The sequence below is a fragment of the Hordeum vulgare genome, chromosome 5H (genome assembly GCF_904849725.1).
Source record: "Hordeum vulgare subsp. vulgare chromosome 5H, MorexV3_pseudomolecules_assembly, whole genome shotgun sequence".
NCBI classification, from domain to species: Eukaryota; Viridiplantae; Streptophyta; class Magnoliopsida; order Poales; family Poaceae; genus Hordeum; species Hordeum vulgare.
In genome coordinates, this window is record NC_058522.1 from 449,401,196 (window position 1) to 449,473,284 (window position 72,089).

Here is a 72,089-nt window from a genome sequence, read left to right on the forward strand (position 1 = left end):
AGTAAGGGCATCACCCAAGCACTGGTCCACCCACATATCAAACTATCAAAGTAGCGAACGCGAATCATATGAACAGGATGAAAACTAGCTTGACATAAATTCCCATGTGTCCTCGGGAGTGCTTTACCTCCTATAAGGGTTTGTCCAGGCTTGTCCCTTGCTACAAAACGGATTGGGCCACTTTGCTGCACCGTTGCTACTTATTACTTGCTACTTGCTACGAATCATCTTTTCACACAACTACTTGTTACCGATAATTTTAGTGCTTGTAGAGATTACCTTGCTGAAAACCACTTGTCAGATCCTTCTCCTCCTCGTTGGGTTCGACACTCTTACTTATCAAAAGGACTATGAAAGATCCCCAACACTTGTGGGTCATCACGCCACACCATGATCTCCATCATCATGATCTCCATCAATGTGTCGCCATCGAGGTTGTCGTGCTACTTATGCTATTACTACTAAAGCTATGTCCTAGCAATATAGTAAACGCATCTGCAAACACAAATGTTAGTTTAAAGACAACCCTATGGCTCCTGTCGGTTGCCGTAGCATCGACATGCAAGTCGATATTAACTATTACAACATGATCATCTCATACATCCAATATATCACATCACGTCATTGGCCATATCATATCACAAGCATACCCTGCAAAAACAAGTTAGACGTCCTCTAATTTGTTGTTGCATGTTTTACGTGGCTGCTATGGGTATCTAGTATGATCGCATATTACTAACGCAAAAACCACAACGGAGATGTGCAAATTGCTATTTAACCTCTCCAAGGACCGCCTCGGTCAAAACCAATTCAACTAAAGTTGAAGAAACCGACACCCGCCAGTCATCTTTATGCAACGAGGTTGCATGTTAGTCGATGAAACTAGTCTCTCGTAAGCGTATGAGTAATGTCGGTCCGGGCCGCTTCAATCCAACAATACCGCCGAATCGAGAAAATACTAAGGAGGGCAGCAAATCGAATATCACCGTCCATAAAACCTTTTGTGTTCTACTCGACATAACATCTAGCATGAACCTAGCTCATGATGCCACTATTGGGGAACGTTGCATGGGAAACAAAAAAAAAATCTACGCACACAAAGACCTATCATGGTGATGTCCATCTACGAGAGGAGATTCGGATCTACGTACCCATGTCGATCACACAGCACGAAGCGTTAAGAAACACGGTTGATGTAGTGGAACGTCTTCACGTCCCTTGATCCGCCCCACGAACCGTCCCGCGATCCGTCCCACGATCTGTTCCGATCTAGTGTCGAACGAACGGCACCTCCGTGTTCAGCACACGTACAGCTCGACTATGATCTCGGCCTTCTTGATCCAGCAAGCAAGATGGAGAAGTAGATGAGTTCCCGGCAGCGTGACGGCGCTCCGGTGGTGGTGATGATCTACTCGTGCAGGGCTCCGCCCGAGCTCCGCAGAAATCCGATCTAGAGGTGGAACTATGTGGTTTAGGGTTGAGTTGCACGTGGCAAAAGTTGTCTCAAATCAGCCCTAAAAGACCACTATATATAGGAGGGAGGGGGAGGAGGCTTGACTTGAGGGCGAATCCCTCAAGGGTGCAATGGCCAAGGAGGAGGTGTACTCCCACCCCAATTCGGTTTGGGGAAAGGAGTCCACTCCTTCCTTCCCACCTCCCCTTTTTTCCTTTTCCTTTTCTTTTCCTTTTGGTATTTCTTTAAGTGGCGCCATGGGCCCCTTGGGCTGACTCCACTTCTACTTCTCAAACAACAGCGCCAAAAATTGACACGTTGACGGAGACTTGCTTGCGTTGGTTTTTCCCTTGAAGAGGAAAGGGTGATGCAGCACAGGAGCAGTAAGTATTTCCCTCAGTTTGAGAACCAAGGTATCAATCCAGTAGGAGAATCTCGTCAAGTCGAGAGTACCTGCGCAAACACAAAAGAGCTTGCACCCAAGCTATAAAGGGGTTGTCAATCCCTTCAAGATTTATTGCAAAGCGAGATCTGAAGGCGGAAAGTGCAACGAAGAAAAAGTGTAAGGCTGAAAATATAGTGTGGAGTAGACCCAGGGGACATAGTGTTCACTAGAGGCTTCTCTCAAAATATCAAGTATTACGGTGGGTGAACAAATTACCGTCGAGCAATTGATAGAACCGCGCAAAGTCATGACGATATCTAAGGCAATGATCATACATATAGGCATCACGTCCGAGACAAGTAGACCGATACTTTCTGCATCTACTACTATTACTCCACACATCGACCGCTATCCAGCATACATCTAGTGTATTGAGTTCATGACGAACAGAGTAACGCCTTAAGCAAGATGATGTAGAGGGATAATCTCAAACCAATGATGAAAACCCCATCTTTTTACCCTTGATGGCAACAACACGATGCGTGCCTCGCTACCCCTTCTATCACTGGGTGAGGTCACCGCAAGGTATGAACGCAAAACCAAGAACTTCTCCCATTGCAAGAATCATAGATCTAGTTGGCCAAACAAAACCCACAACTCGAAGAGAATTACAAGGATATGAAATCATGCATATAAGAGATTAGAAGAAACTCAAATAAGATTCATAGATAATCTGATCATAAATCCACAATTCATCAGATATAGACAAACACACCGCAAAAGAAGATTACATCGGATAGATCTCCATGAAGATCATGGAGAACTTTGTATTGAAGATCCAAGCGAGAGAAGAAGCCATCTAGCTACTTGCTATGGACCCGTAGGTCTATGGTGAACTACTCACGCATCATTGGAGAGGTCATGGTGTTCATGAAGAAGCCCTCGATATCCGAATCCCCCCTCCGGGAGGGCACCAGAATGTGCCCCAGATGGGATCTTGTGGAGGCAGAAGCTTGCGGCGGCGGAAAAGTACTTTCGATGATATTCTGATTTTTTCTGGGATTTTAGGGAATATATAGGCGAAAAACCTAGGGCAGAGGAGGTCCAGGGGGCCCACAAGCCAGGGAGGCCCGGCCTCCCCCCCTGGCCGGGGCTAGGGGGCTTGTGGGGTCCCTGGGGACCCCCTGCCTTGGTTCTCAAGTCTCCCAATCTTCTTCTATTTCGGAAAAATCTTTTCGGGGATTTTATTCCGTTTGGACTCCGTTTCAAATCTTCCTCCAAAAAGGGTCAAAAACACGGAAAAAACAGGAACTGGCACTTGGCACTGAGTTAATAAGTTAGTCCCAAAAAAGATATAAAAGGCATACAAAACATCCAAAGTTTGACAAGATAATAGAATGAAACCATCAAAAATTATAGATACGTTGGAGATGTATCAAGCATCCCCAAGCTTAACTCCTGCTCGCCCACGAGTAGGGAAGTGATAAAGACTGAATTTTTGATGTGGAATGCTACCTAGCATAGTTGTCCTTTGCAACTTATTTCATGTGAAATGAATGTTTAGATCCGTAAGATTCAAAACAATAGTTTGCTATTGACATGAAAACAATAATACTTCAAGCAAACTAGCAAGGTAATCATGAACTTTCGAAACAACGAGGCCAAAAAAAGTTATCCCTACAAAATCATATAGTCTGGCTATGATCCATCATCCTCACACAACTAATGTATATCATGCACAACCCTGGTATTGGCCAAGTAATTGTTTTCGCACTCTTACTTTCTCAAACTTTTTATAACTATCACGCAATACATGAGCGTAAGGCATGGATTTAGCACTATAGGTGGAATAGAGTGTGGTGCTGGTTGTGAGACAAAAAGGAGGAGATGGTCACATTTTCTCGATGTATCAAAAGGCTATGGAGATGCCCATTAATAGATATCAATGTGAATGAGTAGGTATTTCCATACAAGGGATGCACTAGAGCTATAAGTATGTGAAAGCTCAAAGGGAGAACTAGTGGGTGTGCATCCAACTTGCTTGCTCACGAAGACCTAGGGAAATTTTGAGGAAGCCCATCATTGGAATATACAAGCCAAATTATATAATCAAGATTCCCACTAGCATATGTTAGTGACAAAGGAAGAAGCTCTCAATCATGAAGAACATGGTGCTAATATGAAGCACAAGTGTGGAAAAAGATAGTAGCATTGTCCCTTCTCTCTTTTTCTCTTTTTTTTATTATTTGTTTGGGCTCTTGGCCTCTTTTGGGGGGGGCTCTTTGGCCTTTTTTTATTTCCTCACACGGTACAATGCTCTAATAATGATGATCATCACACTTTTATTTACTCACATGTCAAATCTCAAAACGATGACGACTCTATAGGAAATGCCTCCGGCAGTGTACCGGGATGTGCAACGATCTAGCTTGGCGTATGACGTTGGAACATCTCGCTAGCTATCTTACGATCATGCAATGGAAATATGAGAGTGACGGCACAAGTCATGAGACGGAACGGTGGGAGTTGCATGGCAATATATCTCGGAATGGCTATGAAAATGCCATAGTAGGTAGGTATGGTGGCTGTTTTGAGGAAGGCATATGGTGGTTTTGTGTACCGGCGAGAATTGGGTGGCACTATAGAGGCTAGCAATGGTGGAAGGTAAAAGTGCATCTATACCATGGACTCACATTAGTCATGAAGAACTCACATACTTGTTGTGAAAGTTTTTATTAGTAATCGAAACAAAGTGCTAAACGCATACTCCTAGGGGAAGGGTTCATTGGTGTTAACCATCGCGCGATCCCGACCTCAACACAAAGGATGACAATCAATAGATTAATTATGCTCCGACTTCCTAACATAGCGGTTCACCATACGTGCATGCTACGCGAATCACTAACTTCAACACAAGTATTTCTAGATTCACAACACCCTACTAACGTAACTCTTAATATACCAAATCCACGTCTCAAAACTGATTGAGAGGAATCAAGACTTCTCTTTCTGCTCAATGCACATGAATATGGAGGTTTTTGTATCCTCTTTGGGTACCTATCACCTTTGGGACTACTTTTATAGCGTAAGCCAACTACCAAGTCACGCACCGTCGTGCTCTAAAAGATCTAAGTGAAGCACATAGAGCATAATTATGTAGCTCAAAAGATATAAGTGAAGCACGATGAGCATTCTAGCAAAATCACGATGAGTGCATGTCTCTCTCTAAAGGTGTGCAGCAAGGATGATTGTGACACAACAAAAAGAAAAGACTCCTATGATACAAGAGGCTCCAAGCAAAACACATATCATGTGGTGAATATAAATATAGCTCCAAGTAATGTTACTGATGGATTGAAGACGAAAGAGGGGATGCCTTCCCGGGGCATCCCCAAGCTTAGGATTTTTGGTGTCCTTGAATTTGGCTGGGGATGCCTTGGGAATCCCCAAGCTTGAGCTCTTTCCACTCCTTATCTCTTTGTCCATGAGAACATCACCCAAAACTTGAAAACTTCACAACACAAAATTTAAACAGAAACTCGTGATAACATTAGCACAAGAAAACAAACTACCACCACTTTAGGTACTGTAGCAATCTTGATTTCTATTTACATTGGTGTTGGGCTACTGTATTCTTACTTTTCCATGGCTAGTACCCCCCGATACTATCCATAGTTTCATCAAAACAAGCAACCAACTCAACAAAAACAGAATCTGTCAAAAACATACCAGTCTGTAGAAATCTGTATACTTCGTATACATCTGGTACCTCAAAAATTCTGAAAAATTACGACTGCCTGGGCGAAAGGCACATCAACCAGCAGCAAAAAGAATCAATCCAAACGTTATTTCTGAATAAAAATGAAAAATCATCTCGTGATCGAAAAGTTTCTGTCTTTTTCCAGCAAGGTCAAACAACCATCACCAAGACTAGTCATAAAGGTTTTGCTTGGCTCAAACACAAAAAACACAATCACAACAGAATTATGATGTTGTGGATGCAACAAAATAGAAGGAAAAAGGATAAATTCATTGGGTTGCCTCCCAACAAGCGCTATTGTTTAACGCCCTTAGCTAGGCATAAGGCGATAAAATCACGTATCGTCGTCTTTGGTGCTCAAACCATAAGTGGCCCTCATCATGGATTCATAAGGCAATCTTATTTTCTTTCTAGGAATGTGCTCCATGCCCTTCTTTAAAGGAAATTGAAATCTAATATTCCCTTCCTTCATATCGATGATAGCACCGATAGTCCTTAGGAAAGGTCTACCAAGAATAATAGGGCATGTAGGATTGCAATCAATGTCAAGCACAATGAAATCGACGGGTACATAGTTCCTATTTGCAATAATAAGAAAATCATTGATCCTTCCCATGGGTTTCTTGACAGTAGAATCCGCAAGGTGCAAATTAATACAACACTCTTTAATCTCATTAAAACCCAGAACATCACATAAAGACTTTGGAATCGCGGAAACACTAGCACCCAAATCACACAAAGGCATTGCATTCATAGTTTTTGATTTTGATTTTGATAGTAGGTTACCACTCATCATGAAGCTTTCTAGGGATAGAGATTTCCAATTCATGTTTCTCTTCAAGAGATTTTATCATAGCTTCGACGATATGATCGGTATAGGCCTTGTTTTGGCTATAAGCGTGTGGAGAGTTTAGCATGGATTACATCAAGGAAATGCATTCAATCAAGGAGCAACTATCATAATTGAATTCCTTGAAATCCAAAGTAGTAATTTCATTACTACTCAAAGTTTTAGTATCTTCTACTCCACTTTCAATGCTTTTAGCATCAAGATAGATGGACTCTGAATCATTGGGGCTCTTTTCAACCAAAGTGGATTCATATCCAGCCCCATCATCATTATATTTGACACAAGAAAACAAAGATTCAATGGGAGTCACGCCAAGCACTTTAAGATCTTCGTGATTCTTATCACGAGAACACGCCTTTTTAAGCCATTCATGTCTAGCACGAATTTGGGCGGCCTTTTCTTTGCTCTCAATCTTGGAAACACGCATAGATTTCAAAGTTTCATTCATATTGATCTTGGGAGGAGCACATCTAACTTTCAAAGCATCAATATCATTAGACATTCTATCAACGCTCTTAGCCAAATCGTCAATTTTGAGTAGTTTTTCCTCTATGGACGCATTGAAAATCTTTTGCGAGTTGATAAACTCTTTGATATTACTCTCTAGATCAGAGGGTAATCTATTGTAATTTCCATGAGTATTGTTGTAGGAGTTGCCAAAGTTATTAGAGGAGTTACTAGGAAAAGGCCTAGGAACATAGTTTCCTCTAAAAGCTTTGTTGTTGCCAAAATTATTCCTACCAACAAAATTAACGTCCAAGCTAGCGTTGCTACTCTCAATCAAAGAAGACAAGGGCATATCATTAGGATCTAAAGGAGCAATTCTACTAGCAACCATATTCAATAAATCATCCATCTTAGCACTCCACGAGTTAATTTCTTCTATAGCGTGTACCTTCTTACTAGTAGGTGACCTTTCAGTGTGCCACTGAGAGTAGTTCGTCATGATATTGTCTAGGAGTTTTGTGGCTTCCCCTAACGTGATTTCCATGAACGTTCCACCTGAGGCGGAGTCCAAGATATTTCTAGAAGCGAAATTCAAGCTAGCGTAGAAGATTTGTATAATCCTCCAAAGACTCAAGCCATGAGCGGGACAATTTCATTCTCTCCCAAGATTGTGCAACATGTTCATGATCAAGTTTCTTAAAATTCATGATATCATTACGGAGAGAGATAATCTTAGCCAGCGGAAAATACTTGGATATATAAGCATCTTTGCACTTATCCCAAGAATCGATATTATTTTTGGGCAAAGACGAAAACCAAGTTTTTGCTCGATATCGCAATGAGAAAGGAAAAAGATTCAATTTAATCACATCATTATCCACATCTTTCTTCTTTTGCATATCGCGAAGCTCAATGAAGGTGTTAAGATGGGATGCGACATCTTCACTAGGAAGGCCGGAGAATTGCTCTTTCATAACAAGATTCAGCAAAGCGGCATTGATTTCGTATGACTCCGCACTAGTGGCGGGAGCAATCGGAGTACTAATAAAATCATTATTATTAGTATTCAAGAAGTCACAAAGTTTGGTGTTTTCAGTCATGGTGACTTCGGCAAGAAAGCAACCACACAAGCGAACAAAGAGTAGGCGAGAGAAAAGGGAGAATGAAAAGGCGAACGAAAAAGGCAAACGAAAAAGGCAAAGATTTTTTTGTAATTTTTTTTTCAGAAGTGGGGGAGAGGAAAACGAGAGGCAAAAAATTAAATGCAAGATATGAGTTTGCGACACTTACTTGGATGAGTTCTTGACTTGATCCTCCCTGGCAACGGCACCAGAAATCCTTCTGCTACTTCTCAAACAACAGTGCCAGAAATTGACACGTTGACGGAGACTTGCTTGCGTTGGTTTTTCCCTTGAAGAGGAAAGGGTGATGCAACACAGGAGCAGTAAGTATTTCCCTCAGTTTGAGAACCAAGGTATCAATCCAGTAGGAGAATCTCGTCAAGTCCAGAGTACCTGCACAAACACAAAAGAGCTTGCACCCAACGCTATAAAGGGGTTGTCAATCCCTTCAAGATTGATTGCAAAGTGAGATCTGAAGGCGGAAAGTGCAACGAAGAAAAAGTGTAAGGCTGAAAATATAATGTGGAGTAGACCCACGGGCCATAGTTTTCACTAGAGGCTTCTCTCAAAATAGCAAGTATTACGGTGGGTGAACAAATTACTATCGAGCAATTGATAGAACCGCGCAAAGTCATGACAATATCTAAGGTAATGATCATACATATAGGCATCACGTCCGAGACAAGTAGACCGATACTTTCTGCATCTCTACTATTACTCCACACATCGACCGCTATCCAGCATGCATCTAGTGTATTGAGTTCATGACGAACAGAGTAACGCCTTAAGCAAGATGACATGATGTAGAGGGATAATCTCAAACCAATGATGAAAACCTCATCTTTTTACCCTTGATAGCAACAACATGATGCGTGCCTCGCTACCCCTTCTTTCACTGGGTGAGGTCACCGCACGGTAGGAACCCAAAACCAAGCACTTCTCCCATTGCAAGAATCATAGATCTAGTTGGCCAAACAAAACCCACAACTCGAAGAGAATTACAAGGATATGAAATCATGCATATAAGAGATCAGAAGAAACTCAAATAAGATTCATAGATAATCTGATCATAAATCCACAATTCATCGGATCTCGACAAACACATCGCAAAATAAGATTACATCGGATAGATCTCCATGAAGATCATGGAGAACTTTGTATTGAAGATCCAAGAGAGAGAAGAAGCCATCTAGTTACTAGCTATGGACCCGTAGGTCTATGGTGAATTACTCACGCATCATCGGAGAGGTCATGGTGTTGATGAAGAAGCCCTCCGTATTTGAATCCCCCTCCGGCAGGGCACCAGAACGTGCCCGAGATGGGATCTTGCGGAGACAAAAGCTTGCGGCGGCGGAAAAGTACTTTCGATGATCTCTGGGATTTGCTGGGATTTTAGGGAATATATAGGTGAAAAACCTAGGGCAGAGGAGGTCCAGGGGGGCCACAATCCAGGGAGGCCCGGCCTCCCCCCTGGCCGGGGCTAGGGGGCTTGTGGGGTCCCTGGGGACCCCCTGCCTTGGTTCTCAAGTCTCCCGATCTTCTTCTGTTTTTTGGAAAAAATATTTTCGGGGATTTTATTCCGTTTGGACTCCGTTTCAAATCTTCCTCTGAAAAGGGTCAAAAACACGGAAAAAACAGGAAGTGGCACTTGGCACTGAGTTAATGAGTTAGTCCTAAAAAAGATATAAAAGCCATACCAAACATCCAAAGTTTGACAAGATAATAGCATGAAACCATCAAAAATTATAGATACGTTGGATACGTATCATCCACCAGCCCACTAGGGACTTGCGGCGCCGCCCTATGGCCTTGGGATCACTCTCGGGTGGGTGGGCCCCTCCCGGTGAACTCCCGGAACCCATTCGTCAGTCCCGATACACTACCGGAATTGCCCGAAATTTTCCGGTAACCAAATGAAACCATCCTATATATCAATCTTCGTTTCTGGACCATTCCGGAAACCTTCGTGACGTCCCTGATATCATCCGGGACTCCGAACAACATTCGGTAACCACACATATAACTCAACTATACTAAAACATCGCCGAACGTTAAGTGTGCAGACCCTGCGGGTTCGAGAACTATGTAGACATGCCCCGAGGCACTCCTCGGTCAATATCCAATAGCAGGACCTGGATGCCTATATAGGATCCTACATATTCTCCGAAGATCTTATCGGTTGAACCTCAGTGTCAAGGATTCATATAATCCCGTATGTCATTCCCTTTGTCCTTTGGTATGTTACTTGCCCGAGATTCGATCGTCGGTATCCGCATACCTATTTCAATTTTGTTACCGGCAAGTCTCTTTACTCGTTTTGTAATACAAGATCCCGTGACTTACACTTATTCACATTGCTTGCAAGGCTTGTGTGATGTTGTATTACCGAGTGGGCCCCGAGATACCTCTTCGTCACACGGAGTGACAAATCCCAGTCTTGATCCATACTAACTCAACGGACACCTTTGGAGATACGTGTAGAGCACCTTTATAGTCACCCAATTACGTTGTGACGTTTGATGCACACAAGGTATTCCTCCGATGCCAGTGAGTTATATGATCTCATGGTCACAGGAACGAATACTTGACACGCGGAAAACAATAGCAATAAAACGACAGGATCAATATGCCACGTTCATAGTTTGGGTCTAGTCCATCACATGATTCTCCTAATGATGTGATCCAGTTATCAAGTGACAACACTTGCACATAGCCAGGAAACCTTGACTATCCCTGATCAATTGGCTAGCCAACTAGAGGCTTGCTAGGGACATTGTTTTGTCTATGTATCCACACATGTATCTATGTTTTCATTCAATACAATTATAACATGGATAATAAACGATTATCTTTAAACGGGAAATATAATAATAACTATTTATCATTGCCTATAGGGCATATTTCCAACACAGGCTTAGTTAGGGGGTCTGCTACATTCAGATCCATGTGCACTTTGCAAATATTAACGTCCTCTCCTTCGACGTAGTCGCGGATGAGGTTGAAGCGTCGTTTGATGTGTCTGGTCTTCTTGTGAAACCTTGGTTCCTTTGCTAAGGCAATGGCACCAGTGTTGTCACATAGCAGAGTTATTGGATTTAGTGTGCTCAACACAACTCCAAGATCTGTCATGAACTTCTTCATCCAGACACCCTCCTTTGATGCCTCCGAGGCAACCATGTACTCCGCTTCACATGTAGAATCTGCTACGATGCTCTGCTTGAAACTGCACCAGCTTACTGCACCCCCATTAAGAATAAATACGTATCCGGTTTGCGACTTAGAGTCATCCGGATCGGTGTCAAAACTTGCATCGATGTAACTTTTACGACGAGCTTTTTGTCACCTCCATAAACGAGAAACATTTCCTTAGTCCTTTTGAGGTACTTCAGAATATTCTTGACCGCCGTCCAGTGATCCACTCCTGGATTACTCTGAAACCTGCCTACCATACTTATGGCCAAGCTGATGTCTGGTCTAGTGCACAGCATTGCATACATGATAGAACCTACGGCTGAAGTGTAGGGGGCGGAACTCATTTGTTCTCTATCTTTCGCAGTTGCTGGGCACCGAGTCTTACTCAATTTTATACCTTGTAATACTCCATTTTGAACTTCTTCAAAACTTTATCAAGGTATGTGCTTTGTGAAAGTCCTATCACGAGTCTTGATCTATCCCTATAGATCTTAATGCCTCGAATGTAAGCAACTTCTCCTAGGTCCTTCATAGAGAAACTTTTATTCAAGTAATCCTTTATGCTCTCCAAAAGCTCCACGTTGTTTCCAATCAGCAATATGTCATCCACATATAATATCAGAAATGCCACAGAGCTCCCACTCACTTTCTTGTAAATACAAGATTCTCCAACCACTTGTATAAACCCAAATGCTTTGATCACCTCATCAAAGCGTTTATTCCAACTCCGAGATGCTTGCACCAGTCCATAAATGGATCGCTGGAGCTTGCACACTTTGTTAGCATTCTTTAGATCGACAAAACCTTCGGGTTGCATTATATACAACTCTTCCTTAAGAAAACCGTTAAGGAACGCCGTTTTGACATCCATCTGCCAGATTTCATAATCGAAAAATGCAGCCATTGCTAACATGATTCGGACGGACTTAAGCATCGCTACCGGTGAGAACGTCTGATCGTAGTCAACTCCTTGAACTTGTGAAATCCCCTTTGCCACAAGTCGAGCTTTATAAACGGTCACATTACCGTCTGCGTCCGTCTTCTTCTTAAAGATCCATTTGTTATGAATAGCCTTGCGGCCTTCAGGTAGTACTTCCAAAGTCCACACTTTGTTCTCGTACATGGATCCTATCTCGGACTTCATGGCCTCCAGCCATTTGTTGGAATCCGGGCCCACCATTGCTTCTTCATAATCCGCAGGTTCATCATTGTCTAACAACATGATTGATAAGACAGGATTACCATACCACTCAGGAGCAGTACGTGATCTTGTCTACTTGTGAGGTTCGATAGGAACTTGATCCAAAGTCTCATGATCATCATCATCAGTTTCCTCCTCAACCGGCATCGCAACGACAGGGGTTTCCCCTTGCCCTGCGCCACCATGTAGAGGGATTAGAGGTTCGACAACCTCATCAAGTTCTATCTTCCTCCCACTCAATTCTTTCGAGAGAAACTCTTTCTCAAGAAAAGCTCCGTTTTTAGCAACAAACACTTTGCCCTCGAATTTGAGATAGAAAGTATACCCAACTATCTCTTTTGGGTAACCTATGAAGACGCACTTTTCCGCTTTGGCTCCAGCTTTTCAGGCTGAAGCTTTTTGACATAAGCATCACATCCCCAAACTTTAAGAAACGACAATTTTGGTCTTTTGCCATACCACATTTCGTATGGTGTCATCTCAATGGATTTTGATGGTGCCCTATTTAAAGTGAATGCAGCTGTCTCTAATGCATAACCCCAAAAAGATAACTGCAAATCAGTAAGAGACATCATAGTTCGCACCATCTCTAATAAAGTATGATTACGACATTCAGACACACCATTATGTTGTGGTGTTCGAGGCGGTGTCAATTGTGAAATAATTTCACATTGTCTTAAGTGAGCACCAAACTCGAAACTCAGATATTCACCCCCACGATCAGACCGCGGGAACTTGATCTTCTTATTACGATGATTTTCAACTTCACTCTGAAATTGCTTGAACTTCTCAAACGTTTCAGACTTGTGCTTCATCAAGTAGACATAACCATATCTACTCAAATCGTCAGTGAAGGTGAGAAAATAACGATATCCGCCACGCGCCTCCACACTCATCGGATCACACACATCGGTATGTATGATTTCCAACAAGTCACTTGCACGCTCCATTGTTCCGGAGAACGGAGTCATATTCATCTTGCCCATGAGGCATGGTTCGCACGTGTCAAGTGAGTCAAAGTCAAGTGACTCCGGAAGTCCATCAGAATGGAGTTTCTTCATGCGCTTTACACCAATATGACCTAAGCGGCAGTGCCACAAAAACATGGCGCTATCATTGTTAACTCTAACTCTTTTGGTCTCAATGTTATGTATATGTGTATCATCTCTATCAAGATTCAATATGAGCAATCCTCTCACATTGGGTGCATGACCATAAAAGATATTACTCATAGAAATAGAACAACCATTATTCTCTAACTTAAACAAGTAATCGTCTCGCAACAAACAAGATCCACATATAATGTTCATGCTTAACGCAGGCACTAAATAACAATTATTTAAGTTCATAACTAATCCCGATGGTAACTGAAGTGAAACTGTGCTGACGGTGATTGCATCAACCTTGGAACCATTTCCCACGCGCATCGTCACTTCATCCTTTGCCAGCCTTCGCTTATTCCGCAGTTCCTGTTTCGAGTTGCAAATATGAGCAACAGAACCAGTATCGAATACCCACGCAGTACTACGAGAGCTGGTTAAGTACACATCAATAACATGTATATCGAATATACCTGATTTTTCCTTGGCCGCCTTCTTATCAGCCAATTACTTGGGGGGCAGTTGCGCTTCCAGTGACCTAGTCCCTTGCAATAATAACACTTTGTTTCACGCTTAGGTCCAGCCTTGGGTTTCTTTGTCGGATTGGCAACAGGTTTGCCGCTCTTCTTGGAGTTACCCTTCTTGCCTTTGCCATTTCTCTTGAAACTAGTGGTCTTATTCACCATCAACACTTGATGCTCTTTACGGAGTTCTGACTCTGCGACTTTCAGCATCACGAATAACTCGCCGGGTGACTTGTTCATCCCTCGCAAGTTATAGTTCAACACAAAGCTCTTGTAGCTTGGTGGCAGTGATTGAAGAATTCTGTCAGTGATAGCCTCTTGCGGGAGTTCATCCCCAGCTCAGCTAGACGGTTTGAGTACCCAGACATTTTGAGCACATGTTCACTCACAGACGAATTCTCCTCCATCTTGCAAGCATAGAATTTATCGGAGGTCTCATACCTCTCGATCCGGGCGTTCTTCTGAAATATAAACTTCAACTCCTGGAACATCTCAAATGCTCCATGACGCTCAAAGCGATGTTGAAGTTCCGGCTCTAAGCCATACAAGACTACACATTGAACTAATGAGTAGTTCTCCTTACGTGTTAACCAAGCGTTCTTAACATCTTGGTCAGCCGTAGCGGGTGGTTCATCTCCTAGCGCAGCATTAAGGACATAATCCTTCTTCTCAGCTTGCAGGAGCAACTTAAGATTACGAGCCCAGTCTACAAAGTTGCTTCCATCATCTTTCAACTTAGCTTTCTCTAGGAACGTATTAAAATTCAGGGTGACTGTCGCGTGAGCCATTGATCTACAACACAAATATTTCAAAGGGGACTTAGACTATGTTCAAGTTAATTAGAGTTTAACTAATCAAATTAATTGCTAAACTCCCACTCAAAAAGTACATCTCTCTAGTCATTTGAGTGGTACATGATCCAATTTCACTAACTCAAGTCCGATCATCACGTGAGTTGAGAATAGTTTCAGTGGTAAGCATCTCTATGCTAATCATATCAACTGTACGATTCATGCTCGACCTTTCGGTCTCATGTGTTCCGAGGCCATGTCTGCATATGCTAGGCTCGTAAATCTTAACCCGAGTGTTCCGCGTGTGCAACTGTTTCGCACCCATTGTATGTGAACTTGAGTCTATCACACCCGATCATCACGTGGTGTCTTGAAATGACGAACTGTAGCAACGGTGCACAGTCGGGGAGAACACAATTTTGTCTTGAAATTTTAGTGAGAGATCACCTTATAATGGTACCGTCGTTCTAAGCAAAATAAGGTGCGTAAAAGGATTAACATCACATGCAATTCATAAGTGACATGATATGGCCATCATCTTGTGCTTCTTGATCTCCATCACCAAAGCACCGACACAATCTTCTTGTCGCCGGCGCCACACCATGATCTCCATCAATGTGTCGCCATCGAGGTTGTCGTGCTACTTATGCTATTACTACTAAAGCTACGTCCTAGCAATATAGTAAACACATCTGCAAACACAAACGTTAGTTTAAAGACAACCCTGTGGCTCCTGCCGGTTGCCGTAGCATCGACATGCAAGTCGATATTAACTATTACAACATGATCATCTCATACATCCAATATATCGCATCACGTCATTGGCCATATCATATCACAAGCATACCCTGCAAAAACAAGTTAGACGTCCAATAATTTGTTGTTGCATGTTTTACGTGGCTGCTATGGGTATCTAGTATGATCGCATCTTACTTACGCAAAAACCACAACAGAGATGTGCAAATTGCTATTTAACCTCTCCAAGGACCGCCTCGGTCAAAACCAATTCAACTAAAGTTGAAGAAACCGACACCCGCCAGTCATCTTTATGCAACGAGGTTGCATGTTAGTCGATGAAACCAGTCTCTCGTAAGCGTACGAGTAATGTCAGTCCGGGCCGCTTCAATCCAACAATACCGCCGAATCGAGAAAAGACTAAGGAGGGAAGCAAATCGAACATCACCGTCCACAAAACCTTTTGTGTTCTACTCGAGATAACATCTACGCATGAACCTAGCTCATGATGCCACTATTGGGGAACGTTGCATGGGAAACAAAAAAAATCATACGCACACGAAGACCTATCATGGTGATGTCCATCTACAAGAGGAGATTTGGATCTATGTACCCTTGTAGATCACACGGCAGGAAGCGTTAAGAAATGCGGTTGATGTAGTGGAACGTCTTCACGTCCCTCGATCCGCCCCACAAACCGTCCCGTGATCCGTTCCGATCTAGTGCCGAACGGACGACACCTCCGCATGCAGCACACGTACAACTCGATGATGATCTTAGCCTTCTTAATCCAGCAAGCAAGACGGAGAAGTAGATGAGTTCTCCGACAACGTGACGGCGCTCCGGTGGTGGTGATGATCTACTCCTGCAGGGCTCCGCCCAAGCTCCGCAGAAATCCGATCTAGAGGTAGAACTATGTGGTATAGGGTTGAGTTGCACGTGGCAAAAGTTGTCTCAAATCAGCCCTAAAATACCACTATATATAGGAGTGAAGGGGAGGGGCTTGCCTTGAGGGACAAGCCCTCAAGGGGTGCGCCGGCCTAGGGAGGAGGAGGACTCCTCCTCCAATTCGGTTTGGGGAAGGAGGAGTCCTCCTCTTCCTTCCCACCTCCCACTTTCCCTTTTTCTTTCCTTTTTCTTTTGGTATTTCTTTATTTGGCGCCATGGGCCCCTTGGGCTGACTCCACCAGCCCAATAAGGACTTGTGGCACCACCCTAGTGCCTTGGGATCACTCCCGGGTGGGTGGGCCCCTTCCGGTGAACTCCCGGAACCCATTCGTCACTCCCGGTACACTGCCGGAATTGCCCGAAACTTTTCGGTGACCAAATAAAACCATCCTATATATCAATCTTCGTTTTCGGACCATTCTGGAAACTCTCATGACGTTCGTGGTCCCATCCGGGACTCCGAACAACATTCGGTAACCACACATATAATTCAACTATACTAAAACATCATCGAACCTTAAGTGTGCAGACCCTGTGGGTTCGAGAACTATGTAGACATGCCCCAAGATACTCCTCGGTCAATATCCAATAGCGGGACCTGGATGCCCATATTGGATCCTACATATTCTCCAAAGATCTTATCGGTTGAACCTCAGTGTCAAGGATACATATAATCCCGTATGTCATTCACTTTGTCCTTCGGTATGTTACTTGCCCGAGATTTGATCGTCGGTATCCGCATACCTATTTCAATCTCGTTACTGGCAAGTCTCTTTACTCGTTTTGTAATACAAGATCCCGTGACTTACACTTAGTCACATTGCTTGCAAGGCTTGTGCGTGATGTTGTATTACCGAGTGGGCCCCGAGATACCTCTCCGTCATACGGAGTGACAAATCCCAGTCTTGATCCATACTAACTCAACGGACACCTTCGGAGATACCTGTAGAGCACCTTCATAGTCACCCAGTTACGTTGTGACGTTTGATGCGCACAAGGTATTCCTCCGGCGCCAGTGAGTTATATGATCTCATGGTCATAGGAACAAATACTTGACATGCAGAAAACAATAGCAATAAAACGACACGATCAATATGCTACATTCATAGTTTGGGTCTAGTCCATCACAGATTCTCCTAATGATGTGATCCAGTTATCAAGTGACAACACTTGCATATAGACAGAAAACCTTGACTATCATTGATCAACTGGTTAGCCAACTAGAGGCTTGCTAGGGACATTGTTTTGTCTATGTATCCACACATGTATCTATGTTTTCATTCAATACAATTATAGCATGGATAATAAACGATTATCTTTAAATAGGAAATATAATAATAACTATTTATCATTGCCTCTAGGGCATATTTCAACAGAACGTAGCATATGATCGTGTCATTTTGTTGTTGTTGTTTTCTGCATGTCAAGTATACATTCCTATGACAATGAGATCATGTAACTCACTAACACCAGAGGAATGCCTTGTGAGTATCAAACGTCGTAACGTAACTGGGTGACTATAAAGGTACTGTACAGGCATATCCGAAGGTGTCCATTGAGTTAGCATGGATCAAGACTGTGATTTGTCACTCCGTGTGACGGAGAGGTGTCTCGGGGCTAATGACGAGTTGATGGATATACTTCTCGCCCCTCGTTGGTTACCCCAAGTGGAAGGTGGAGATGTAGTCAGCAACAGATTTCCCTTACACGGAGACTGTAAGGTTTATTGAACCAAGAGGACTCCTATGATCAACAAGTAGGTGTCTTCCAACCTGGCGCTAGCAGAAGACGTGGACCTACACACACAACAAATAACTTTGCTCCCAACGAGTACAGAGAGGTTGTCAATCTCTCCGGCCTTGTAGTTTGCAAAGGATCAAAACACAAGCGGGAAGGTAATAGTGATTGCTACGAAAAAGTAAATGAAAACGGTAAATGATGGAGGTGTAAACAATGATGATGATATGGACCAGAGTCACATGATGTTCACTAGTGATGTCTCTCTCCCAAAAGACGATAAACAACTATGCTTGGGGTAAACAAATCACAGTTGGGCAATTGACAGAATTATGACCACACCGCAATGCTAATTATGCTACTTGATAGTTAGAGGTTCAATAGTATTGGGCAGTATGCCAAGACAAGTAGACCGTTTATTCATCAACATCTACTTACTAATCATCCACCTTGAGATATCTATCCAGAACATTTCTCCGGTATTAAGTTGCGAGCCCCACCAAAAGTGTAAACTCAAAGCAACAGACAACTGAATTAACGAACTATGCGCAAGGTAAACAATCCTTGCAACCGTGGTCACAAGCACCGTTGTTTTCTCCCTGGTGGTAACAAGCACATCCCCTAGTCTCATGTTTCTATCACTCAAGCTAGACATCGAGGGGCATGAACCCACAATCATGCATAACGCTCCCTCTTGGAGTTACAATCTACTACTTGGCCAAAGCAATAAATATCAACGAAGAACATGCATGAATCACTAAGGAACATAATATAAAATGATAATCAAATATATAACTCATAACAATCTAAACATAATCTCATAATCCATCGGATCCCAACAAACCGAGCATAGCAATAGCAAGAGAATTACATAGATGCCTTGATCATGTAGGGAAGCTCACAAGGACTAACCATTGAAGCACAAGATTAGAGAAGGCATCCAATAGCTACTGGTCATGGACTCATGGTCCAAGGAGGAGTACTCACGACACGTCCGGGAAGTGTCCATGGCGGTGGAGAAGCTCCCGGAGGTCAATCCTCCCTCCCGCGGGGTGCCGGGAAGAGGTCTCCTGACGCTCCCGATCTTGGAAGCGCTATGACGGCAGAACGATGGAGAAATTCACGATTCCAGAAAGTCTGTGAGGGTTTTGTCTCGGGATTCTAAATATAGGCCAAAGGAAGGCATCAGAGGAGGTGGGACCCACCCAGGCGACCTGCTAGCACGACCTAGGGCCTGGCTACACTAGTAGGCCGGCTGGGAGGCCCCTAGCCCCCCTCTGGCCCACCTTTCGTGATCCGGAAGCTTCTGTTTCGCTAATTTTTTATATATATTTTTGGGAAAATTTCAGGCTTCGGAAAATTGGGTAAAATCCCCTGCAAAATAGACATCAGGAGACATAAACTGGCACTCGGTGCACTGAGTTAGTAGGTTAGTCCAAATATGTGTAAAATGATATAAAAGTGTAGCAAAATATATAACAATGTCACCCAAAAGATCATGGAACAAGCAGGAAATATGGATACGTTTGGGACGTATCAGGGGCCCACTTGGTAATACAACATCACAAACAAGCCTTGCAAGCAATGTGACTAAAGAGTTAGCCACAGGATCTTGTATTACGGAACGAGTAAAGAAACTTTCCGGTAACGAGATTGAAATAGGTATGGCGATACCGACAATCGAATCTTAGGCAAGTAACATACCGAAGGACAAAGGGAATGATATATGGGATTGTGTGAATCCTTGACATAGAGGTTCAACTGATAAGATCTTCGTAGAATATGTAGGATCCAATATGGACTTCCAGGTCCCGTTATTGGATATTGGCTGGAGAGTGTCTCGATCATGTCTACATAGTTCTCGAACCCGCACGGTTGCACACTTAAGGTTCAGTGACATTTTCGGTATAGTTAAATTACTGATGTTGGTAAATGAATTTTTTTCAAAGTATCGGATGAGATCCCGGACGTCACGAGTGTCTCCGGAATGGTCCGGAAACGAAGATTGATATATAGGATTATTGCATTTAGCTTCCGGAAATATTCCAGGCACTCTCTGTAAAGTACCGGGAGTGACGAATGGGTTTTGGGGTTTTACCGGGAGGGGCCACCCACCCGGGAGAGGACCTAATAGATCCATGGGTGGCGCACCAGCCCTTAGTGGGCTGCTGAGGCCAGCCCAATAAGGCTATTTCGGCTGAAGCAAAAATAAAGGAATAAGAAAGAAAAAAAAGGAAGGAGGTGGACAAGATGGAAATGACTCCTCCACCAAACCGAATTGGAGGAGAAGACCTTCCTCCTTGGCACGATCGACCCCTCCTACCTGGAGTAGGAGGCAAGGCACCCTCCCTCTTGTTCCTCCTATATATAGTGGAGATTTGATAGGGTTTTTGCACCTCAAGCCTTTGTGCAAACCTCTCTCCCTCCACTACTTCGTGACACCTCATAGCTAGATCGGTACGGCACGACGAAGCCCTGCTGGAGTAGCTCCACCATCATCACCGCCACACCGTCGTGCTGCCGGAGAATTCAGCTACCTCTTCGTCTCCCTTGCTAGATCAAGAAGACAGTGATCGTCATCGAGCTGAACGTGTGCTGAACGCGGATGTGCCATCCGTTCGGTGCTAGATCGGGACGGATCGTGGGACGGCGGCGATTTGGATCGCGGAGACATTCCACTACATCAACCGCGTTTCTTAACGCTTCTCACTTAGCGATCTACAATGGTATGTGGACCCGATCTCCCTCTCGTAGATGATCATCACCATGATATATAGGTCTTCGTGTGTGTAGGATTTTTCTTTTGTTTCCATGCAACGTTCCCCAACAAATGGCGCCTCCCGTTGGACCTTCGGAACCCTTTCGGTGGTCCCGGTACAATACCGATAAAACCCGAAACCTTTCCGGTGGCCGAAACTGGACTTCCCATATATAAATCTTCACCTGCAGACTATTCCGGAACTCCTCGTGACGTCCGGGATCTCATCCGGGACTCCGAACAACTTTTGGTAACCACATATACAATTCCCGTTACAACTCTAGCGTCACCGAACCTTAAGTGTGTAGACCCTACAGGTTCGGGAACCATGTAGACATGACCGAGACGCCTGTCCGGCCAATAACCAATAGCGGGATCTGGATACCCATATTGTCTCCCACATGTTCCACTATGATCTCATCGGATGAACCACGATGTCAGGGATTCGATTAATCCCGTATACAATTCCCTTTGTTTATCGGTATGATACTTGCCCGAGATTTGATCATCGGTATCCCCATACCTTGTTCAATCTCGTTACCGGCAAATCTCTTTACTCGTTCCGTAACACATGATCCCGTGCCTAACTCCTTAGTCACATTGAGCTCATTAGGATGATGTATTACCGAGTGGGCCCACAGATACCTCTCCGTCACACGGAGTGACAAATCCCAACCTCGATTCGTACCAACCCAACAGACACTTTCGGAGATACCTGTAGTGCACCTTTAAAGTCAGCCAGTTACGTTGTGATGTTTGATACACCCAAAGCATTCCTATGGTATCCGGGAGTTGCACAATCTCGTGGTCTAAGGAAATGATACTTGACATTAGAAAAGCTCTAGCAGACGAACTACATGATCTTGTGTTATGCTTAGGATTAGGTCTTGTCCATCACATCATGCTCCTAATGATGTGATCCCATTATCAATGATATCCAATGTCCATGGTCAGGAAACCATGACCATCTGTTGATCAATGAGCTAGTCAACTAGAGGCTCACTAGAGACATGGTGTGGTCTATGTATTCACACATGTATTACGGTTTCCGGTTAATACACTTATAGCATGAACAATAGATAATTATCATGAACAAAGAAATATAATAATAACCATTTTATTATTGCCTCTAGGGCATATTTCCAACAGCTTGTGTGTCTTCAAGTACCAGTGGGGCATTGAATTGTACATATTAGCCATATTGCTCTGATTCATTTTTGCCTCAGAGTACACATCCAAGTCACCCTTTTGGACCATTGGGTCAGCTATGATTGTAGCCCAATCCTCCATAGTTGACTCATACCTGTGACTTTCAGCCATCCATACAATCCTACCATATGGATAAAAGTGTGTGGTGGAGTGAAATTGCATGATCATTTCATCATTCCAGACAGTCATCTCTTTACCAACAAAATCTTCAATGTCAATTGCCCTAAATTTTTCTCTCACGTGAGGGATGAAGTCCTCATGTTCCTTGATGTAGTCCTAGTCTACATATCCCATGTCACTTACTGTATGACTCTTGTTCAATAGTACTGTCTCATAGAAATCATGTTGCTCCTTGGCGTGAAAGCGAGGATCAACAGTTGTTCTACTCCTAACAGAATAGGGATCTCGTGTTCTCCACAATCCCACACCTTGATCCGTTCTCTTGTTACCCCTCGATCTTGTATATGTGTGTCCATTTTTTTTTTCTTCGGAATTTAAAGAAAAGTTCCATTTTTCATTTTTTATTTATAAATTATAAAAAAACATAGTTATAATTTTTTTTTGGAAATTTCACGAAAGTTTCCATTCTTTCAAATATTTGTTCCAAAATCCTAAAAATGTTTACGGTTCCAAGATTTGTTCATGTATTCAAAAAATATTCCTATTGTTGAATATATATTCAGAAATTCAGTAAATGCTTGCACATTTTCAAAATGAACACTTTAAAAAAGTATAGCTTTTTCAAATCACCTTCATAAATTTTGTTCTTTTTTTTCTGAAATGTTCAGAAAAAATTGAAAATCCCTTTGAAGTTTCAAATTTTGTTCACATTTCCTCAAAAGTACCTTTCGTGTTTACCTAAATGTGTTCAATTTTCAAAAATCCATATGTTGCACTATAGGTACAGAAAATAACATTCAAGGGGGATATCCCGCAATTGTAATTTCTTAAATACTTTAACGATGCGTTATTTTTCACATGTAGCGACTTGCTCTAGTGGCTAGCAACACTTGTGGTGGAAAGTGACGTCAGGTTTGATTCCTTGCTGCTTCACTTTTGTTTTTACGATTTTTATCGATGTAGACGCACCTCGAGCTCCCTCTCAGTGGGCCGGCCCAGCCGCACGCCTTCTGTGCGTCGCACTAGTTTTTCGCCACAAAATGCGGCAAATAGGAGGTCCTGGGGGAGCTCCTACTCGGCGAATTCAGCGCCGCTTAGCTCTCCTGGCGCTCGCGCACGCCGTCTAGCGGGCCGGCTCAGCAGCTACTTCGACGGCAAAAGAAAAAGTATGGTCGGCCAATATACGCGAGAGCCGGGATTCGAACTCACACACTAACCATGGTAGTCTTAGCCAACAACCACTGCGCCAAAACAACAGAATGATGCATAATTCAAAAACAAGCTTATTTAATACATCAGCCTATTCATGAAAAGTCCAGTGATTTTTCTAAAAGTTCATCAATTTTAAAAAGTAGTTCACAAAAATAGAAAAGTGTTCATAAAAATTTGACAAAAAAGTTCACAAGACTGAAAAAAGTTCATCCATTTTTTAAAATAGTTCATTCAATTCGAAAAAGGTTCATATATTTTGAAAATAGTTCACCAATTTTAAAAAAAGTTCACAAAAATGTAAAAAGTTCATCAGTTTTTTTAAAACAGTTCATTCAATTTGAAAAAGCTTCATAGATTTTGAAAAAAAGTTCGCTGAATTTGAATTTTTTTCATCATAACTAGAACTAATTCATCAGATCCAAAACATATTCATCGATTTTGAAAAAAGGTCAACGGATCCGAAAAAAAGTTCATCAATTTTGAAAAACGTTCAGCGGATTTGGAAAATAGGTTCATCGGATCCGAAAAAGGTTCATCCATTTTGGAAAAAAATCAGCAGATTTGGAAAATAGTTTCCGATTTGAAAATAGTTCATAAAAAATGAAAAATATATAACGGATTTGAAAAACTTAAACAGTTTTTTATAAAGTTCTTCAAATTGAAAACTTCATTGAGTTTGAAAATTTTCAATGATTTGAAGAAAAAGTTCACATATTTGAAAGATAATTTATTGACCCAGTAAGAAGAAAAAAGAAAAAATAGAAAAGAAAAAGGAAAAAGCCAAACGAAAAAAATGAAAGAAAGAGAAAACGGGAGGGAAAGAATAAAGGAAAAGAAGGGTTCAAATGAACGCCAACTTGTTGCTTGGCGTGGTGCTTCCACAAGTCTGTAAAAAAGAAGGATGTCTTTGGTTCGAAACCCAACGGGCTCACGAAATTTTTTGCATATTAAAAATACAAAAGAAAAACCACTAAAACAACTATATGGGCCGGCCCAGTGCGCGATGCTGCAGGCGCCCGTTAGCAAAAATACACATTAACGGGCGTCTGCAGTGCCAAATAGGATTTGCCAGGTCCTGGTGCGCTTTTCTTTTTGCCATTCGCTCGGCGCCTGCGAACTGGGCTGGCCCATTTGCGCGCCACCCTTAGCGAAACCTGCTCGTTTTGACGCCAACTAAAGAGGCCCATGCCAATGAATTACCTCCGTAAACCCTTCGCCCACTCCCCAGTCCCACCTCTAACTCAAACCACGAGACCTTTCCGCCGCCGCCGCCGCTAGCTCTAGCGCCCTCGCCGTCGGCCGCAGCCAAGCTCCCGACTCGAGCTTCGCGGCCTCCCTCGCCGGTCCAACATGGGGTAATTTAACATTCTGTACACTAGATTCGATTGTCGACAAGTCCGTCTCTGTTCCGTTCGATTTTGCTGTATCAACAGATCTGCTAGAGAGCACGTCCATCTTACGATGTGTTCTTCTGGATTATAGACCCTTGTCTGACGCATATATGAAATTTGAAGTGGACTGTTAAGAGTAGTGATCCGTATTGCTTTTGTGCTTAATTCAAATCGCGTGCATACCAACAAAATCCGCTGTGATTTGAGTTTAGTTTGAAAAATGGTGGAATTGGCATAGCAGGGGGGCTGGCGTCACTAGTACTAACATTTAACACCTTGATGGTCTTTGCGGTCTATCTTTGGCGTGGGCAGCAGTAGTTATGGTCTGAAATGTTCCTTGGTTTAGTTGTACAACAAATTGTTCACCTTAAATCCTGATTTTGTTTTGACGGTCTTGCCGTCAGTTGTCTGTAAATTTTATGCTATTTGCTGCACCCTTCTCTATTGATTGAAGAAGCAAATACCTCTCCTGTGCAAGCGCTCTAGTTACTCCTATCTATTTCCTTTTGCATTAACAAGGTACCAGAATATGCATTTCTGCAGTAGTCCTGAGAATGATCTGGACCATGTAGCTTTCTAAGCCCATTTATCAGATGTACGTTGAGTCAGCTTATCCTGATTTCTAGTATAGTGCAGTTTTGTGTATCTCTAGCTTATTGGGATATGACGATGTGACAAACACTTGATCTGCAGCTCACATGTGGTGTCACATATGGATTGTGTAATGTTTTACTTTCATGACATGATTACTTCATTGAATCGTCCTGGAATCTAGATTTTGTTTGTCTTCATTATTTGGTCCAGTTGTGGCTCAGGTTCTTGCGCTATTAGCTTTCGTGTTCCTAGATGTGGGTAACTTTTGTGTTAGAGGCTTTATTCTCCAATTTATACTTCAGCTTCTTGGCCATATAAATCCAGAGTGAGAAGTCTATACCTATATATTAACTGATTTTCTGAAGGTCAGTTGTTGAGAAATGACAGCTCAGTGTGATTTATAATACAGTACTGAAGAAATTACATGTGAGCTAAATTTTTATTTGCATTCAACATTAAGAACTGCTTTAAATTCACTAATGTAATAAATTGAGGTTGTCGCCAACAGATAGGATGAACTTTGCAATGTCCTGTATTTTTGTTATTTCTTCTGCTAGTTATGCTTTATCAGCGCCTATACTCAGGACTTGACATACCTCTCTTTTGTTCATTGGGTCTTTGTTTAAATATTTATGTTGATTGGTTGTCAAGTCTTAAATATTATTTCATGTGCGTGCCTAGTTGAAACTTGAAACGGCCAGTGAAAAAAATTGTCGACAATACTGTACTTCTTTAATTTAATATGGATGTATTCACGTTCATCTACAGTACTAATTCATTTTGATCTGTGATTTGCATGTGGTACATCACATATGGATTGTGAATATTTTGGATTTCATGACATGATTATGCTTCATTAAATATTCCTGGAAATCTAGTTTTTGTTTGTCTTCATTATTTTGTCTGGTGGTGGTTTGTGTTTTCACACTATTACCTATTAGCTTTCTTGTTCCCAATTGATGGTAGTTTTGCTTTAGAGCCTCTTTTCTCCAATTTATACTCCAGCTTCTTGGCCTTGTAAATCCAGAGTGAGAAGTTTATTCCAGTGTAGATAATTTAACTTATTTTATGAAGGTCAGGTGTTTAGCCATGAGCTGTTCAGTGTGATTTTTAATAGACCGCTGAAGAATTATCTGCATACTAAATTTTTATTTGCATTCACTGTCAAAAAGTTCCTTAAAATGGCTAATGTAAGAAACTCAGGTTGTTGCAATCAGATACGGGTTGTATTACTTAGCAAGGTCTTGTATTTTTGTTTTCTTCTTCTAATTCTGCTTTATTATTATCTTTTGTTCAGTGGATTTTCGTGTAAATATTCATGTTAATTGCTTGTCAAGTTGAAATGTTGAATGGAAAAATATGTCAACAATATTATACTTCTCTATTGTAATATGGATGCAATTGCTTCCATATACTGTACTAATTCAATTTAATATGGATGTAACTGCGTTCATTTACTGTAGTCATGTCTCATGTGCTTGTAGTTTTGATCAAGCTGGAGCTTTTTATGGTAAGCTTGTTCTCATATGGTTCCTGAATCCTAACGTTTTGCAGTGCTGATGCAGTAAGACACGTGGTATGGGAGCTGGGCGCAAGCTCAAGACCCACAGGAGGAACCAGCGGTGGGCCGACAAAGCCTACAAGAAGAGCCATCTGGGGAACGAGTGGAAGAAGCCCTTTGCTGGTTCATCCCACGCAAAGGGGATTGTCCTTGAAAAGATGTAAGTTCGATCAACTACTAATACCCGTTTCATCTTCTGAAGAAGAAGAACAATTCGATCAACTACTAATACCCGTTTCATCTTCTGAAGAAGAAGAACAATTCGATCAACTACTAATACCCGTTTCTTCATCTTCTGAAGAAGAACAATTTGATAACTGACGCAACACTGCTTGCATTATATGTAGTGGCATTGAGGCCAAGCAGCCCAACTCTGCCATCCGTAAGTGCGCTCGTGTCCAGCTGGTGAAGAATGGAAAGAAGATTGCCGCCTTTGTGCCAAACGACGGTTGCCTGAACTTTATCGAGGAAAATGTAAGTACTATTTCTGCCTCCGGAACTTCACTGTCAACTAGTATTTGTCAGCCCCCTCTCTCTGCTTGCTAACACTGCCCGTGATGAATGTGTAGGACGAGGTGCTCATCGCCGGGTTCGGTCGGAAGGGGCATGCCGTGGGAGACATCCCCGGTGTCCGGTTCAAGGTGGTGAAGGTGTCGGGCGTGTCCCTCCTCGCCCTCTTCAAGGAAAAGAAGGAGAAGCCCAGATCTTAAAATGGCCCCTCTCCATTCTTCCAAGATCGTCACGACAGCCATGAAAACTTTGCATCCCGCTGGTTACTCGCAATGTTTTTTAGCCTGTGGATCTTAGTTCTTGTCGAAGAAACATCTGAATTCTAAGCTGCCAAGTTTCAGTTTCTACACTAAACCTCTGCCCTCCGTTTTTGTGTGTGTGCGCGCCCCTGGTATCCTTTTTAGCCTTTACTCATGAGCTGCTTTTTTTTAACACACTAGTCAGGGTCGCTCTCGCACCCAAAACGCACCAAGGCATCTCAAGATAAATATTTCATAAACAAGCCCCTGAACACCTTCGTCTGCCTTGCGAGTTTGTCAAGATGCCCCTTGCCATGTTAAGATACCTCAATGGAGACGGGTCTAAACTGATAAGAAGCAATGGTCGGAAGGCAAAATTCAGCAGATTCAGCGTCGGATCCGGGGGACTGGGTCACTCCACGTACCAAATGGTGCCCGGACCCCCTTCGCCCTCCACAGTTGCCATTGCCGTCCAACGCGAGCTGTTCCACGTCGCCCCAACGCCCTGCTAAAGAAACAATTCGATGCCACTCCAAAAGCCCAAAATCAAAGGTAAACCAGAGTAGGAGCCCGGGTGTGAGGACCTTGAGAGCATACCTGGCCAAACGGGCCGGTCCGACACGGCACGGTCCGCGCCGGCACGTTTACTAATCAGGCCGTGTCGTGCCAGCCTGTGGGCTGCGCCTCCAGACCCAGTTATTAAACGGGCCGGTATGCTGGCCTGATTAGCATGCTGGGCTTTATATTTTTAGCCTCATGGACTCATTTTTAGGCCCATTAGGTTTTGTGTGTGTGTATGTGTGTGTGTGTGTGTATATATTAAACGGGCTCATTTTTAGGCCTATTGGGTTCCCCATGGGCTCAAAAATTACACGGGCCGTGCTGTGCCGGCCCGCGTGCCCAGCCTCCAGGCCCAGGCACGACCCGAGGTGTGTCGCGTGCCTGGCATGGGCCCGTCTCGTGCCAGGCCGGCGTGCTATCGGGCCGGCCCGATTGAGACGACCCGTTTGGCTAGGTATGCTTGAGAGGTAACGGTGGATAGTTGAGAGAGAATTGGGGAATTTGAGGACGACCAGAGCACGGGGGAGCTCATATAGGACGCTTTAAGCGCCGGTTCAACCTCTTGGCGCCCACACGCCTCGTCGTGGGCCTGCCCAAGAAGTAGACAAATCGTTTGACGACCGATTTCCGTGTTCGCTCAATCGCATTTTCATGAGTTCGCTTAATCGTGTTAGAGTAAAATGAGATTCAAAGGGAATGCACGATTAGTCTTAATTTTTTATTTATTCTCAAGTATATATACATCTCGAAGGGGTGAAAAAAAGAGACGTCTATTCGGAGGCATCCCTCTAGAACAGGTGCCCGTTGAAAATTGAGAGAGAGAGAAAGAACATGATTATTCGGGATTGAACACACCATTTACTAATGACTGTTTGTTAATTATCATATGCTAATTAACAATAGACATGTGCTAATTAATCCATTAACTAATTCCTAACGCTCTCCTTGTACAACACCGCTCCTTAGATTGAAAGCTTCTTGTATTTAGATCTTCCATCTTGAAACATCTTCCATATAATGATGAAAGTTTCCTCAAAAACCTCGTGGGAAAATATGGGGAGAATAGTTCAAATATGTTCCAAAAACTCCTTTAAACCCAATGGGGAAAATAAGAAGGAGAAAAGGTGCAACATATAATGATTATTGTCTCCTTGGTAACTCATATGTGAAAACCCTCATGAGGAAGGAGAAAACTCATTGGTGAGTTTGGAGAACAATAAATATGCTTTCTATACTTTCCTTTTAAAAACACAGTGGGGGAAAATAGGAAGTATTACATATGTCGCCTCGTTCAAACCTATTATGAGAAACTTCTCACTTATGAAAAACTTCAAGAGAAAGCTCGTAAGGGAAAATAGTGCAATATGATATGCCATTGAACACTCCTTGAAAACCTAGTTGGAAAAATATAAGGAGAAACTCATATGACATATCATAATAATTGTCTCTTTTAACTCAATATGAGAAAATCCATAGAGTTTAAAGGAGAATAAATATGTTGTGTATGCTTTCCTAAAAAACTGTGGGGGAAAACATAAAGTATGACATATGATCTCATGTTGATATTACCTCATAAAAAACCTTGATGCGAACCTATAGAAGTAGACTCATAAAGGGAAAAAGAGTATTATATGCTCCTTTGAACATGGGTAATTCAGGAAGACACTCCCCCTGATAATTGCATATCTTGAAGTTGTCTAATACCAATTCCATGAACATGTTTCCGGAATGTTGAAGTTGGTAGAGGCTTCATAAACAAATCAACAAGGTTGTCACATGATTTGACTTGCAAGATGAGCAATATGGTGATATTGCTTACTATGTAACCTGTTTGCATCCGTACAACACAAGCAACATTATCTTTGAGATAATTGTTGGTGGATGTAGCCACGAGGTCTGCTTTGGAGAATTACATGGGATGGCTACCACACCTAGCGGGAACACAAACCTTGTCTATGATCTAACATAGTAGGGATCTGACCGATATATCAAACGATATTGGTGTCCGGACTTCTCTGAAACTGAAAACTAGTACAAGATTTTTTATGCCTTGGAGATATCAAAAGATATTCTTGAGTCCAAATCAATTGTGTTTAGTGGGTCTAGTGGCACTAGGATATGAAACTTTGTGTCCCAATATCGCATTTCCATCAGCTCATGGTTTTAACTGATCTTTCCCCGCGTCTAGAGATTGAACAACTATGATATTTGTAGAAGAATAAGACTTGTCCATAATGAATTTCTCCTATATATTCTGGTTATAGACAACATGGTGTACCATAATGTATGAGTGAAGGTGCTTGAGTTTTTAACTAATCCTCAATCTCAAATTCTGTCATTCAGATGATCATGTGCTTAACATTCATGGATAATTAATACATCCATTTTGCATCATGTTTTCCTAATGTTATTTATAATTTTTTGTAATCAATGTTTCACTTGATGATGCAATTCTTATGCCTTTTCTCTATTAGTTTACAAGATATACTTGAAGAGGGGAATTGTCGGCAACTGGAGTTCTTGATACAACAGAGATAGCCATTCTTCGAAACTCCAAATAACCTGAAATTTCCTGGAGATTTATTTTGGAATATATTAAAAATACTAGAATAAAGAATTGCTAGAGAAGACCGAGCATGGTTCCACAAGGCAGGGGGCGTGCCCTACCCTCGAGGGCATGCACAACGCCTTGTGGAACCCATGGAGGCCCTCTGGTGCCCATCTTCTACTATATGAAGCTATTTGTCGTAGGAAACAAAATAATGACTTTCGAGACGAAGCGCCGCCATCTCTAGGCGAAAAATCGGTAGGAGCACTTTTGCTCTCCGGCGGAGCGGTTCCATCGGGGAAACTTCCCTCTAAGAGGGGGAAATCGAAGCCTTTGTCATGAGCAACACTCCTCTCATTGTGGGAGAACTCATATACATCAATATCTGCACCAGCACCATCTCATCGCCAAACCCTAGTTCTTCTATTGTATTCAATCTTTGTTCCAAAACCTCAGATTGGTATGTGTGAATTGCTAGTGGTGTTTATTACATCTTATAGTTAATGCTAGTTGGTTTACATTATGGAAGATCATATGTTTAGTTTGTTAATCATATATTTATCTCCTCTGATCATTAACATGGATATCATTTGTGAGTAGTTCTCTTTGTTCCTAAGGACATGTGAGAAGTCTTGTTATGAATTATCATGTGAAGTTGGTATTTGTTCAATATTTTGATGACATGTATGTTGTTCTTCCTCTAGTGGTGTCGTGTGAACGTCGACTACACGACACTTCACAATATTTTGGCCTAGGGGAAGGCATTTTGGAGTAGTTAGTAGATGATGGGTTGCGAGAGCGGCAAAATCTTAAACCCTAATTTATGCACTATTGTGTAAGAGGCTGATTTGGATCCATATGTTTTGTGATATGGTTAGATTTATCTTAATTATTATTTCGTAGTTGCGGATGCTTGCGAGTGGGGCTAATCATAAGTGAATTATTTGTTCAAGTGAGAAGAGCATCCTAGCACCGGTCCACCCACATATCAATTTGTCAAAGTAGTGGACGAGAATCAACTAAAATATGATGAACATGACTAGAGAAAATTCCTATTTGTCCTCGAGAACAGTTTGATCACTCTAAGTAACACATTTGGCTTGTCCTTTGCATAAAAAGGAATGGGCCATTTTGTTGCACCTTGTTACCATGGTTACTTGTTACTTGCTACGAATTACCTTGCTATCAAACTATCTGTTACTACTCTTTTACATCACTTGCATAGATTACCTTGCTGAAACCGCTTATCAATTACTTCTGCTCCTCGTTGGGTTTCACACTCTTACTTATCGAAAGGACTACAATTGATCCCCTATACCCTATTGGAAATATGCCGTAGAGGCAATAATTAATTAGTTATTATTGTATTTCCTTGTTCATGATAATCGTTTATTGTCCATGCTAGAATTGTATTGATTGAAAACTCAAATACATGTGTGGATACATAGACAACGCACTGTACCTAGTAAGCCTCTAGTTGACTAGAAAGTAGATCAAAGATGGTCAAGGTTTCCTGGCCATAGACATGAGATGTCGTTTGATAATGGGATCACATCATTAGGAGAATGATGTGATGGAGAAGACCCAAACTATGAACATAGCATATGATCGTGTCAGTTTATTGCTATTGTTTTCTACATGTCAATGTATCTGTTCCTATGACCATGAGATCATGCAACTCCCGGACACCGAGGAATACCTTGTGTGTATCAAACATCACAACGTAACTGGGTGACTATAAAGGTGCTCTACATGTATCTCCGAAGGTGTCTATTTGGTTGGCGTGAACCAAGACTAGGATTTGTCACTCCGTATGACGGAGAGGTATCTCGGGGCCCACTCGGTAATACAACATCACAATAAGCCTTGCAAGCAATGTGACTAAGGAGTTAGTCACATGATCTTGTATTACGGAACGAGTAAAGAGACTTGCCCATAACGAGATTGAACTAGATATGGAGATACCGACGATCGAATCTCGGGTAGGCAACATACCGAAGGACAAAGGGAACAACATACGGGATTAACTGAATCCTTGACATAGAGGTTCAACCGATAAAGATCTTTGTAGAATATGTAGGAGACTATATGGGCATCCAGGTCCCGCTATTGGTTATTGACCGGAGAGTGTCTCAGGTCATGTCTACAAAGTTCTCGAACCCGCATGTTTGCACACTTAAGGTTCGTGACATTTCAGTATTATTGAGTTATGTGTGTTAGTAATCTAAAGTTGTTCGGAGTCCCGGATGAGATCCCGGACATCACGAGGAGCTCCGAAATGGTCAATAGGTAAATATTGATATATAGGAAAGTTGCATTTGGCTTCCAAAAAGTTTCCGGGCATTACAGGTAAAGTACCGGGAGTGACGAATGGGTTCTGGGGTTTTATCGGGAGGGGCCACCTACCCGGGAGAGAACCTAATAGGCCTAAATGTGGTGCACCAGCCCTTAGTGGGCTGGTGCGGCCAGCCCAATAAGGCTATTTCGGCCAAAGGCGCAAAAGGGAAAGAAAAGGAAAAATTGGAAGGAGGAAACCAAGCAGGAAGGGAGTCCTCCACCAAACCGTATTGGAGGAGGACTCTCCTCCCTTCGCTCGGCCGAACCTATCCTCTTGGAGGAGGAGGCAAGGCAACCCTCCCTCCTATTCCTCCTATATACAGTGGAGGTTTTGAGGGCAAACACAACTAGAAAATAGCCACATGGTGGCCTCTCCTCCATAGATCGTCTCCGCCATCTAGATTAGTTCCGCAAAGCTTGGCGAAGCCCTGCTGGATTAGTTCACCACCACCACCACCATGCTGTCATGCTGGAGAACTCATCTACTTCTCTGCCCCTCTTGCTGGATCAAGAAGGCGGTGATCGTCATCGAGCCGTATGTGTGCTGAATGCGGAGGTGTCGTTCGTTCGGCAGTAGATCGAGATGGATCGTGATGGGATCACGAGACGAATCATGATGAGATCGTGGGACGGGCTGGAATTTGTATTGCGAAGATGTTCCACTACATCAAACGCGTTATATACGCTTCCACTTAGCGATCTACAAGGGTATGTAGATACACTCTCCCCTCTCGTAGATGGTCATCACCACGGATAGATCTTATGTGCGCGTCGGAATTTTTTTGTTTCCCATTCGACGTTCCCCAACAGTGGTATCAGAGCCAGGTTTATGTGTAGATGACATCTCGAGTAGAAGACAAAGGAGTTTGTGGGTGTTGATATTCAGATTGCTGCCCTCCTTAGTCTTTTCTTAATTCGGCGGTATTGTTGGATGAAGCGGCCCAAACCAACATTACTCAGACGCTTACGAGAGACCGGTTTCATCGACTAACATGCAACTTATTGCATAAAGATGATTGGTGGGTTTCTGTTTCTCCAACTTTAGTTAAATCGGATTTGACTGAGGTGGTCCTTGGAGAAGGTTAAATAGCAACTTGCATATCACCGTTGTGGTTTTGCGTAAGATGTGATCATACTAGATACCCATAGCAGCACGTAAAACATGCAACAACAAATTAGAGGACATCTAACTTGTTTTTGCAGGGTATGCATGTGATGTGATATGGCCAAAGACATGATATGATATATTTGATGTATGAGATGATCATGTTGTAATAGTTAAATATCGACTTGCACGTCGATGCTACGACAACCGGTAGGAGCCATAGGGTTGTCTTTAATTATTTTTACGCCCAGTGATGCTTTACTTTATCGCTAGTTGAGTAGTTTAGTAGTGACAACATAGGTAGCGCCACAACCTCGATGGAAGCACAATGATGGAGATCATGGTGTGGTGCCGGTGATGATGCAAATCATGCTGGTGCTTTGGTCATGGAGATCAAGAAGCACAAGTTCATGGCCATATCATGTCACTTATGATTTGCATGTGATGTTAATCCTTTTATGCACCTTATTTTGCTTAGGACGATGCTACGTCGACAGAAACCTTCTGTCGTCTCTTGATCTTGCGTTGGTTTTTCCCTTGAAGAGGAAAGGGTGATGCAGCACAAGAGCAGTAAGTATTTCCCTCAGTTTGAGAACCAAGATATTAATCCAGTAGGAGAATCTCGTCAAGTCCAGAGTACCTGAACAAACATAAAGAGCTTGCACCCAACGCTATAAAGGGGTTGTCAATCCCTTCAAGATTGATTGCAAAGTGAGATCTCAAGGCGGAAAGTGCAACGAAGAAAAAGAGTAAGGCTGAAAATATGGTGTGGAGTAGACACGGGGGCCATAGTGTTCACTAGAGGCTTCTCTCAAAATAGAAAATATTACGGTGGGTGAACAAATTACTGTCGAGCAATTGATAGAACCGCGCAAAGTCATGATGATATCTAAGGCAATGATCATACATATAGGCATCACGTCCGAGACAAGTAGACCGATACTTTCTACATCTACTACTATTACTCCACACATCGACCGCTATCGAGCATGCATCTAGTGTATTGAGTTCATGACGAACAGAGTAACGCCTTAAGCAAGATGGAATGATGTAGAGGGATAATCTCAAACCAATGATGAAAACCCCATCTTTTTACCCTTGATGGCAACAACACGATGCGTGCCTCGCTACCCCTTCTGTCACTGGGTGAGGTCATTGCACGGTATGAACCCAAAACCAAGCACTTCTCCCATTGCAAGAATCATAGATCTAGTTGGCCAAACAAAACCCACAACTCGAAGAGAATTACAAGGATATGAAATCATGCATAAGAGAGATTAGAAGAAACTCAAATAAGATTCATGGATAATCTGATCATAAATCCACAATTCATCGGATCTCGACAAACACACCGCAAAAGAAGATTACATCGGATATATCTCCATGAAGATCATGAAGAACCTTGTATTGAAGATCCAAGAGAGAGAAGAAGCCATCTAGCTACTAGCTATGGACCATCATCGGAGAGGTCATGGTGTTGATGAAGAAGCCCTCCGTATCTGAATCCCCCCTCCGGCAGGGCACCAAAACATGCCCCAGATGGGATCTTGCGGAGACAGAAGCTTGCCGCAGCGGAAAAGTACTTTCGATGATCTCCTGATTTTTTCTGGGATTTTAGGGAATTTATAGGCGAAAGTCCTAGGGCAGAGGTGGCCCTGGGAGCCACAAGCCTGGGAGGCACGGGCCCCCCTGGCCGCGGCTAGGGGGCTTGTGGGGTCCATGCAGGCCCCCTGCCCTAATTCTCAGGCTTCCCGATCTTTTTCTATTTCGGAAAAATCTTTTTGGCAGTTTCGTTCCGTTTGGACTCCGTTTAAAATCCTCCACTGAAAGGGGTCAAAAACATGGAAAAAACAGAAACTAGCACTTGGAACCGAGTTAATAAGTTAGTCCCAAAAAAGATATAAAAGGCATACAAAACATCCAAATTTGACAAGATAATAGCATGAAACCATAAAAAATTATAGATACGTTGGAGACGTATCAAGCATCCCCAAGCTTAACTCCTGCTCGTCCTCAAGTAGGGAAGTGATAAAGACTGAATTTTTGATGTGGAATGCTACCTAGCATAGTTGTCCTTTGCAACTTCTTTCATGTGACATGAATGTTCAGATCCGTAGGATTCAAAACAGTAGTTTGCTATTGACATGAAAACAATAATACTTCAAGCAAACTAGCAAGGTAATCATGAACTTTCGAAATAATAAGGCCAAAGAAAGTTATCCCTACAAAATCATATAGTCTGGCTATGCTCCATCATCCTCACAGAACTAACTTAAATCGTGAACAACCCCCATATTGGCCAAGTAATTGTTTTTGCACTCTTACTTTCTCAAACCTTTTACAACTATCACGCAATATATGAGCGTGAGCCATGGATATAGCACTATAGGTGGAATAGAGTGTGGTGGTGGTTGTGAGACAAAAAGGAGGAGATGGTCACATTGACTCGGCGAATCAAAGGGCTATGGAGATGCCCATTAATAGATATCAATGTGAATGAGTAGGGATTGCCATACAAAGGATGCACTAGAGCTATAAGTATGTGAAAGCTCAAAAGGAGAACTAGTGGCTGTGCATCCAACTTGCTTGCTCACGAAGACCTAGGGCAATTTGAGGAAGCCCATCATTGGAATATACAAGCCAAGTTATATAATAAAGATTCCCACTAGCATATGGTGGTGACGAAACGAGAGGCTCTCAATCATGAAGAACATGGTGCTATTATGAAGCACAAGTGTGGAAAAAGATAGTAGCATTGTCCCTTCTCTCTTTTTCTCTCCTTTTTTTGTTTGGGCTCTTTGGCCTCTTTCCATATCTCTCCCTTTTTTTTACTATGGGCAACTTTGGCCTCTTATTTTTTATTTCCTCACACGGGAAAATGCTCTAATAATGATGATCATCACACTTTTATTTACTCACAACTCAAAGCTTAGAACGATGATGACTCTATAGGAAATGCCTCCGGCAGTGTACCGGGATGTGCAACAATCTAGCTTGGCGTATGACGCTGAAACATCTCGCTAGCTATCTTACGATCATGCAATGGCAATATGAGAGTGACTGCACAAGTCATGAGATGGAACGGTGGGAGTTGCATGGCAATATATCTCGGAATGGCTACGAAAATGCCATAGTAGGTAGGTATGGTGGCTGTTTTGAGGAAGGCATATGGTGGGTTTGTGTACCGGCGAAAGTTGCGCGGCACTAGAGAGGCTAGCAATGGTGGAAGGTGAAAGTGCATCTATACCATGGACTCACATTAGTCATGAAGAACTCACATACTTGTTGCGAAAGTTTTTATTAGTAATCGAAACAAAGTTCTAAAAGCATACTCCTAGGGGAAGGGTTGGTAGGTGTTAATCATCGCGCGATCCCGACCTCAACACAAAGGATGACAATCAATATATCAATTATGCTCCGACTTCCTAATATGGCGGTTCACCATACGTGCATGCTACGGGAATCACTAACTTCAACACAAGTATTTCTAGATTCACAACACCCTACTAACATAACTCTTAATATGACCAAATCCATGTCTCAAAACTAACTGAGAGGAATCAAGACTTCTCTTTCTACTCAATTCACATGAAGATGAAGGTTTTTGTATCCTCTTTGGGTACCTATCACCTTTGGGACTACTTTCATAGCATAAGCCAACTACCAAGTCACGCACCGCCGTGCTCTAAAAGATCTAAGTGAAGCACATAGAGCAAAATTATCTAGCTCAAAAGATATAAGTGAAGCACGATGAGCATTCTAGCAAAATCACGATGAGTGCATGTCTCTCTCTCAAAAAGGTGTGCAACAAGGATGATTGTGACACAACAAAAAGAACAGACTCCTACGATACAAGACACTCCAAGAAAAACACATATCATGTGGTGAATAAAAATAAAGCTCCAAGTAATGTTACCGATGGATTGAAGACGAAAGAGGGGATGCCTTCCCGGGGCATCCCCAAGCTTAGGCTTTTTAGTGGCCTTGAATTTGGCTTGGGATGCCTTGGGCATCCCCAAGCTTGAGTTCTTTCCACTCCTTATCTCTTTGACCATGAGAACATCACCCAAAACTTGAAAACTTCACAACACAAAACTTAAACAGAAACTCGTGATATCATTAGCACAAGAAAACAAACTACCACCTCTTTAGGTACTATAGAAATCTTGATTTATATTTATATTGGTGTTAGATTACTGTATTCTCACTTTTCCATGGATAGTACCCCCCGATACTATCCATAGTTTCATCAAAACAAGCAACCAACTCAACAAAAACAGAATCTGTCAAAAACAGACGAGTCTATAGCAATCTGTATACTTCGTATACTTCTGGTACCTCAAAAATTCTGAAAAATTACGACTCCCTAGTAAAAAGGCATATCAACGAGAAGCAAAACAAGAATCAACTCAAAAGCTCTTTATGAATAAAAATGAAAAATAATCTCGTGAGCGAAAAGTTTTTGTCTTTTTTTAGCAGGATCAAACAACCATCACCAAGACTAGTCATAAAGGTTTTGCTTGGCTCAAACACAAAAAGAAACACAAAAGACACAATCATAAGAGGGTTATGATGGTGTGGACGCAAAAAAACAGAAAGCAAAAGATAAATTCATTGGGTTGCCTCCCAACAAGCGCTATTGTTTAATGCCCTTCGCTAGGCATTGATAAATCAATGATGCTCACACAAAAGACAAGAATTGAAGCACAACGGGAGCATCATAAAGCATGTGAAAATCACATCTAAGTCTAACATACTTCCTATGCATAGGCATTTTATAGGAAAATAGATTGTCAAGACAACCAATAGTTTCCATATGCAAGGAAGAAGAAAGAGACAATAGCAATCTCCACATAACGAGAGGTAATTTGGTAACATGAAAGTTTCTACCACAATATTTTCCTCTCTCATAGCAATTACAAGTGGGATCATAATCAAATTCAACAAAATAGCTACCACAAAGGATATTCTTTTCATGATCCACATGCATGCAAAGTTGACGCTCTTCAAAAATAGTGGGATTATCATCAACTAAAGTCATGACTTCTCCAAACCCACTTTCAATATTATTGCGAATATCATTGCAACAAGTAGTGGACATAGCAAAACTAGCATCCCCAAGCTTAGGGTTTTGCATATTTTTAGCATGATTGTCATTAATAGAATTTATAATGAAATCATTGCAATCATGCTTTTCATTCAAGGAGCCCTCGTGAATCATTTAATAAATTTCTTCATCACGATTTTCAGATTCACGCATCTAAAGCAAAACTCCATAGAGAAAGTCAAGTGCACTCAACTCACTAGCAATTGGTTCCACATAAGTGGATCTCTTGAAGAGATTAGCAAGTGGATGAGGATCCATATCAATAGATTTTCAGCAAGCGAAGATGCAAGCATATTGAAGGCACATAGCACACAAGCAAAGGAAAGGCAAACGAAAAAGGCAGATATTTTTTTGTAAATTTTTGTTTTTCAGAAGTGGGGGAGAGGAAAACGAGAGGCAAAAAAGTAAATGCAAGAGATGAGTTTGCGACACTTACTTGGATGAGTTCTTGACTTGATCCTCCCCGGCAATGGCGCCAGAAATCCTTCTGCTACGTCGACAGAAACCTTCTGTCGTCTCTTGAGCTTGCATTGGTTTTTCCCTTGAAGAGGAAAGGGTGATGCAGCACAGGAGCAGTAAGTATTTCCCTCAGTTTGAGAACCAAGGTATCAATCCAGTAGGAGAATCTCGTCAAGTCCAGAGTACCTGCACAAACACAAAGAGCTTGCACCCAACGCTATAAAGGGGTTGTCAATCCCTTCAAGATGGATTGCAAAGTGAGATCTGAAGGCTGAAAGTGCAACGAAGAAAAAGAGTAAGGCTGAAAATATGGTGTGGAGTAGACACGGGGGCCATAGTGTTCACTAGAGGCTTCTCTCAAAATAGCAAATATTACGGTGGGTGAACAAATTACTGTCGAGCAATTGATAGAACCGCGCAAAGTCATGACGATATCTAAGGCAATGATCATACATATAGGCATCACGTCCGAGACAAGTAGACCGATAATTTCTGCATCTACTACTATTACTCCACACATCGACCGCTATCCAGCATGCATCTAGTGTATTGAGTTCATGACGAACAGAGTAACGCCTTAAGCAAGATGACATGATGTAGAGGGATAATCTCAAACCAATGCTGAAAACCCCATCTTTTTACCCTTGATGGAAACAACATGATGCGTGCCTCGCTACCCCTTCTGTCACTGGGTGAGGTCACCGCACAGTATGAACCCAAAACCAAGCACTTCTCCCATTCCAAAAATCATAGATCTAGTTGGCCAAACAAAACCCACAACTCGAAGAGAATTACAAGGATATGAAATCATGCATAAGAGAGATTAGAAGAAACTCAAATAAGATTCATAGATAATCTGATCATAAATCCACAATTCATCGGATCTCCACAAACACACCGCAAAAGAAGATTACATCGGATAGATCGCCATGAAGATCATGGAGAACTTTGTACTGAAGATCCAAGAGAGAGAAGAAGCCATCTAGCTACTAGCTATGGACCCGTAGGTCTATGGTGAACTACTCACGCATCATCGGAGAGGTCATGGTGTTGATGAAGAAGCCCTCCGTATCCGAATCCCCCTCCGGCAGGGCACCATAACATGCCCCAGATGGGATCTTGCGGAGACAGAAGCTTGCGGCGGCGGAAAAGTACTTTCGATGATCTCCTGATTTTTTCTGGGATTTTAGGGAATTTATAGGCGAAAGTCCTAGGGCAGAGGTGGCCCAGGGAGCCCACAAGCCTAGGAGGCGCGCCCCCTGGCCGCGGCTAGGGGGCTTGTGGGGTCCATGCAGGCCCCCTGCCCTGATTCTCACGCTTCCCGATCTTTTTCTGTTTTGGCAAAAATCTTTTTGGCAGTTTCATTCCGTTTGGACTCCGTTTAAAATCCTCCTCTCAAAGGGGTCAAAAACATGGAAAAAAACAGGAACTAGCACTTGGCACTGAGTTAATAAGTTAGTCCCAAATAAGATATAAAAGGCATACAAAACATCCAAAGTTTGACAAGATAATAGCATGAAACCATCAAAAATTATAGATACGTTGGAGACATATCAGACGACGGTAGCATTATAAGGTGATCCCTCACTAAAATTTCATGATAAATTTGTGTTCTCCCCGAGTGTGCACCATTGCGACAGTTCATCGTTTCGAGAAACGACGTGATGATCGAGAGTGGTAGACTCTACGTTCACATACAACGGGTGCAAAACAGTTGCACATGCAGAACACTCACGTTAAACTTGACGAGCCTAGCATGTACAGACATGGCCTCGAAAAACAAGAGTTCAAAAGGTCGAACATGAGTCAGATAGTAGATATGATCAACATAGAGATGTTCACCATTGAAGCTAACTCAAATCACGTGATGGTCGGACTTGAGTTAGTGAATTTGGATCATGTGTCACTCGAATGACTAGAGGGATGTCAATTTGAGTGGGAGTTCTTAAGTAATATGATTAATTGAATTTATTATCATGAACATAGTCAATATGTCTTTGCAAATTATGAACAAAGTGATTAGTAGCACAATAATATGATAGTTTTGATGATAGTAGCAGTAGCAATAATAACGGTAACAGTGATAGCAGTGATTTTATAGAAGTAACCATAGCAGTAGCAACAGTAGTAACTTAGCAAGAACAATATAAGGTAAATTCGTAGGCATTGGATCGGTGACTCGTTGGATGATATTCATCATGAGATAGTTATAACCTAGAGCAATTCAGCACTAGCTCCAGTTCATAAATATAATGTAGGCATGTATTCCGTAAATAGTCATACGTGCTTATGGAAAGAACTTGCATGACATCTTTTGTCCTACCCTCCCGTGGCAGCGGGGTCCTATTGGAAACTAAGGGATATTAAGGCCTCCTTTTAATAGAGAACCTGAAAAATAATTAACACACGGTGAATACATGAACTCCTCAAACTACGGTCATCACCGGGAGTGGTCCCGACTATTGTCGCTCCGGGGTTGTCGGATCATAACACGTAGTAGGTGACTATAACTTGCAAGATCAGATCTAGAACATGGATATAATGGTGATAACATAAAGGGTTCAGATCTGAAATCATGGCACCCAGGCCCAAAGTGACAAGCATTAAGCATGGCAAAGTCATAGCAACATCAATCTCAAAACATAGTGGATACTAGGGATCAGGCCCTAACAAAACTAACTCGATTACATGATGAATCTCATCCAACTCCTCAATGACCAGTGAGCCTATGAAGGAATTACTCACTCCCAGTGGGGAGCATCATGGAATTGGCGATGGAGATGTGTTGGTGATGACGAAGACCAAATATCCCCCTGTCCGAAGCCCCAAACGAACTCCAGATCTGGCCTCCCGATGAAGAACAGGAGACGATGGTGGCTCCTTCTCGCGAAACGCGATAATTCTTTCTCCCTGTTTTTTTTTCTGGAATAATGTGATTTTATAGCGTCGGTTTCAAGGTCATAGGGGCCACCAGGTGGGGACAACGCACCGGGGCGTGCTTGGGGGGCAGGCGTGCCCTGGTGGGTTGTGCCCACCCAGGTGCCCCCTCGGGTGGCTCTTGGCTCCAGAAATTCTCTTTATTGATATAAAAAATCCTCGCAAAGTTTCGTTCCATTTCGATAACATTTATTTCTGCACACAAACAAGACCATGGTAGTTCTGGTGAAACACCGTCAGTCTGGGGTTAGTTTCATTCAAATCATGCAAATTAGAGTCCAAACAAGAGGAAAAGCGTTAGGAAAAGTAGATACGTTGGAGACGTATCACGCGCCACCACTTTGTGCGTGTCCTCGAGATAGTGGAGGTCCTTTGAAGGGGAGGTCGAGGTGTTAGCTAGTAGTGGCGAAAAAGGTATGTCTGCAACAACTGTAGGGGATTAGGGAGGGGGCCTCGAGCATAGGAGGTAGATCGACTTCGAGTTCATGGAGGGCAAGGCGAGCGAAGGAGTTGTGGGTGAAATACTCTGCGGTGACGTCGCTACAGAATCTGAGTCGTCCTCGCTACTGATGTCGACAAACACGCCGGCCGGCGCATCCCCCTCCGCGGGCAGCATCGAGATGGGAGGGGCAGGAGGAGGCATGAGGTCGACGTCGTGGTGCACGCCACTGCAAGGGCAAGGCTAGGGGCGTTGTTCTCTGATACGTCTCCAACGTATCTATAATGTTTGATTGTTCCATGCTGTTATGTTATCATTCTTGGATGTTTTAGAATCATTTTATAGCAACTTTATATCATTTTTAGGGACTAACCTATTGACATAGTGCCCACTACTAGTTGCTGCTTTTGCTTATTTTTTACTTCACAGAAATTCAGTACCGAACGGAGTCCAAGCACAACAAAACTTTTTGGAAAATTTTTCTGGGCCAGAAGACACAGGATGGGCCAAAGAAGTACGAGAGGGGGGTTTCGAGGGGAGCACCAACCACCTGGGCGCGCCAGGGAGCTCAGGTGCGCCTTGGTGGGTGCTGCCCTCCTCGGTGACTTCCTGCACCGCCTCTTCGCCCTATAAATCCCCCAATATTCCAGAAACCCTAAGGGAGTCGATGAAAAAAATCCAGTCGCCGCAAGTTCCAGAACCACAAGATCCAATCTAGAGCCCTATTCCGGCACTCCGCCGAAGGGGAACACGATCACAGAGGGGTTCATCATCCTCATTGGTTCCTCTCCGATGTGCGTGAGTAGTTCATATCAGACCTACGAGTCTGTAGGCAGTAGCTAGATGGCTTCTTCTCTCTATGTTTCTCAATACAATGGTCCCTTGGAGATCTATTTGATGTAATGCTTTTGTGCGTTGTGTTTGTTGGGACCCGATGAACAATGAGTTTATGATCAATTTTTGCCTTAAATTTTATATCCAATCTTGATTATTATAGTCTCATATTTCTTCTCCGATATTTGGGTTATGTTTGGCCAACTTGATCTATTTATCTTGCAATGTGAAGAGGTGCTATGTGATGGGTTTGATCTTGCGGTGTCCTTTCCCAGTGAGAGAAGGGGCAGCAAGGCACGCATGTATCGTTGCTATTAAAGATAAAAAGATGGGGTCTATTCCTACATGAATAGATCTTGTGTGCATCATGTCATCGTTCTTATTGCATTACTCCTTTTTTCCCATGAACTTAATACACTAGATGCATGCTGGATAGCGATCGATGTGTGGAGTAATAGTAGTAGATGCAGGCAGGAGTTGGTCTACTAATCCTGGACATGATGCCTATATACATGATCATTGTCTTGGATATCGTCATGATTATTTGTTGTTCTATCAATTTCCGAACAGTAATCCGTTCACCCACCGTTGTTATTTTCTTAGGAGAAGCCACTAGTGAAACCTACGGCCCCCGGATCTATTTCATCATCATATACTTTCAGATCTATATTGCTATTTGCCTTCTCCTTTATTTGCAAATTTTGTTTTCAGATCTATATTATCAAAAACACAAAAATTACCTTGCTGCACTTTTTTTACTTCTTTTATTTCGCGTTTACGAGAGATCTATTTGTCCAAACTATCATCAAACTATCTATATTTTACCCGTGAGGGATTGACAACCCCTCTCTTATGTCGGGCTGCAAGTGTTTGTTATTTGTGTACAGGCGCCGTCTACATGGTGTTGTGTGATTCTCCTACTGGTTCAGTAACCTTGGTCTCATCACTGAGGGAAATACCTACCGTTGTTGTGCTGCATCATCCCTTCCTCTTTGGGGAAAATACCGGCGTAGTTCAAGCGACATCACTCTCCCACACCCCATGGATGTGAGGGACGAGCTCTAGAGCCGCATCACCACCGTCGTCCCCATAGTCCAAAGGGATGGTAGAACCCTCGATGAGGGCCCACATCTTGAGGGCGCTCATGGCTCACGTCAACGACTTGATTGGGGGAGGCGCATGATGCATCGGTTGGGGATGTTTATGCCAGTCTCGACTTGAACATGTTGGGGAATGTTGCATGGGAAACAAAAAAAATTCCTACGCACACATAAGATCTATCAATGGTGATGACCATCTATGAGAGGAGAGATCGGATCCACATACCCTTGTAGATCACTAAACGGGAAGCATTAAGAAACGCGGTTGATGTAGTCGAACGTCTTCGCGATCCAAATCGCAAGCCGTCCCACGATCCAATCACGATCTAGCACCGAACGGACGACACTGATGACCCACAAGTATAGGGGATCAATCGTAGTCCTTTCGATAAGTAAGAGTGTCGAACCCAACGAGGAGCAGAAGGATTTGACAAGTGGTTTTCAGCAAGGTAAAATCTGCAGGCACTGAAATTATCGGTAACAAGTGATTGTGTGGTGAGATGATTCGTAGCAAGCAACAAGTAACAAAAGTAGCAATGGTGCAGCAAAGTGTCCCAATCCCTTTTGTAGCAAGGGACAAGCCTGGACAAAGTCTTATAGGAGGAAAAACGCTCCCAAGGACACACGGGAATTTCTGTCATGCTAGTTTCATCATGTTCATATGATTCGCGTTTGTTACTTTGATAGTTTGATATGTGGGTGGTCCAGCGCTTGGGTACTGCGCTTACTTGGAAAAGCATCCCACTTATGATTAACCCCTCTCGCAAGCATCCACAACTACGAAAGAAGAATTAAGACAAAGTCTAACCATAGCATTAAACTAGTGGATCCAAATCGGCCCCTGATGAAGCAACGCATAAACTAGGGTTTAAGCTTCTGTCACTCTAGCAACCCATCATCTACTTACTACTTCCCAATGCCTTTCTCTAGGCCCAAATAATGGTGAAGTGTTATGTAGTCGACGTTCACATAACACCACTAGAGGAAGAACAACATACAACATATCAAATTACCGAACGAATACCAAATTCACATGACTACTATTAGCATGACTTATCCCATCTCCTCAGGAACAAAAGTAACTACTCACAAAGCATAGTCATATTCATGACCAGAGAGGTAATGTGTAGCATCAAGGATCTGAACATAAACTCTTCCACCAAATAATCCAACTAGCATCAACTACAAAGAGTAATCAACACTACTAGCAACCTTACAAGTAACAATCGGAGTCGCGATACGGAGATTGGTTACAAGTGATGAACTAGGGTTTGGAGATGAGATGGTGCTGATGAAGATGTTGATGGTGACGAGTCCCCTCCGATGAGAGGAGTGTTGGTGATGACGATGGCGATGATTTCCCCCTGCGGGAGGGAAGTTTCCCCGACAGGATCGTCCTGCCGGAGCTCTAGATTGGTTCTGCTCAAGTTCCACCTCGTGGCAGCGGCGAATCCACGAAAAATCTCCTCCTTGATTTTTTTCAGACAAAACCCTTCATATAGCAGAAGAGGGGGGCAAGTGGGCCAGCAGGCTGCCCACAAGCCCTCATGGCGCGACCTGGGGGGTGGCCACACCGTGCAGGCTTGTGGCCAACCCCTGGCGCACCTCTGGCACTTCTTCGGCCCAGTATTTTTTATAAATTCGGAAAAAAATCCTCGTTGATTTTTACGGTGTTTGGAGTTGCGCAGAATAGGTATCTCAACTTTGCTCCACTTTTAGGCCAGAATTCCAGTTGCCGGCATTCTCCCTCTTCATGTAAACCTTGCAAAATAAGAGAGAAAAGGCATAAGAATTGTACCGTGAAGTGAAATAACAGCCCAAGAAGCGATAAATAACAACATGAAAACATGATGCAAAATGGACGTATCAGGCACCTCCGCGTTCACCACACGTGCAGCTCGATGACGATCTCCACCTTGTTGATCCAGCAAGAGGGGCGAAGCGGTAGATGAGTTCTCCGACAACACGATATCATGGTGGTGGTGGTGGTGGTGAACTAATCCAGCAGGGCTTCTCCAAGCTATGTCGGACTAATCTAGATGAGGGAGACAATCTATGGAGGAGAGGGCAACATGTGGCTTTTTCACGTGTGTGTTGCCCTCAAAACCTCCACTATATATAGGAGGAAGAGGTGGGAGGGCTGCCTTGCCTCCTTCTCCTAGGAGGAGAGGTTCAGCCGAGCTAGGGAGGAGAGTCCTCCTCCAATTCGGTTTGGTGGAGGACTCCCTTCCTAGTTGGTCTCCTCCTTCCCTTTTTTTCCTTTTTACTTTTCTTTTCTACACTTGGCCGAAATAGGCCCCCTCCCGGGTGGGTGGCCCCTCCCGGTGAAACCCCGGAACCCATTTGTCATTCCCGGCACTTTACCAGTAATGTCCGAAATCTTTCCGAAAGCCAAATGCAACTTTCCTATATATCAATCTTTACATCCGGACCATTCTGGAGCTCCTCGTGATGTGTGTGATCTCATCCGGGACTCCGTACAACTTTGAGTCACCAACATACATAACTCAATAATACCAAAACGTCACTGAACCTTAAGTGTGCAGACCCTGCGGGTTCGAGAACTATGTAGACATGATCAAGACACTCTCAAATCAATAACCAATAACGGGACCTGGATGTCCATATTGGCTCCTACATATTCTATGAAGATCTTTATCGGTTGAAGCTCTATGTCAAGGATTTAGTTAATCCCATATAACATTCCCTTTGTCCTTCGGTATGTTACTTACCCGAGATTCGATCGTCGATATCTCTATACCTATTTGAATCTCGTTACCGGCAAGGCTCTTTACTCATATCATTCTCCTAACGATGTGATCCCGTTATCAAGTGACAACACTTGTCTATGGCTAGGTAACCTTAACCATCTTTGATCAACGATTTAGTCAACTAGAGGCTTACTAGGGACAGTGTGTTTGTCTATGTATCCACACATGTATGTGAGTTTCCATTCAATACAATTCTAGCATGCATAATAAACGATTATCTTGAACAAGGAAATATAATAATAACTATTTTATTATTGCCTCTAGGGCATATTTCCAACATAACGAAGGCACGCATGATGGATAAGTCATCGGGGTGGAGACATTGGCGATCAACGCAACATAGGAGCCCGAGGTGTCCGAAGACAATGTTGGTGCCCTGTTGGTGCCAAACTCCAGCAGGAAGCCGGAGGTATCGAGCTTGACAAGGCGGTCGTAGGTGGTGGTGGAGCGGTTCTATTTATCCTTCGATCGGAGAAGGTCGATGCAAATCCTGAGGTAGTCCATGACGGGAGGGGTCAAGTGCCTCCGCACGGCCCTCCTCATCGTCGAAGACGAGGAGAGCGGCGCATCCCCACACAACAGCGAAGTGGAAGGCGGCTGAGGCAAGGCGATAGTCGAAGACAAGGCGGAGGAACTCGTGTGTGTCCAACATGGCCGTGTTGATGTGGGCGAGCGCGAAGCGGTTGACGTCGTGACCGAGGCCGTGATGGACGAAGATGTCCAGGGCGGGGGCGGGCAGGTTGCTCGCCATGGAAGCACGCGCGTGCTGGCGCCCAGCCGGGGGTGTCGCGGCATGCGTCGTGCAGTTGCTGCCCACTGAGGCAAGGTGAGAGGCCGACAGCGAGGCCCGCTGGGAGGCATGGGCAGAGTCGTTGTTGGATGACTGCGCAGGCCGAGGCATTCCGAGGAAGGAGACCGATGGCGAGAGGACAAGCGGCTCGTCAAGGAGGGCATGGTGCATGCTGAAGCAGATCACACGCTCTTGCAAGGCGACGGACGTCTCGGTGACGTGGGAAACCATGACTGGCGGCGAGCGGGTGAATGGAGGCCAGATGAATGCGAGAGGGAGGATGGTAGTGCACTCAAAACCCTTGTGGCCGTTTTTGCTTAGCGAACGCAGCGCAGGGCGTCGCGACAATCTCTCATTAGGTGGTCGCTATCTCTACACCAAAAACAAAGGGGCTTGGATGAGATGCGAGGAGGCCATGGAGCGTGGCATAAATAAAGAGATCATGGGCGGGGCGGGGGGGGGGGGGGGAAGCAATCCGGCCTCGGGAGCGCACGAGTTTTTTGGGGAGGAGAGGAGGGCGTTGAGGTACGGCGAGGGTGACCTGCGCACAACGTCGACGTTACCGGGCATGAGCAAGGGTGGGGGAGGCAGCATAGGAAGGAGGCGTGCTCCAAAGCCATGCATGCAGTGGCAGGGAGAGGGCGGGGAGAGTGGATGGTTTTGGTCTATACCCGCATGTGAGGGCCTTGGTTCAGCAGTGGGTAGCGGTGCATGGACGAGGCTTGCAGGGTGCAAGAGGGGGCATGTCAGTGCGCATTAAATGCGATGGGAGGGGCATTGCTGTGGAGAGGCTAGTGCAACTCGCGTGCGTGCTCGAGTGGGTAAGGGTTAGGTCAGGGGTGATCCAGCAACACTGGCATGTAAGGGCGCAGGGCAGCGGCTCGGAGTCCAACTTGTACTATCAGGCACGGGTGGAGATGGAGGTAGGGGAGGTGAGGAACGTCAAGGAGGGAGGTGCTACAGGTTTGAACTCACATGGGAGACCAATCAGCGGCTGGATTTGAATTTCCCTGTTGTCATGCGGAGTGCATGGTGGTTGCTAGGTGTAGCTGCAGACCGGGAAGGGACAAAGGTGACCGTTGGAGAAGGTCTTCTCTAATCTTAGATGATTAAACTATCGTTAGTAATAAGTGCTCCTCGTAGTGCAACACGGAGAAAGCAGGGGGGCCAGCAAAACAGTGGTCTAGGGATATTTTAACTAAAAAGGCACTCGGTTTTGCCTTAGAAGAAACAAATGCAATCCAAATGAGAAGTTGAGTGTTGTTGAGGGGGGAGAACGGAGCAAAAGCGGAACAAAATCTTGCTTGTATTTCCGATGGCTGAAGGATCAAAAGCTGCGACCATGGCATAGTGGACTAACCTTGCTGGTGACCGATGACGAGCTTACCATTGATCCCATCGTCAGGGTGCAATCAGGATTGGGCAAGGATGAATGCGGCCAGGGGGCAGGGCATGCTCGCATGTCTGGTAAGCGGATAAATACGCCCGCGACGTCAAAATCTTCAGAGGCAGGACGTAGTCGGCGACGACGAAGGAGGAGACCATGAATGAGAACACGACCTTTGTTGGGGAACGTTGCATGGGAAACAAAAAATTTCCTACGCACACGAAGACCTATCATGGTGATGTCCATCTACGAGAGGAGATTTGGATCTACGTACCCTTGTAGATCGCACAGCAGGAAGCATTAAGAAACGCGGTTGATGTAGTGGAACGTCTTCACGTCCCTCGATCAGCCCCACGAACTGTCCCACGAACCATCTCGTGATCCGTTCCGATCTAGTGCCGAACGGATGACACCTCCGCGTTCAGCACACGTACAGCTCGACGATGATCTCGTCCTTCTTGATCCAGCAAGCAAGACGAAGAAGTAGACGAGTTCCGCGACAGCGTGACGGCGCTCCGGTGGTGGTGACGATCTACTCCTGCAGGGCTCCACCCGAGCTCCGCAGCAATACGATCTAGAGGAAGAACTATGGTGTCTAGATCTGAGTTGCACGTGGCAAAAGTTGTCTCAAATCAGCCCTAAATCACCACTATATATAGGAGGGAGGGGGAGGAGGCTTGCCTTGAGGACCAAGTCCCCAAGGGTGCGCCGGCCAGGAAGGAGAGGACAATCCTACTCCAACTAGGATTGGAAAGTGGAGTCCTTCTCTTCCTTCCCACCTCCCCTTTGTTTCTCTTTGGTTTTTTCTCTTCTTGGCGCCAAGGACTTATTGGGATGTCCCACCAGCTCACCAAGGGCTGATGGCGCCACCCTATAGCCTTGGGCTCACTCCCGGGTGGGTGGGCCCCTCCCGGTGAACTCCCAGAACCCATTCGTCACTCCCGGTACATTCCGGAATTGCCCGAAACTTTCGGGTAACCAAATGAAACCATCCTATATATCAATCTTCGCTTCCGGACCATTCCGGAAACCCTAGTGACGTACGTGATCTCATCCGGGACTCCGAACAACATTCGGTAACCACACATATAACTCAACTATACTAAAACATCATCGAACCTTAGGTGTGCAGACCCTGCGGGTTCGAGAACTATGTAGACATGCCCCGAGGTACTCCTCGGTCAATATCCAATAGCGGGACCTGGATGCCCATATTGGATCCTACATATTCTCCGAATATCTTATCGGTTGAACCTCAGTGTCAAGGATTCATATAATCCCGTATGTCATTCCCTTTGTCCTTCGGTATGTTACTTGCCCGAGATTTGATCGTCGGTATCCGCATGCCTATTTCAATCTCGTAACCGACAAGTCTCTTTACTCGTTCCGTAATACAAAATCCCGTGACTAACACTTAAGTCCAGTTCTTTTGAGCATACCTGTGGAAATAAGCTCCTGTGGAAATAAGCTGAAAATAAGCTGATGTGAAAATAAGGTCCAGATAATAAGCTAGCCAGTTCTTTTGAGTGCCTGTTTTCTCAGCTTATTTGTGTTATGATCAGGGAAAAGTCTGTAATGCCCTTCGGTTATATTGCTTGTTCAGGTTAATTGATACTGTGGTATTATTTATTATTTCGTTGCCATGTGAATATAAAATCGACTTTGAAACACAACATGTCATAATCGAACATAAAGGAGGATCATTGTCTCGCATACGCATATCATACATGCATCATTGTCTCATGTACGAGTACGAGTACTTGAGAAGAAGTACTGAATAAAAAATATCTTTAAATTATTACATGATACTCCCAACAAAAGCATACACCTTAGAGCTAAGCATCAAGGGAAAACACTTGCCGCAATAGCATCACAGATGGAACCCATAGTACCATCATCAATGGGTGCATAGTGATAAGAAAGGTTCTCCTCGTGAGCATAAGATCCACTCTCAACCATGTCAAAGTGTTGATCACTTAGTTTACTCTCACGTATGAAGTTATGAAGACACGCGCATTGATAACCACGGGTGTACGGGATCGCAACAGTTTTCAAGGGTAGAGTATTCAACCCAAATTTGTTGGTTCACCAAAAGGGAAGCGGAAGAATATTCTCGAGTATTAGCAGCTGAGTTCGTCAGATTCAACCACACCTGAAATATTAGTGTCTGCAAGCAAAGTATCAGTAGCAAAGTAGTATGATAACAACGGTGCCAGAAACGATCTGTTGACAAGGCAGACTATTCCTAACTGTTGTATCAATGGCGCCAGTAGGTTGCACGTGGGCGAGTAACTATTCTTCCCCGACAACAGTGTTGGAAAATATCTTCCAACAAGTAACAACGGAGTAGCAAGGAACATCAGTAGCAGCAACAACAAAGTAACAACAGTAGCAGCAGTAGCAGCAAAGTGGCCCAATCCCTTTTGTAGCAAGGGACAAGCCTAGGCAAAGTAACGTAGCGAGGACCAGTACTAAAAGACTCGTAGGCAGTGGATCGGTGATGGATGAGTGTGAGGGATGTGATTCATCATGTAATAGCTATAACACGGAGAGATATGTAACTAGCTCCCGTTCATCAATCTAATGTAGGCATGCATTCCGTATGTAGTCATACGTGCTTAGAGAAAAGAACTTGCATGACATCTATTGTCCATCCCTCCCGTGGAAGTGGAGTCCTAATGGAAACTACAGGATATTAAGGCTCTCTTTTTAATAAAGAACCGGATCAACGCAATAACACGCGGTGAATACATGAACTCCTCATACTATGGTCATCTCCGGGAGTGGTTCCGGCTATTGTCACTCCGGGGTTGCCGGGTCATAACACATAGTAGGTGACTACTACTTGCAAGATAGGATCTAAAACACACATATATTAGCGACAACATAATAGGTTCAGATCTGAAATCATGGCACTCGGGCCCTAGTGACAAGCATTAAGCATAGCCAAGTAGTAGCAACATCAATCTAGAACATAGTGGATACTAGGGATCAATCCCCGTCAAGAACTAACTCGATTACATGATAGATCTCATCCAACTCATCACCGTCTAGCAAGCCTACGATGAGATTACTCATGAATGATGAAGAGCATCATGGAATTGTTGATGGAGGAAGGTTGATGATGACGATGACGACGATTTCCCCTCTCCGGAGCCCGAAACAGACTCCAGATCTGCCCTCCAGATGAAGAACAGGATGTGGCGGCGCCTCCGTATCGCAAAACGCGATGAAACCTTCTCTCTGATTTTTTCCCGGGCGAGACGGAAGATATAGAGCTGAGTTTGGGGGCGGTGGAGCCACGTGGGCCCCACAAGCCCTCACGGCGCGGCCAGTGGGGTGGCCGCGGCCTGTGGGCTTGTGGCCCACTGGTCCACCTCCTACGGTGGATCTTTGCGCAGGTATTTTTCTTTTATTCCAGAAAAAATCTCCGTAAATTTTCAGGGCGTTTCGAGAACTTTTATTTCTGCACAAAAACAACACCATGGCAATTCTGCTGAAAACAGCGTCAGTCCGGGTTAGTTCCATTCAAATCATGCAAATTAGAGTCCAAAACAAGGGCAAAAGAGTTCGGAAAAGTAGATACGACGGAGACGTATCAACTCCCCCAAGCTTAAAGCCTTGCTTGTCCTCAAGCAATTCAGTTGACAAACTGAAAGAGACAAAAGAAAAACTTTGACAAACTTTGTTTGATCTTGTTGTTGCAACTATGTCTAACTCATAACCAGAATTTCAGCAAGATCACAAGCAAACCACATAAGAAAATGACATCTAGGTCTCAGGGTAAACTCATATCAATGGCATAATCAACTAGCGAGCAAATAATAATAAGTCTCAAACGTCAACACTTCAATCAAAACAACATGAAGCAATACGAATAGATGGTATCTCGCTAGCTCTTTCTGAGACCGCAAAACATAAATGCAGAGCACCTTCAAAGACCAAGGGCTGACTAAACATTGTAATTCATGGCAATGAAGATCCAGTCATAGTCATACTCAACATAGTTAAAAGCAAAGCATAAAAATGACAGAGGTGCTCTCTAATTGGTGCTTTTGTAAGAGGAGGATGACTCAACAGGAACAAAAATAGACAGGCCCTTCGCAGAGAGAAGCATTGATTTGCAAAGGTGCCAGAGCTCAAGCTTTGAAAACAGAGATAATAATTTCGGGTGGCATGCTTTCATTGTCAATGCAATGACTAAGAGTTCTCAACATCTTCCACGCTACACATGCTATAGGTGGTTCCCAACTTTGGGTTTATGGAAGTGGATGCACAAGCAGTATTCCCGCTTAGTACTAGTGAAGGCTAGCAAAAGACTAGGAAGCGACCAACTAGAGAGCGACAACAATCATCAAAATGCATTGAGAGTAACTAACATTGAGTGCAAGCATGAGTAGGACATAAATCACCATGAACATGAACATGAACATCATAGAGGCTATGTTGATTTTGTTTCAACTACATGCGTGAACATGCGCCAAGTCAAGCCACTTGAATCATTGAAAGGAGGATACCATCCTATCATACTACATCATAGTCATCTCAACATCCATGTTGGCAACCAAGGCAAACCATTGTAAGCTCCTAGCTAAGTAAGCATGGCATAAGCAACTATGATCTCTAAGTTGTCATTTCAAACATGTTTCTCTCACAACAAAGCTGAATTAGGCATGATGAGCTAGTCATATTTACAAAAACAAAATAGATCGAGTTCATACCAGCTTTTCCAGGCTCAGTCACTTCATCATATATCGTCATTATTGGCTTTCACTTGCACGACCGAACGATGTGAACAATAATAAGAGTGCTCGTGCATTGGACTAAAGCTGGAATCTGCAGGCAAACACAAAGGAGAAGACAAAGTAATATGGCTCTATGAAAGCTAAATAGGTATGCATGCGAGAGCCATGCTACCTCAACAAAAAGATCCCTGGCAACGATGCTAGAAATACTTCTGCTACCTCAACAAAAAGATCCCCGACAATGGCGCCAGAAATACTTCTGATGTCAGCTATGCTTCCCTTGCAACGGTGCCAAAAATAGTCGTGTCGACGGCACCAGGAATCCTTCAGCTACGGCTACGCCTTAAGGGACTTCCTAGGCAAGTATACAAAGGATTTCCCCCGTGGCCTTGGAGCCTTGCGTTGGTGTTCCCTCGAAGCGGAAAGGGTGATGTAGCACAGCGGTGGTAAGTATTTCCCTCAGTTTGAGAACCAAGGTATCAATCCGGTGGAGGAGTATCACAAGATCCTGCACAAACACAAAAGCTTGCTCCCAACGCTATGAAGGGGTTGTCAATCCCTTATAGATTGTTTGCCAAGTGAGAACTGAAAGCAACAAAGTAACAAAGCAAAGTAAAAGCGGAGATGTAAACAATGGATGTGAATAGACCCGGGGGCCGTAGTGTTTACTAGTGGCTTCTCTCATGAAAGCAAGTAGACGGTGGGTGAACAAATTACTGTCGAGCAATTGATCGTGCAAAGTTGTGACGATATCTATGCAATGATTATATCTATAGGCATCACGTCCAAAACAAGTAGACCGATACTTTCTGCATCTACTACTATTACTCCACACGTCGACCGCTATCCAGCATGCATCTAGTGTATTAAGTCCATAAGAACAGAGTAACGCCTTAAGCAAGATGACATGATGTAGAGGGATAATCTCAAACCAATGATAAAAACCCCATCTTTTTACCCTTGATGGCAACTACTTGATGTGTGCCTTGTTGCCCCTACTGTCACTGGGAAAGGTCACCACATGGTAGAACCCAAAACCAAGCACTTCTCCCATTGCAAGAATCATAGATCTAGTTGGCCAAACAAAACCCAAGACTCGGAGAGACTTACAAGGATATCAAATCATGCATATAAGAAATCAGCAAAGACTCAAATATATATCATAGATAATCTGATCACAAATCCACAATTCATCGGATCTCGACGAACACACCGCCAAAGAAGATTACATCGGATAGATCTACATGAAGATCTTGGAGAACTTTGTATTGAAGATCCAAGAGAGGGAAGAAGCCATCTAGCTACTAACTACGGACCCGTAGGTCTGAAGTGAACTACTCACGAGTCATTGGAGGGGTGATGATGATGATGAAGAAGCCCTCCAACTCCAAAGTCCCCTCCGGCAGGGCGCCGGGAAGGGTCTCGAGATGAGATCTCGCGGAAACGGAAGCTTGCGGCGGCAGAAAAGTATTTTCGAGTCTCCCCTGATTTTTTGCTGAATATTTGGGAATATATAGGCCAAGGATCTAGGTCAGGGGGCGGCCAGGGAGGCCACGAGCCCTGACACCGCCGCCTCCCCCTGGTGGCGGAGTGGGGGCTTGTGGGCTCCCTGGAGCCCACCTGGCTTGGCCCAAAGGCCCCGTGATCTTCTTCCGTTCGGGAAAAAATCATTTCAGGGTTTTTATTCCGTTTCTACTCCGTTCCAAAATCAGATCTGAAAAGAATCAAAAACACAGAAAAACAGGAACTGGTACTTGGCACTGAATTAATAAGTTAGTCCCAAAAAAGATATAAAAGGTACATAAAACATCCAAAGAAGAAAAGATAACAGCGTGAAACCATCAAAAATTATAGATACGTTTGAGACATATCAAGCATCCCCAAGCTTAACTCCTGCTCATCCTCGAGTAGGGAAGTGATAAAGAATGAATTTTTGATGCTTTCATGCTACCTAGCATAGGTGTTCTTTGTAATTCCTCTTATGTGACGTGAATGTTCAGATCCATTAGATTCAAAACAATAGTTTGCTATTGATGTGGAAACAATAATAATTCAAGCAAACTAGAAAGGTAATCATGAACTTTCAAAATAACAAGGCCAAAAGAAAGTTATCCCTACAAAAGCATATAGTCTGGCTATGCTCTATCATCATTGCACAACGAATTTAAATCATGCACAACCCCGGTATTGGCCAAGTAATTGTTTCACACCTTTACTTTCTCAAACCTTTTCAATTCTCACGCAATACATGTGCGTGAGCCACGGTTATAGCACTATAGATGGTGTGGAGTGTGGTAGAGGTTGCAAGACAAAAAGGAGAAGATAGTCACATTAACTAGGCATATCAATGAGCTGTGGAGATGCTCATCAATAGATATCAATGTGAATGAGTAGGGATTGCCATACAAATGATGCACTAGAGCTACGAGTATGTGAAAGCTCTTAAAGAAAACTAGTGGGTGTGCATCCAACTTGCTTGCTCACGAAAACCTAAGGCAGTTTTGAGGAAGCCTATCATTGGAATATACAAGCTAAGTTATATAATGAAAATTTCCCACTAGCTATATGATGGTGATAAAACGAGAGACTCTCAATCATGAAGATCATGGTGCTTAATATGCACAAGTGTGATAAAAGTGGTAGCATTGTCCCTTCTCTCTTTTTCTCTCATTTTTTTCGGTGGGCTCTTTGGCCTCTTTTTATTTTTATTTTGGTGGGCTTATTTGGCCTCTTTTATTTTCTCACATGGGACAATGCTCCATTAATGATTGTCATCACACTTTCAACTCAAAACTTAGAGCAACTATGACTCTATATTGAATGCCTTCGATAGTGTACCGTGGCAATGATCTAGCATGGCATAGACATCAATGGAAACATCATGCTAGCTATCTTACGATCACGCAATGGCAATGTAGACGTGGTGGCACATGTCATGGTGGTAGTTTCATGGCAATATATCTCGGAATGACTTTGAAAAAGCCATAGTAAGTAGGTAAGGTGGCTGTTTTGAGGGAGGCTAATGGTGGGTTTTTTGTGCACCGTCGAAAGTTGCACGACACTAAGAAGATAGTGATGGTGGAAGGTGAAAGTGCATCTAAACCATGGACTCAACATTATTCCTGAAGAACTCATATACTTGTTGCAGAAGTTTTATTAGTAATGAAACAAAGCATTCAACACATACTCCTAGGGGAAGGGTTGGTAGGTATAAACCATCGCGCGATCCCGACCGCCACACAAAGGATGACAATCAATATACTAATCATGCTCAGATTTCATCACATAGCGGTTCACCATACGTGCATGCTACGGGAATCACTAACTTCAACACAAGTATTTCTAGATCCACAACACCTTACTAGCATGACTTCAAAATTACCATAACCACAACTCAAAACTAATTGAGATGAATCAAACTTCTCTAACTATTCAATGCACATGAAGGTGGAAGTTTTCGTATCCCTTTGGATAACTACCCCTTTTGAGACTACTTTCAAAGAATAGATCAACTACCAAGCCATGCACCGCTGTGCTCTAAAACATATAAGTGAAGCACATAGAGCAAACGTATCTAGCTCAAAAGATATAAGTGAAGCACATGTGAGCTGAATTGTCTACCAAAAGGTATAAGTGAAGCTCGACAAAATCACGGTGAGTGCATGTCTCTCTATCTAGGTGTGCAGAAAGGATGATTGTGACAAAAAAAAAGACTCCTACGATACAAGACGCTCCAAGCAAAAACACATAACATGTGGTGAATAAAAATATAGCCCCAAGTAACGTTACCGATGGATTGAAGACGAGAGAGGGGATGCCTTCCCGGGGCATCCCCAAGCTTAGGCTTTTACGGAATCCTTGAATCTCTTGGGGTGCCTTGGGCATCTCCAAGCTTGAGCTCTTGCCACTCTTTATCTCTTTGTCCATAAGAACTTCACCCAAAACTTGAAAACTTCACAACACGAAACTTAAACAGAAACTCGCGATAACATTACTATGAGAAAGCAAACCACCACTTCCTTAGGAACTGTAGCAAACTTAAATTCTACTTATGCTGATGTTGGAATACTGTATTTTCAATCTTCCATGGCTAATACCCCCCGATACTATCCATAGTTTCATCAAAATAAGCAACCAACACAACAAAAACAGAATCTGTTAACAGCAGACCAGTCTGTAGAAATCTGTATATTTCATATACCTTTGGTACTTCAAAAATTCTGAAAAATTACGACATCTGAAGAATTTGCGTAGCAATCAGCAGCAAAAAGAATCAACTCAAAAGCTCTTACAGAAAAAAATGAAAATTCTTTTTGTGAGAAGAAAGTTTCTGTCTTTTCCAGCATGACCAAACGATCATCCCCAAGACTAATCATAACGGTTTTGCTTGGCACAAACGCAAAAAGAAACACAAAAAACACAATCATAACAGAATTATGAAAGTGTGGAAAACACAAAACAGAAAGAAAAATGATAGATTCGTTGGGTTGCCTCCCAACAAGCGCTTTTGTTTAAAGCCCTTAGCTAGGCCTTCGATGATGCTCTCACAAAAGACAAGAATTGAAGGACAACGAGAGCATCCTAAAGCATGTGAAAATCACATATAAGTCTAACATACTTCCTATGCATAGGCATTTTATAGGAAAACAGATTGTCAAGACAACCAATCGCTGCCATATGCAAGGAAGAAGAAAGAGACAAGAGCAATCTCAACATCATGAGAGGTGATTTGGTAACATGAAAGTTTCTACCAAAATATTTTCCTCTCTCATAGCAATTACATGTGGGATCATATTCAAATTCAACAATATAGCTATCCCATAGGATATTCTTTCCATGATCCACATGCATGCAAAGTTGACGCTCTTCAAAAATAGTGGGATTATCATCAAATAAAGTCATGACTTCTCCAATCCCACTTTCAGTATTGTTGCAAATATCATATTCATCATGAGGTTTGAACAAATTTTGAAGATCATAAGAAGGATCATCACCCCAATCATGATTATTACAATAAGTAGTGGTCATAGCAAAACTAGCATCCCCAAGCTTAGGGTTTTGCATATTCTTAGCATGATTGTCACTAATAGAATTTATAGTGAAACCATTGCAATCATGCTTTTCATCCAAGGAGCCCTCGTGAATCACTTCATGAATTTCTTCCTCACAATTTTTAGATTCACGCATCTTAAGCAAAACTCTATAGAATTAGTCAATCGCCCTCAACTCACTAGCAATTCGTTCCACATAAGTGGGCCTCTTAAAGAGATTAACAAACGAAGATGCAAGCATATTGAAAGCACATGGCACACAAGCGAAAAGAAAGCAAGAGAGAGAAAAGGGCGAACGAAAAAAGGCAAATGAAAACGGCAAATGTGAAGTGGGGGAGAGGAAAATGAGAGGCAAGTGGCAACAAAAGTAAATGCAAGAGATGAGTTTGTGAGACCTACTTGGATAGATCTTGATTTCTCCTCCCCGGCAACGGCGCCAGAAATACTTCTGCTACCTAAACAAAAAGATCCCCGGCAACGGCGCGAGAAATACTTCTGCTACCTCAACAAAAAGATCCCCGACAACGGCGCCAGAAATACTTCTAATGTCAACTGTGCTTCCCTTGCAACGACGCCAAAAATAGTCGTGTCGACGGCACGAGGAATCCTCCAGCTGCGGCTACGCCTTAAGGGACTTCCAAGGCAAGTATGCAAAGGATTTCCCCCGTGGACTTGGATCCTTGCGTTGGTGTTCCCTCAAAGCAGAAAGGGTGATGTAGCACAACGGTGGTAAGTATTTCCCTTAGTTTGAGAACCAAGGTATCAATCCGGCGGAGGAGTATCACAAGATCCTGCACAAACACAAAAGCTTGCTCCCAACGCTATGAAGGGGTTGTCAATCCCTTATAGATTGTTTGCCTAGTGAGAACTGAAAGCAACAAAGTAACAAAGCAAAGTAAAAGCGGAGATGTAAACGATGGATGTGAATAGACCTGGGGGCCGTAGTGTTTACTAGTGGCTTCTCTCATGAAAGCAAGTAGACGGTGGGTGAACAAATTACTGTCGAGCAATTGATAGAACCGTGCAAAGTCGTGACGATATCTATGCAATGATTATATCTATAGGCATCACGTCCAAAACAAGTAAACCGATACTTTCTGCATCTACTACTATTACTCCACACATCGACCGCTATCCAGCATGCATCTAGTGTATTAAGTCCATAAGAACAGAGTAACGCCTTAAGAAAGATGACATGATGTAGAGGGATAATCTCAAACCAATGATAAAAACCCCATCTTTTTACCCTTGATGGCAACTACTTGATGTGTGCCTTGTTGCCCCTACTATCACTTGGAAAGGTCACCACATGGTAGAACCCAAAACCAAGCACTTCTCCCATTGCAAGAATCATAGATCTAGTTGGCCAAACAAAACCCAAGACTCAGAGAGACTTACAAGGATATGAAATCATGCATATAAGAAATCAGCAAAGACTCAAATATATATCATAGATAATCTGATCACAAATCCACAATTCATCGGATCTCGACAAACACACCGCCAAAAAAGATTACATCGGATAGATCTCCATGAAGATCATGGAGAACTTTGTATTGAAGATCCAAGAGAGAGAAGAAGCCATCTAGCTACTAACTACGGACCCGTAGGTCTGAAGTGAACTACTCACGAGTCATTGGAGGGGCGATGATGATGATGAAGAAGCCCTCCAACTCCAAAGTCCCCTCCGGCAGGGCGCCGGGAAGGGTCTCCAAATGAGATCTCGCAGAAACGGAAGCTTGCGGCGGCGAAAAAGTATTTTCAAGGCTCCCCTGATTTTTTGTTGAAAATTTGGGAATATATAGGCCAAGGATCTAGGTTAGGGGGCGGCCAGGGAGGCCACAAGCCCTGACACCGCCGCCTCCCCCCTGGTGGCGGAGTGGGGGCTTGTGGGCTCCCTGGAGCCCACCTGGCTTGGCCCAAAGGCCCCCTGATCTTCTTCCGTTCGGGAAAAAATCATTTCGGGGTTTTTATTCCGTTTGTACTCCGTTCCAAAATCAGATCTAAAAAGAGTCAAAAACACAGAAAAAACAAGAACTCACACTTGGCACTGAATTAATAAGTTAGTCCCAAAAAAGATATAAAAGGTACATAAAACATCCAAAGAAGACAAGATAACAGCGTGAAACCATCAAAATTTATAGATACGCTTGAGACGTATCAAGCCACTAAACATTGTAACCATTATCTTCTACCTTGACCCAAAGAAAAAGAGAACTATTTACATGGGAAAGCTCCCAACAAGCAAAAGAAGAAAAATAAAATATTTTTGGGTTTTTCTCAAACTAGACAGACACACGAAAAGAAAACGAGAAAAAGAAAATAAACTAGCATGGATGATACAGTGGCAAAGTGTGAACACCGACGAACAAAGTGAAAGCATAAGCAAGAATGTAAAGTCGGTGAGAAACACGTACTCCCCCAAGCTTAGGCTTTTGTCCTAAGTTGGTCTACTCCCAAGGATGGTCCTGGTGAAACCCAAAATCATAATGGGGGTTATACGGGAGCACTGCAGCCACTGCCTGAATAGCTGCCTCACGGAGACGAGCAGCCTTTGTCTCCCTCTCATACTCCTCTGCCTCTCCTCTGGTTATGTAATATCTCCGTTTTACCTGAAAGTCAAAGAAGGCAGGAGCAGGAAGGGTAATATGGAAAACACGCTGCCGGTTAAAAATCAATCGGTATAGGAGGGATTTATCATCCCTCTCAAGGAACTGGTAGTGTGTCAAAGCGACGCGATCAAGGAAAACTGTATGGAGTGGGGGATCTCCTTCGCAGATGGGTACTCCAAGAAAATTTGCTATGCGAGTGGCATAGATCCCACCAAAGAATTCCTCTTCAATAGCATTCTTATTCAGCCTCCTCTCTATAATAGCTCCCATGTTGAAGCTTTTGTCACCTGTCACTGCGCTCTTAAGGATACTAAGGTCGGGTGCGCAGAGGTGACAATGCTCAATCTTGCCATTAATGCATCTGCCTATGAAGAGGGCAAAGTAATGCAAGGCAGGAAAATGAATACTCCCCATGGTAGCTTGAGTAATCTCTCTAGTTTCTCCAACTATAATACCAGAGCAAAAATCTCTGACCAAAGATTTAGGAGGATCATTGAGGCTACCCCACGTAGGTATCTTGCAAATTCTATTGAAATCCTCTAAATCCATGGTATACGATTTATCATAGAGATCAAACAGTACCGATGGCTCACGACCAGCTGAAAATTTGAATCTACGAACAAAAGAGGAAGTGAGAGCAACATACTGTTCACATTTATCGGAGATGAATTCCTCGAGTCCGACATTGTGAACAAGTGCATCAAACTCATCTTTGAAACCTGCCTCAATCATAAATTCACCAGAAGGCCATTCACATGGTTGTACCTGCGCGTCCCTAGGTTGGTAAGGATCAGGCTCCCGAATCGCAAGATGGGGACCTCTCTTGCTTGAGGAACCACCATGAAAGTTTCTCCTGAACATCTTCCTTTTCTGAAATTTTCAGTGACCCAAAGGAAAGGTGAACAAGGCTCAACTAAACTAGTAGCAACTACTCCCAAAAGTGCCTAGAGGCCATATTACGCATCAAAACTACTTGGGACCAGCTGGAATTAGCATGCAAAGCTCAAGAACATGGTCATCAAGGCAACAAAAATACGCGGAGTATAAGGCACTAGAGCAAAAAACTAATTGGACCAATGGAGGAGTCACTTACCAAGGAGTAATTTCCCCAAAACAGTTCGGAGAACGGTGATTTGAGCAAAGAGATTGAAAAGCCCAGCAAGAGGAGCAAGAACACGGGTTTGAGCTGCGAAACGATTTTTTTTCTGGAGGTAGGAGAAGCGGATGAGAGCAAGAATGAGTGGAGGGGGTGCCTGTGGGCCCCACAAGCCTGGGTGGCGCGGCGAGGGGGTGCCCGCGCCCCTAGGGCTTGTGGCCCACTGGTGTGGTCCCCAGACAGACTCTTTGTCCTAGTATTTTTCAAAAAATCCAGAAAAAATCATACTTGATTTTCACAGCGTTCGGAGAACTTTGATTTTCGGGGTACTTTTCTACCGGACGCTAAAACAGAAAACAGGGAAAACTAAACTAAATCTATCATTTTTCTTCTAAGCAACCTAAAGTAAAAGCTTAAAACAGAGGTTTGTGACTCCTTGATTCATCCATCTCATGGTCATCGAAAGAAAATCCGTCAATGGGGTTGATCAAATCCCCTCGACAAAACTTTCTCGAATCGCAAAAGAAGACGGAGAATTTTCGAATAGTCACTAGGTCACCTCAATGGGGATGTGTATCTCCCCAACAAGCAAATCATACTTCATCTTGACACAAGGAATAGGGCATTCAAAGCTCCCAATAAGAATTGATGAAGTCTTTTCGATAGCATTGATGCAATGTACTCGATATTGTTTCTTCGGAAAGTGCACCATATGCTCATTACTGTTGACATGGAAAGTGACATTGCCTTTGTTGCAATCTATAGCAACCCCTGCCGTGTTTAAAAAGGGTCTTCCAAGGATGACAGCCATGACATCGTCCTCGGGAATATCCAAGATAACATAGTCTGTTAAGATAGTGGTGTTAGCAACCACAACAGGCACATCCTCGCAAATGCCGATAGGGAAAGCAGTTGATTTGTCGGCCATTTGCAGAGAGATTTCAGTGGGTGTCAACTTATCCAGTTCAAGTCTACGATAAAGAGAGAGAGGCATAACACTAACACCGGCTCCAAGGTCGCATAACGCAGTTCTAACGTAGTTACCTTTAATGGAGCAAGGTATAGTGGGCACACCGGGATCACCTAGTTTCTTAGGAGTTCCACCCTTGAAGGTATAATTAGCGAGCATGGTGGAAATCTCAACCTCAGGTATCCTCCTCTTATTAGTCACAATATCTTTCATGTACTTAGCATACGGAGACATCTTGAGCATATCCGTCAAACGCATTTGCAGAAAGACATGTCTGATCATTTCAACGAATCGCTCAAAATCCTCATCATCCTTTTTCTTGGATGGTTTAGGAGGAAAGGGCATAGGTTTCTGAACCCATGGTTCCCTTTCTTTACCGTGCTTCCTAGCAGTGAAGTCATTCTTATTGTATCTCTTAGTCTTAGGCTGTGGGTTATCAAGATCAACACTAGGTTCAATCTCCACATCCTTTTCATTGCTAGGTTGAGCATCATTATGAACATCACTATTGATATTATCATTAGGCTCATGTTCATCACCAGATTGTGTTTCAGCATCAGAGACAGAGGCATCGTTTGGACTCTCAGGTGTAGCAGCAACAGGGTTGCTAGCATGCAGGTTCCTATCATCTTTCTTCTTCTTTCTAGGATGACTAGGTGCATCAGTGCTAACTCCTTGAGAATCTTGTTCAATTCTCTTCGGATGACCCTCAGGATACAGAGGTTCCTGGGTCATTCTACCGCCTCTAGTAATGACTCTAACGGAATTGTCATTCAACTCATTGAGCAAGTCATTTTGAGCTTTAAGTACTTCTTCTACCTGAGTAGTAACCATAGAAGCATGTTTACTCAGAAGCTTAAGATCATTGACATTTCTGTCCACACAAGCACTTAAATGACTAAGCATATGAGCATTCTTTTCCAATTGTGTGCTAACATAATCATTGAAACTCTGTTGTTTGGCAACGAAGTTATCAAATTCATCCATGCATAGGCTAGCAGGTTTATCAAAAGGAATATCACTCTCATCAAACCTATGCAGAGAATTTACTTCTACTACCTGTATCGGGTTATCGAGACCATGGATCTCTTTGATAGGTGGTAGATTTTTGACATCTTCAGATTTAATGCCTTTCTCTCGCATAGATTTCTTGGCTTCTTGCATATCTTCAGGACTAAGGAATAGAATACCTCTTCTCTTCGGAGTTGGCTTAGGAGGTGGTTCGGGAATAGTCCAAGCATTCTCATTGCACAAGATGTTGCTCAACAGAATCTCAGCTTGTTCTACAGTTCGTTCCCTAAAAACACTACCGACACAACTATCTAAGTGGTCTTTCGAAGCATCGGTAAGTCCATTATAGAAGATATCAAGTATTTCATTCCTCTCAAGAGGGTGATCACGCAAAGCATTCAGTAGCTGGATAAGCCTCCCCCAAACTTGTGGGAGACTCTCTTCTTCAGCTTGAGCAAAGTTGTATATTTCCTGCAAGGCAGCTTGCTTCTTATGGGCAGGGAAATATTTTTCAGAGAAGTAGTAGGCCATATCCTGGGGGCTACGCACACAACGAGGAGCAAGAGAAGTGAACCAGGTCTTAGCATCATCCTTTAGCGAGAAAGGAAATAGCTTGAGCATGTAGTAGTGGCGGATCTTTTCCTCACTAGTGATAGGGTGGCTATATCATGCAGTTTGGTAAGATGGGCTACAACCGTTTCAGACTCATAACCGTGAAAAGGATCAGATTCGACTAGAGTGATTAACTCAAGGTCGACAGAGAATTCATAATCCTTATCGGTCACAAAGATAGGAGAACTGGCAAACTTCGGGTCGTATTTCATCCTAGCGTTCACAGATTTTTCTTTCCACTTGCGTAGTAATTTCTCAACATCATAGCTATCCTTACACGCAAGAAAATCCTCAGCTATCTCTCCCTCCATAACATAGCGCGTATCAGGCATATCAGGCAATTCAGGCATAGTAGCAAGTTCTACTTCAATAGTATCAGCAGTTTCAGAAATATCATCACATCTAGCAGCAACTCTAGCAATGTGTGCATCAAGGGCACCAAGTGGCAAAGAAGTATCAGGCATAGCATCATCAGGCATAGTATCAAGCATGGCATCATCAGGCATAGTATCAAGCATAGCATCATCAGGCATAGTATCAAGCATAGCATCATCATAAGCATCATAGGCAGCAGAAGTAGCATCATCAAGCACAGGCGACATATCAAGATTTCTAGCAGGAGGCGAAGTCGCAAACTTACTCATAACTGAAGGTGAATCAAGTGCAGAGCTAGATGGCAGTTCCTTACCTCTCCTCGTAGTGGAAGGCAGGATCTTAGTTCTTGGATCTTTCGGATTCCTCATAGTGATCAGCATACGTCAATCCCAAGTGACTCAGAGAATATAGTTGTGCTTCCCTGGCCACGACACCAGAAAAATCCTTGATAACCCACAGGTGTAGGGGATCGCAGCAGTTTTCGAGGATAGAGTATTCAACCCAAATTTGTTGGTTCACCAAAAGGGAAGCGAAAGAATATTCTCGAGTATTAGCAGTTTAGTTCGTCAGATTCAACCACACCTGAAAGATTAGTGTGTGCAAGCAAAGTATCAGTAGCAAAGTAGTATGATAACAACTGTGCCAGAAACGATCTGTTGACAAGGCAGACTATTCCTAACTGTTGTATCAATGGCGCCAGTAGGTTGCACGTGGGTGAGTAACTATTCTTCCCCGACAACAGTGTCAGAAAAGATCTTGCAACAAGTACCAGCGGAGTAGCAAGGAACAACAGTAGCAGCAACAGCAAAGTAACAGCAGTAGCAGCAGTAGCAGCAAAGTGGCCCAATCCCTTTTGTAGCAAGGGACAAGCCTAGGCAAAGTAACATAGCGAGGACCAGTAGTAAAAGAATCGTAGGCAGTGGATCGGTGATGGATGAGTGTGACGGATGTGATCCATCATGTAACAGCTATAACACGGAGAGATATGTAACTAGCTCCCGTTCATCAATCTAATGTAGGCATGTATTCCGTATGTAGTCATAGGTGCTTAGAGAAAAGAACTTGCATCACATCTATTGTCCATCCCTCCCGTGGCAGCGGGGTCCTAATGGAAACTACGGGATATTAAGGCTCTCCTTTTAATAAAGAACCGGATCAACGCATTAACACGCGGTGAATACATGAAGTCCTCATAATATGGTCATCTTCGGGAGTGGTTCCGGCTATTGTCACTTCGGGGTTGCCGGGTCATAACACATAATAGGTGACTACAACTTTCAAGATAGGATCTAAAACACACATATATTGGCGACAACATAATAGGTTCAGATCTGAAATCATGGCACTCGGGCCCTAGTGACAAGCATTAAGCATAGCCAAGTAGTAGCAACATCAATCTAGAACATAGTGGATACTAGGGATCAATCCCCGTCAAGAACTAACTCGATTACATGATAGATCTCATCCAACTCATCACCGTCCAGCAAGCCTACGATGAGATTACTCACGAACGATGAAGAGCATCATGGAATTGTCGATGGAGGAAGGTTGATGATGACGATGGCGACGATTTCCCCTCTCCGGAGGCCAAAACGGACTCCAGATCTGCCCTCCAGATGAAGAACAGGATGTGGCGGCGCCTTCGTATCGCAAAACGCGATGAAACCTTATCTCTGATTTTTTTCCGGTGAGATGGAAGATACACAGCTGAGTTTGGGGGCGGTGGAGCCACGTGGGCCCCATAAGCCCTCACGGCGCGGCCAGGGGGGGTGGCCGCGGCCTATGGGCTTGTGGCCCATTGGTCCACCTCCTCCGGTGGATCTTTGCGCATGTATTTTTGTTTTATTCTAGAAAAAATCTCCGTAAATTTTCAGGTCGTTACGAGAACTTTTATTTCTGCACAAAAACAACACCATGGCAATTCTGCTGAAAACAACGTCAGTCCGGGTTAGTTCCATTCAAATCATGCAAATTAGAGTCCAAAACAAGGGCAAAAGAGTTCGGAAAAGTAGATACAACGGAGACGTATCACGCATGTAGTAATGATCATTGTTTGCGTAGCAGGTTTGTACCGTGTGATGCCGAGAAGGATTCTCCATTTCATCTTGTAGATGATTGAATGTTTCATATCTTCCTCTTGGTGGTACTTGTTGGAAATCGATTACATGATAACGTTGTCCTTTGTATGGTGCTAGATATCCAACTCTGTTTGGATATCCAGAGTCAACAAGATAATATTTTCTTGCATTGATAATACAAATAACCAAAATCAATTATTCACGCAAAACATTAGAGCACAAGAATGCATGTACAAGTTATTACCGTCTGGAGGGTGTGGAAAGTAGGAATATTCAACTTGTGCATCATTGAGTACACACGTGTCATGAACAGATCTAGGCCATCCAGCAACAACAAACGTAAATCTCATATCAAAATCGCAAATTGCCATGACATTCTGAGTTGTCGAACCTTTCCTATTGCGATACTTGGGTTGCTCACTAGCAGGCACAACACATTCAATGTGTGTTCCATCGATTGCCCCAATGGCATCCTTGAAGTGAGGCTAAAATCTTGTGTTTGTAAGTGTGTCATGAACTTGGGTAAAAGAACGATCTTTGGGTTGAATGTAATCACCGACATACGGTACACACACAACAGTACCTCCTTAAATTTTTTGTTGATGGTAGACCAACTGTGTTCAAATTGACGTGCAACATTGTCGGTGGTCTAGCGTGACCCCAAAGTCCATAAGAACTGTGCTAATGCTTCTTTGCTTGACATGTTGCAAGTTGACCTTAGACCATACCTCTCAACTAAAATGTCATGTAGTGAGTAAAACACTGACCTTCGCATCCTGAACATAGAGTAGAATATTTGTGGTTCCTTCTCTTTCTCTTCCACGCACTGCAATCCTGTCATTATTGGTGCTCTTCTAGGTCCATATGGCAGCGTCTCTTTGTTTAGAACATAATATGCCATTGCAACAACAACAAAATCAAGTTCGTCCTCTTGTTCCTCCTCAACAGAGATGTCCATCTGTCATATAAAAACAACACAACAGAAATATGACTACAAATGAGTTCACAACAATACAAACATTAATAGCAAATAGGTTCACAACAATACAAATGAGTTCACAACAAAACAAATATGTTCAGAACAATACAAATGAGTTCACAACCCAACAAATAGGTTCAGAACAATACAAATGAGTTCACAACAAAGCAAATAGGTTCACAACACTACAAATTTTCTCTAATTATTTTCATAAATGTTTCCCATGCCGTGTTGATCCACTCAAGCCTCACACTTGGAAGTTCATCCTTCAGTGCACTAAAGACATCACGATGTTCCTTCTTCGTAAAGAGTTCTAGAGCATGGAAATACACTTCACTTCCAGGTATACCTCCATCATTCACCACCATGTCCTTCATCTCCTTTATCTCATCTGTCACGAGATCCACCTTCATTTCAGATGTCACCGAATTGCGGCTTGTCTCTCTCTTTTCCCAAAGGTCCGCAATACGCTTAAATTGCATTCTTTCCTCACTATATTTTGCAATCTTTTGCACCATCACGGGACTAGGTGAATAAGGACATGATCTCTTCTTACAACCTTTAGCTTTAGGTGTCACGTGAGTAACATCTATATCACATCCTGAGCCTGCCACATCATCATCATCAATGAGAATTTGAGAGCAACCAACTTGAGAGGTGGGAGGTGCCGCCATCGCATACTCATTTGTCACACTAACATCATCAAATATAGTACTCAGTTTGATCTCGTCCTCTAATGGAGCAAATCAAAACTTGGCGGCAAGTTCATTTGTCTGAAAACAAACATATCACAAATTAGTGCAACAATTGCAAGAGCAACAAATTCCAAACAACGGTCGTGTTAATGTATACCTGTACCTCATTTCCCACCATTCATCACTAGCTGCAGTAGTCTTGGTAATAGGATCAAACCCAATGCCTGTTGCCTTTTGGGTTAATGTCTTCCAAACAATATAATCTTTTTTCAGCACATCCCCACTTATTCTTGAATTTTTTTTTGATATATTCTCTCCTCGTGCGCTCAAAAAACTTTCTTATCGCATTGTCGTATCCAAGTGGTTTCAATGTTCCTTCTTTGCCACGGTTATTGGCATTCACTTCTTCCACACATATATCAATGAAAGTTCTAAGACCAATATTATCCCAATGTGCTTTCTATTTTTCATCATGTCAATACAAAAGAATTGGAATAATTAATATATAGTACAAACAATATTTACATTTGTGTCATATTAATACATCTATATGAACTGCTCACAACAACAGAAATCAACCACACAATCTATATCAAATTTCCTTCATATGAGCTGTTGTAAAAAGCCCCAAAAATACCACATCTGAGCTGCTCACCTTGCTGCCTCATAGGAGGGGAGTGTCGGGACCCCGATCCTGAGTCATAAGAACCCAGCGTGTAAGATATCACATCACTTTGCGCCCTCACGCACGGTAAACTCCACGACTGCCACCTTACCTTGGCCGGGACCGTTTGCGTCTTTTGGCTCACGTATATGAATATGTTGCTAGCGTTCAAAAAACGAAGAACCCGGGTCGACATGACAAGTTATAAACCCAAGCGGTACATCCGTACAGGGACAGGCATACATAACCCAGCAAAGCAGGTGTCGGTCATCAGCGTGAGTAGACGAGTCGTAGCAAGCTACAAGGACACCATTACACCGCGTGACATTTCCCCGAGGGGACAGACACAACAACAAAGAAGGATACATGCCGGTCAATCAATGTGTTCCGAGCAGTAGCAAGCTACCAAGGCCCGATGGAAACACAAGGAGGCATTTCCCTGTAAAGAGTACTACTAAAGGCAAACAACTAGGTGTCGAATCCCACACATATACTGCATTTCAAACATACACATATTATGCACGATATGTGTAGATACAACATGGCATCACAACATAACTCTATGACTCAAGCATTTATTAAATACTCATAAGAGTCAACATAGTATGATATTACAAACAGGGTGTAGCGACCCGACTCAAGACGAGTCAAGCCTCTGGTGTTTCCGTACCATCCCAAGATCATGCTGGTACACACTCAGTACATAATGTATATATTCAAGAGTTCAATCACACAACTTTATTAATCGAAATCTCATAAAGAGTACTTTATTACAATAAAGGATTACAATAAAGTGGCTGAAGGCCATCTCATGAGATATCTAACGAAGAATAGCGGAAGCATCAGGTAGACGAGTCCATCCGACTCCAGGGCATGTCGCTGAGCGTAGATCGTAGCCTCACTCCTGGTCGGAAAAGTACTCTGCAACATGATACGTTGCAGCCGTGTAGGTCAGCATCTGGAATATGCCGGCAAGTCATCAAAGAGA

At 43.2% G+C, this 72,089-nt stretch overlaps 1 protein-coding gene across 1 annotated transcript; it reads left to right on the plus strand.

The window, feature by feature from the left end:
• The first annotated feature begins 24,752 nt into the window (after window positions 1-24,752).
• On the plus strand, window positions 24,753-27,953 carry LOC123398301 (40S ribosomal protein S23). Its single transcript, XM_045092780.1, has 4 exons — window positions 24,753-24,898; window positions 27,094-27,249; window positions 27,437-27,563; window positions 27,659-27,953. The coding sequence occupies exons 1-4, from the start codon at window positions 24,894-24,896 to the stop codon at window positions 27,797-27,799; spliced, it is 429 nt and encodes a 142-aa protein (XP_044948715.1). The 5' UTR covers window positions 24,753-24,893; the 3' UTR covers window positions 27,800-27,953.
• The last annotated feature ends 44,136 nt before the right edge of the window (window positions 27,954-72,089 follow it).

Excerpts from the sequence above, each read along its gene's own strand:
- LOC123398301 (XM_045092780.1), top strand. Across the intron at positions 27,250-27,436 it reads GGGATTGTCCTTGAAAAGAT|TGGCATTGAGGCCAAGCAGC; the intron begins GTAAGTTCGATC and ends CATTATATGTAG. Across the intron at positions 27,564-27,658 it reads TGAACTTTATCGAGGAAAAT|GACGAGGTGCTCATCGCCGG; the intron begins GTAAGTACTATT and ends ATGAATGTGTAG.